The following is a 52,365-nucleotide window of genomic DNA, read 5'->3' as shown; positions in this document are numbered from 1 at the left end:
GAGAAGTAAATATCTATTGGTGGCAATATGGCTACTACAAATTCATGATCTTCTTGTGGGTGGCTCTCGCCCACCGCAGACAATGCCTGGTGGTGGGAGTAGAGAAAGGGGACATGGTGCACGTGGCAATCCTTCCCACTTGTGGCCCCTACGTACGGTAGAACATCATAAACTAGTTTGTCAAGTTTGCTTTTTAAGACAGGTAGGTGATCTTAATGATATCCGTTTCGATCAAGATATTGAAATAAAATATTAATATTGATATCGTTTTATGTATTATTTTAAAACAGTCTATATATATATATACATATACAAACTATATTTCAAAATAATAATGAAATAAATAATAAACTCAATAATACTTCTCAAATTTTATATAATTTTTTTTGTAAAAATCTGAACTATAAAAAAAGTGAGTTTTTATATTTTTAAAATGAGTTTTTATATTTTTACTAAATAAAATTTACTTGTATATTTCTCATGTCTCGTAGTTTGAGGGAGAGTACTGGTCATGTTGGGTGTGGGCATCGTCACACGAGAAGCATAAGCACGTGCCTCACGGGTATGGCATATATGGGACCCATGCACTGCGTATCTCAGATCTAGATTTTATCAGACAAACCACAGCCTGGTTAGAAGGATAAGTTGTGTTTAGATATTAAATTGAGATGAGTTGAGATAAAAGTTGAAAGTTGAATAAAATATTATTAGAATATTAGTTTTTAATATTATTATTATTTTAAAATTTAAAAAAATTAAATTGTTTATTATATTTTGTGTTAAAACTTGAAAAAATTGTAATGATTAGATAAAATGAGCTGAGATGGGTTTGGAATCCAAACTGGTTAGAAGGATAACTCTAACTATACTTTTATGAAAATGTCCTGCAGTTTTACTTCAATTATAAAAATGCCATAAGTTATTCAGCTCCTATAAACATACCAGCAAAATGTATATTTCGGCCGAAATTTGGAATTCCGGCGGCCGAAACAATCTAGTATGGCTGGTATTTGATCTGAAACGAAACGCAACCCTTTTTTGTACTAGCTATTGTTCTGGTATGATATATTTCTATCGTACCGGCCGGTACGGTATGAAATTCAAAACTTTGGATCTAACTACCTGTCTCTTGTTACCATTGTTGAGACCATGCCTACGGACCACCGATTCAATAGAACAAAACAATCCTATGTTTAGAGAATTGAAGAAGAGAATAAAAGCTTGTCGTGTCTTCCATTGCGTTGTAATTGAAGAAGAGAATAAAAGCTTTTCGTGTCTTCCATTGCGTTGTAATTGGCTAGATTGTTAGCAAGCATATTACTTTTTCTGTAGACATGATTGCTTTGGAAAGGAACATGGATCTTGAAATGTACAATATCATCACAAATATATTTAGAGTAATTTCAATGAGAGAACAATATTTATTAATCCATTAATTAACATAATAAGAGAATCGATCTCAACAATTAAATCAGAAATAATCAATTTATAGCATAAAGTTAAATCAATTTTTGGAGCAAACAATTCAACAAAAGTGTTAGTACTATCGGTACCCAAATGAAAAAAAAAAAAAAAAAAGCCTATAATAATATAACAATTATGAGAACGTAAAATATCATCACAATCAACATTTTTAAAGTTACACATTTGGAAGCATTGTCAATGTCCAACTTGGTGTTTCGTAGAAGTATGAAAAACCGTTCTTTTTCTTTTTTATTGCATAAAAAATAGAGGTAGAAAATGGATTAGTAGCTAAAGAGAAGGCCGAAACGACACTAAAAATTTGAATAATAAGAAAAATAGAGGCCCCAAATCTAAAATATTGAACACGATTTTTTATACAGGGTTAAGGTTCAAAGCTGATTCTTTCGTTTGGAGACTCGGCTTTATGCCATCTAGTCCAAAGGACCTTGGCGAACAATCAATAAATTGAGACTTATAATGAATTTTGGAGATAATTAGTTATGATGTAGCACATTTTAAGTAATTTTATATATCTTAAATGTATTATATAACAAGCATGACTGAGTTAACAAAATCGAAAATAAATAAAAGAATACATTTTTCAAATTAAAAGTATGTCAAAAAATTTTTTGGAAGAACAAAGGAGTGGTAACTAATAAACCACAAAACAATCTTAGGAAAAAAACTTCATCTCTTTACATTTCTCTTTTCATATATTTACATTAAAAGTAAAAAAATAATATTTATTTTTAAGAAAAAATCTTCTTACAGAAGATTTCGCATATTAAATCGTATTAATATTAAATGTAAAATAATTTTTTTATTTATTTTTATAATAAAAAAAATTATGCGAGTATTAATATGTAATTTGGTGCACAAAACAAGTGTACCTGACAAATCAGAAAATGCTTGACGTAGTCAACTTCGCGCACGCCCTTGCGCACGAAGCGTACCTGTAGGGATGATGTGGAAATTGGAACGGTGCGTTTCAAGTGGGTCCTCGTCCATTCTCCTCCCTCGTCTGTTCTCACTCGCCCCCATCTCCCTTCCCCCATCTCCCTCCTCCATCTACTCTCCCCCATCTCCCTTGTCAATCTCGTCCTCCCTCATCCATCTAAGATGGGTTTCTGAACCCTAACCTAGCATTTCTGAGATGGGTTTCTAAGATGAGTTCTGAGATGGGTTTCGACAGTCCCTCCCGCGACCTGCGAAGGCCCCCAAGATTTTTGATATAGTTATCTACACTTCTATCCTCTTTTTGGTGCATATATATTCTCGGTGCTCCTAAGAATCTGGTAGTTTCACCTATTTATTTTATTTTATATTTCAAATTATCAAGCAATATTTTTCATGTTGTAGAATACGATATTATAGGATCTCGTTTTGCTTTTCCATTCATTCATTCATGTAATATGAAGCCATAGTTGGGCTTTGCCAAGATTGCTGTCAATAAAGCTTTTATTTATATAAAAAAAAAAATGTAATATGAAGCCGTAGCTTTATCAAACCTCATAGCCCATCGAGAATCTTTTCTCTTCTGGCTTCAGTCTTTGTGATAGTTCTACTTCCGTTGTGATTCTTCATTTAAATTCATCAACAGAAATTCACATGGACTCTTTCAAGAGTTTAAAAGATATTAGTCCTTGTTCCCCTGTATTTTGTGGCGTCCTTATCAACATGAATTCTAGAACTTTTTGTTGTCAAATGGATTTTGAATTCATTGATTAGTGGCTCTATTAAGTTCATACAGGAACATGATACAAAAGTTATGAAACCCTTGCTGAATACGATAGTGATTAAGATTGGCTTGTGTCAGTTGGATCCCCTGGAATGCATTGGTGAAACATAGATAATTCTTGCTGTGATTTGTTGTGAGCTTTGTGGACCTGTATCATGCCGTGATTGGCTTGTGTCAGTTGGATCCTCTGTGATTTGTTGCATTCTTGCTGTGATAGTGATTAATGTCTGTGGCATTACAAATTTTCAGAGAACTTAAGGCACCCTCTGGAATGCATTGGCGAAACATTCTTTTTTGAAAGTTGTCCTTTTTTATACACGTTAGAGCTTTTGGATGTACTTCAACTCCTATTACTCTTTGTTTTCTGTTATCGAGCATCTGCACAAACACACACTTTCCCTTTCTTATAATACCTTGGTAGAACATATTCTCATTACTCTGATGTGATGTTTCATGGGTTTGCGCAATATCTTAACAAACTCTTTCGTGCATAATCAGGATTACCATACTGCAACTATTTCAAATGGGCATATAGTTGTGAAGACAAAGAAAAAGAACTGGTAAAGATAGAAGCTAACTTGTATTGGAAGGAGGAAGGGCTTCTAAAAAGAGAGGAAGAAGTTGTGAAGAGGGAGTCGTAGTCCACAACAAAGAAGTTGAAACTGGAAGGCAACAAGCAAACATCTGGCGTAAATGCATTGTGCTTCATGTCTATTGGGTTATTTCCATATTAATAACCATGTACTTGATACAATCAAAATGAAGACCCGCTTAATGGGAATTTTGTACATTGTATGTTAGGGACTATTTGGAATGTTGTTGTGTATTATGGAACTAATTGAAATGTTATTGAGTACTATGAGAATGTGCCACTGGACACATGTTGATTTAAATGCAACATTTTTATTGTTTGCTGTAACGCCCCAAACCCAGCTGGCCTGGAGAATTACTACCTGTCACTTAAGAACATGTTTTCCAACACAACTAAAATAAAACTCCAAAACTTTATTAGCAAAACTCAATCTCAAGTACTCTAAATAACCACATTGAAACTCTACAAAGTTATTACTGCAGCAAAATAAGCTAAGGAGTCCAAAATCTCTCGGTAGCCATAACAAACCAAACTAATAACTTCAAAAGTCTTACTAATCCCAAGCCCAAGATATAATTAAATCTAAAAGACATAAGACATCAGAATTCCTTCTTCTAACATCCTCTCTCAGCTTAATCATGCTCACCAATCTAATCCAGGTCCTCAGTTGGACTCTCCACATCATCTGAAAATATTATGAAGATAGGGGGTGAGTTATCAACAACTCAGTAAGCAGAAATCATATGCTAGCGTGTAAACATGAGCATTTACAAAATAGAGCATGCAGAACAAAATATTTTCCAGAGTTATCATGCAGAACAGAACATATTTTCAAAAGTAACAGAGCGATGGTTTTAAGACAAGTAAAACTCATAGTGCTTTGGCATAACATAAACTGAATATCATCATCAGATCAAAACAGAGCATCAAACAGAGCAGAGACCATGTTTCACCCCCTTGGTAGGGTTGTGCTAACCCCGGTGGCCAAACCAGGCAGAGACAGAGGTGAAATCTTTCCTTTATTCTTCTCGGAGCCCCGAGTGTGCACACAGGAAAGACCACAATAAAACCACTTTGTTTCCAAAGTGGGTGCACTCAGAGACAGAGAAGTTGGTACCAACCCAAACAGAGCAGAGCATAACAGAGCAGAGCATAACAGAGCAGAGCAGAGACAGAGTCAAATACGAAAACCAGTACACCATGCCAAAGGTTTTCAGATGTTATATCAAAATAATACAGAGTATCAAAACAGAATCAGACAGTTTACACACACTGAACACAAAAGCCAGAATATCTTTTCAAATAAATGCACAACTTTTCATATTCTCAATATCGCTCATTTTTTTAGATTTCAAAAATCACATGACAGAATTTAGCTCATGTCTACACAATGCATGTCAGAACATATTTTTCTCTTTTTCGTACATATTTCATGAGTATGCAAATAAACGACCGAGGTTGGTTTTGTTTTTCCCAAGTTCTCATTCACCACAAAAATATGTAAAGTTTTCATAAAATCAACCTCAGTCTCAAATAATTCGTGTAAGGTCTAGCATAGGAACCCCGCTTACCTGACTCCTGCAGCGCATTATCTATGACTTGAATACGGTCTCTATCCGTCTCGTCACCTATTCATAAAAATAATATAAACTAAAAATTAAAGTCCAACAACACAAAATTGGTCTTAGACAACTTAATACCCAATTTCTAGACCATAATTCAGTAAGTTTAATTAAACTCAATCAGCCCAATAATAATCTGGGCAGCCCACACTTCGACCCAAAATATTCTATACCAATCTCAATATTGTCCAATACAAGCATCAAAACCAATGCCAACTCAAATTCCAGTAACTCACACTTATTCCTACAGTTCGCAGTCCCAAACAATTACTAACAATTTAATCAGGAAGACACTACACACTACTCTTTCTCCGTTCACACTCCACAACAGGAAAAAATATCTCAACACTTCTAGATGTTAAAAGGCCCCAACAAACCCTTCTAAACATTTCCAATACATCAAACCAATAATCCAAAAATATATCATCACTTCCTAAAAATCATCAATATTCACCATGACCAACGTCAAACTCAAAACACCAATATTTAAACCCGAAACAGCTAACAAATTTCATAGCATAAACCAATCTCACACAAACAACTCCTTCATCCAATCTAACCGATCCCCTTACTCCTCGGACTCAGTCCGGCACCACCAATAAATTAACAGTAAATATGAATTAGAGCATAAATACATTTAAATCTCAAATGTTCTTTGGGATAAATACTTACAATGCTATAATATAATTTTTGAGAGATCACAGAGGTGCTAGAAGCGGCAACGCAGCAACAAAACAGTGTCAAAAGCACTGTGGCCATGGGTCTCAAAAACTCACTTTTGAACGGGTGTAAACGAAGACCCGAGATTGATAGAGTAGGGCTTAGGGATGTCGGTGAAGCTAGTGGTGGTGGTGGTTGGCCATGGGTGACGGCGCAATAGGCGGTTGAAGTGCAAAAATACCCAAAACGGAAATGTTGATGGTGGGGCTTCACCGGTGACAGATCGGAGGTGGGGTTGGGTCCATTGGGTTGCTAGAAGGTCGAGGATGATGTGGTGAGAAGATGGTGGCTAGGGGTGGTGCGACGGCGGCGCAAGGAGTGCCGCGGCTTGGTGATGCGCGTGGGAGCTAACGGCGGCGCGGTTGGGGCTGAGATTACAGGGGGCAGGTCGCTGGTGGCTGGGAAGGACAGTGGGCCGGGCGGTGTCGCGCACGGCAGCGCGAGGTGGCGGGGCTGGGTGGAAGAAGAAACGGACGGAGAGAGAAAGGGGGAGAGTCGTGCGGCGCGCGGGAGAGGAGAGGAGAAAAAGAAAAGAAAAAGAAGGAGAAGAAAAAAAAAGAAGAAAAAAAGAAGAGGAAAGAGAAAATGTAGGGAAAGAAATGAGGTCCAATCCTCATATTTTGGGTCACAAAAACGATCCAACAGAAACGATTTTAACACAGCGAGTAAAATAAAATAATTCAAACGCAGTGATTAAAATGAAAATAAATAATTAAACCCCACAACAAGTTAATTTAATTTGAGAAGAAATTTAAACGCATAAAAATAATTAATTTAGAGAAAGCACTTCAAAAATAATTTTCGTAAACTAAAAATCATAAAAATAACACAACTAAAAATCCAACAATTTTAAAACAAGAGAATAAATTTTAAATTAATAACAAATAATCTTTCAATTAAAAAATACACTATAATACAGGGTGTTACATCTGTCCTCCATTCTCAAACACTTTAGAGAGTCTGTTTTAATGTAAAGCTACACACAAAATAAATAATGATTGGAAGACACATAAAGAAACTGAAAAAGTTCCCATTTGTAGAATCACAAAAAAGAAACTGAAAAATCTTATATAACAAAATATTTATCATCTTGTTTACAATCACTTACTCACAAATGGCAATCACTTACTCATATATTGTTTACAATCACAATTCATAGAAACTTGTTATTTGAACAAATGTGAAAAATCCAAAATACACTTGATACATCTCAAAATCATAAACCAAAATCTTCAAGATCCGGCTGTGTTCCATCCTCATTATCCGGTTGCATTCCATCCACCCCAAGATGCATCTGTGAAGATAATATAACATAATTTAACAGTTATCCACTAGATTTAAGTTCATGCCAATACCAAAATATCAAATAGAGTTGAAACAAAAAGGAATCATTAAGTACACGTTCTTGAGTCGCAATCACTGGTTCACCAAACTGGGTTCCACTAGACTCAAAAACCTCGGAGATGTTTCCAAGCTGCTAATACCAAAAAAATAGATGATAGTAACCCGAATACACAGAATATTTATATCAACTCCAAATAATAATGAATATTTTTAGCCATCCCACGAAGCCCGTATTTTTTCACTGCTCAAGCTTGAGCTTCACAACCCTTCCATCTGCCTCCAAAATCTTTAGCACTCAATACAAAATCAATTAAACAAGGATCATGCATCAAATCAATTAAATATTAAGAGCTCATTTATACATTGCAGTAATTAGAATAAGGAACTCAAAACTCTTATTCTGCATCCACACAACACTCCGTTATTCTTATGAGTTACTTCATTTTATTTTTTGTTTTTTTCCAATAGTTTCTTGTTTTCTTGTTTCTCCACAATATGATTGTGTCTCAAAGATCATTTTCATTGAAGAAGCTGCAGGAGGGTACGATATTATAGAAGCTGCAGAGTGAGAGGCATACATAAAGGGATTTCATCATCATTGCCCTGCTTTCCGGAACTGTAATTGGTAATGAGTATATGTTTTGAGTGTCTTCCTAAGGACAAGCAAATCAGCTAATACTTGGGTTCTAACAAGTAACAAAAATCTATAGATCCAGAAGAATTTTAGAAAGCAAGTCAACAAGAGTCTGGAAGGGAAAAAAATCTAAAGAATTGTTGTGCGAATATGTAATTTTTGGAACTGATTACACTCTCCCTATGACTGATGGCGTATCTATTTTCACAATTTCACAATCTTATCAATTTTACGACATAAATGCCTGGAATCACTATTTGTCTGCAACTATCATTGTGGAGACTGAGTCAAACACAGAAAAAATGATCAAAACATAACAATAAGGAATTGTAAAATAATAGCCAGTGTGGAACTATATGCAGTTTTGAACTCACTACCACCTTGGTTTTTTGGGGGCAGATGGAAGAGTTGTGAAGCTCAAGCTTCAGCCGTGAAAAAATACAGATGAAAGGGGCAAATTTTGTAATCTAATAATTTGAAGTGAATGTTTCTTCTAACACATGGGCTTTCATGAAAATGGAGGAAATGTAACCACTTACCACAGAGGACGCCGACGATTGGGTGGAACACAGCCGGATGGAACACAGGGCGGAGGAGTGCAGCGCAGCCGAGGAAAAATGGCTGAGAGAGAGACGTCGGTCGCGGAGGAAAAATGGCCTGCAAAATGAGGTACGAAAATGGCGGAGACGACGTTCAAGTTGGAGACCCAAATCTGGGAATGGGAATGGAGACAACGTGCTTGGGGGGAGATGATGGTCAAGGCTCTATTCAAGCAAAATGGTGAAAGAAATGGCTCTTCCTCGCTTTTTTTTTTTTTTTTTTTCATAATAATATAAAAATTCATGTCAGCAGGCATGCACAAAGGAGTGCATGAAATTGTCTGTACGTAGAAGAACTGGACTTTTAATTTGGTACGCCCTCATGCAAAGATGTAATATCACTACGCCGAGAAGGAAAACTCGTAGAAGGAGGACTTTCATCCCTGTCGCTTTCAACGTCGAAATTCCTGGAGTGGTTCTCCATATCATGACGAAATTCTGTTACGTCAGGACTTGATACAGCATGTATCCTAGATGTATGTCTTTCAATATTGGGATGTGAAGAGGGATCTTCTTTCCGGTCAAAATACTTGGCCATTTCAATCAACTTGGACGAAAAGGAGCTTTCAGGATGTGTGGTACTTAAAGCAGGCCAATGCGTGCGAAGGAACTTCAACACATAAACCGATAGTGAGAACAAGGACACAACTCCGGTGATGATGAAGAGGCCTCCGAAGCTGTACAGACCGAGACTAGGGCTATTTGAAGAGATTGAGGCACTTGAATCTTCACAAGAACTAGTACTTCCACTACCTAAAAAGTACTTCTGCTCAAGTGCTCCGAATTTGTCTCTGTCTTGAGTCACATTAAGGATTGCCCTTGAAATGTGTGGGACTAAAGAAGATCCTTGTGGGAAGGCCTGAAGAAACACATGAGCAATCCTACAGCATTTTAGAATGAGAAAAAAATAAAACAAGCGAAGATAAATTGAAGAAAATCCGTAATTTGAGATACCAAATTGTTGGTTTTTGTAGTTTGAGGTTGAATTTATACAAAATAAGTTATAGTTTTGAAATCTATGCTGTAAGTAAAAATATAAATAAAAGGGGAAGAGGCAGAGAGAGAGAGAGACTCACAAAGCCAAATCCATCGGTTTTGTAGGTCGGTCCAACCGTAGTGTACTTGGAGCAGTAGTTTGCAAGGAAGAGCTTGATGTAGGGAATTTCATCAAAAATAGCTGCAACCCCACCATTGTTGATTCCTTTAAACAGTGCTTCGTGATACTCCTCAGGGGTGCTGTAAGGCTTCAACTGGGACTCATTGAAATTCAACTGTTTTATCAGAAGTCCTTTCACAAAGGAATTATTTTGATATCCAACAAAATAACCGTTCCTTTTTATCTCTTTTACGTCAACAAACGTAGGCTGCAATCTCTGTACTGTCAACATCGAGGCCAAACTTGCAGTATAACTTTGTGTGAGGATGAGCACCACGAAAAACCAAATGATCATCACGAATCTTGACCAGTTGTTTACCATTCTCTCCCCTGGATCCATTATAATGATGTCAATAAACACAATCAAATATGTTAATTTTTTTTTTTTTTTTTTGGGGCAGGGAGGGGGGGAGGAGGAAAGGAAATCTTTTTATAGGGTTGAAGGATATTTACTGTGAGCAAAGACCAGTGTTGAGAAGGAGAACCAGAAAATTATGCCAAGTTGTTGATCTGGCGGGCCTCTGAACTCACTGTTTATTCGGTGTTCAAGAACCCAAATCACCAAACCTGTAAAGACAAATGCTGCACCTGTTGTTAACCACAGATCCAAGCTTAGTGGCTTTAAGAAAATCCAAAAGTTGTTCTTCTCTTCATCTTTCACCAGAACCACCATTGACACGCCTGATTCTGAGTAAGGCAAAGTGAAATCAACATATAAGGAGCGATCGGCAACAATTGTTGTATCTCCCACCACAGCATCATACTTCTGCATTTAGAGAAAAATATGCATGGTTGTTAATCCATGAGATTGAAAAGAAAAACAACAAAAACTTTCTTCAAGTGCTTTACCAAGTTCTTAATCATAACCTTGGGAGAAATATTCTCCCTCTCACATGACGATGATATCCCCACCATTCATGCGGGGAAAGGGAGTATATTGCTTTCAATGTGCTGAAAAAATTAAGTTTTTATAAGTCAACAAAAATACTTAGGCCCAAAAATCACCTGAAGTTTGATTTGGTAAGTAAGTTCATCGTATGTTCCAGCACTCTGCCTATCTTTATTCATGAAGGGAATAAACTCATAAGGAAGGGGGAATGGTAATGCCTTGAGAACAGCAAGAAACACATCATGGGAGAACCCTGATATGATAGGCTTATCAATACGAGGATCCCATTCCACTTTCAGAAATTCATCAAAACCTTTTCTCACTGGAACCCCAATCCTCAACTTTGCCGGCTCGTTTGTTGTGTCTCCTGGCCAGATTGGTTGCTTGAGTCCGACCTTTGAAATTGAGTATGCTACTTCACCAGTGTCATCCAATTCTTGCGAAAGTCCTGTCTTTTCTGTCCAGTATCCAATAATTCTCTCTGTTTTTCCAATCACATTGAGTATTTCAAAGGCTGAAGGTTCCAACTGTCCTTTAATCAAATGAAATTTCCCGCTCAGGCCTTGAAACTCAGTGGTTAGAAGTGTATGAAGTAGTGTTTGACCCGTTTCAGAAATGCCTAGAGCTGCAAGATCCACGTTACTTTTGCTAGCACTTTTCTTTAAGAATCCAGAATGCATTATGCCAGCCTTCTCTACTGCCATAGCCAAAGCCCAAGCTGTATCATATGCCCATAATCCAAAGAGGTTTAATCCAGTAATCTTAACGTTTGGTTTGCTTGAGGTTAAATTTCTTTTCCATCTTCTTTTGAAGTCTTCCAACTGTTTTGATCTGGGTATGTATGGTCGCAATCCCAGCACACCTTGCATCGACTCCTTCACCTTTGGGCCCAAAGGATCAACCAAAGCTGATAGCCCTGCTGTGATAATCCATGCATACCCTTCCCTCATCATTCCTGCATTATTTGCAAGTACAAAGAGCTTCGAGCCAAGTGAAGCAGTCATGTGCACAATGAATATCCTAGCATTAGTTTCCTTCAACTTTTTAATCTCCTTAGCGATTTCGTTGTTATTGGAAGATGGAGGAATTGCACTTTTGTAAGGCACTCGAGTTCCAATCCCTTCAAAAGCACCCATCAAGTATGGAAGTAAACCATTTCCATAATCTGTGTCTTCATAAATAAGGACAATTTCCCGCCAACCGTAGGCCTTAACAATGGCTGCTATGGCTTTCACCTCAGCGGAATCATTTAGCGCCATGCGTATGAAAAAGGGGTTTTGAGCAGGGGAAAGAGAGGGGCTTGTGACTGAGAAGGAAATGATGGGAACCTGTGCTTTTCGTCCAAGTTCAACAACGAACTTAGCTTGTGCTGACGTTTGAGGTCCTACGATGGCGTGCACTTCTTCATTCTTCATTAAATCCAGTGCTGGATTTCAGTAAATAGTGAATGATTAATTAGAAGATGGCACAAATATAAGACCAGTTCTGAAATTGAACTAAACCAGATGGTATTCTGAAAGTTTGTGTGTTAGTTCGATAAGGAGTAAATTCTAATGGCGGCGTCCATGAAGTTTGGTGGAATAAAGAAATCAAAGAGACAAAGGAGGTGTAGAATGATGCAAGCCGTGAATGTCATGGAAAAAGAGCATGCCTCCCTAGATAATATCCTGTTTTAGAGAGCTTTTTATTGATTGAAGTTGAACGCTTTAGGCGTAACTACATAAGATTTCATTTTCCTTGCTTTTGGGAAAAGTTCTTTTCGTCATCTAGAAAGAGACATTCACAACTTTATCATGATTTTTTCCACGATGTTAATTGCGGAACTTTAATTTAACATACCTGCAGATGCTGCGGCAATGACATCATTCCCAGAATCCATAGTCCAAAGAGCGAGCCTGGTGTTATAATCATCATTGACAGCGTAAAAATCGGAGAGTGCCATGGACATGCAACGCTCTGCAACTCCTCCCACCGGGGAGTTCAAATCAAGAACCACACCCACTGGTACGACCTCCTTTGCCATCGAATGCTCGCCATGGAGGTTCACGAGCAAGAGAAAGGCGACGGTAGAGAGGGGGAGTTTCTGGTACGCCATTGTCGACCGAGCTAAAGGCTTGCTACTGATTGCATAAATAAATGGTTTGATGCGCGCCGTAGTTATGGACAGATGACAATGCTGTGGCTAGAAGTCCTCTTTTGCAAGCAATCATGCCAGCCACAGCCCAGCTGAGCGTTGACTGGCAAAACGACTTCCCCCGCTAGAATGCAAACTGAACGTCGGTTGGATTCGCTGCACGTGTTTTTGTATCTTATATAAGATTGTTTTTGTTTTTGTTTTTGTTTTTTTTTTATTATTATTGAAGGAATTGAATTTCCACCAGAACTAGACCAAACCTCTGCCGTATAATATCGATATTGATTTTGATGGCACTAGATCCTTGGGATCAGACCCACGTGGGACCAATTAATATCCTTTGCGATGTTATTATTTGTAATGTTTAAAAGTGGTCCAAAATATATTGGGGTCCTACTTTAAAAATATTACTAAGAGTCCAAACTATTATTAAGAATAATAATTTTATTTCAAATAATATAATACGTTACACTTATTATCGATACAAAGTCTCTAATTTAGTCCTAGACATGAAGTTGTATAAAAGTTTAAAGGGTGTATCATAAAACAGAGGTAAAACCAACCCGCATCCACACTCCATCCTCCAATGAAGGAGAAGTAAACACCACACCCATCTTCCAAATCGGGGGAGGGAGGAACCAACATTGTTATAGACATAAGTCCAATAGCTTATTTCACTTTATTTTTCTTACAAACAAAAAACCTAACAAACAAACACCAACAAAATATATCGACATAAAATTAGACATACAGAAAACAAAAAATAATAGAATCGGGAAAAAGCATTAAAGGGAAACACTGGTGGCGCGTGTCATCCACGCACCACTCTGGGAAGAAGTCAATCGGTCGGTCAAAACGGTGCCGGAGTCACTGAGACCTGAGCTGTTGCGCATGGCATCAATGGAAGGTGATTCGCAGTGGCTCGAGTGCGCCACGCATTCGCTTTAAACTGCGCGTCGCTACAACGTGCCGCTCCAAATGATGCCCAATCCGGTCGACTGCAAGATCGACGAGTGAGAATTCTCCCGGTGGTGCGCGTGTAGGAAGATGGTCACCGGATAAGCTTGAATTGACTACCCTCCCTTATTCAGCAAAACTTAAAAAAAAAACGGTTGCCATAAAGGATCCCTTGGTTTGTAACGATCGTATATTTTAATTAGGATTCTGCTTTTTGAGCGTAAAAGACTCTTATGTATGTATGTGTATTCTATTAACTGAACATTAATTAGATCATGTTCTTGTTATGTTTTCTGGTACAAAGTATGAAATAAAAAGGAAAAGTCACATTTATGAGGCTGTGTTTGGTTTCAACAAGTATGTGGCCCTTACCACTTTCTTCGTCAACAAGTATGTGAATTGGACTGAGTCGCGTCAGCCAAAAAAAAAGAAAAAAGAAAAAATGAATTGGATAAGTTGTGTTAAAATCGAAGTCCACTCTAAATTTCAAACAACGGCACGGTCAAGTTCATTTTACCTCCTTTAATCACGGACATGTGTACAACAAAATGTTGTTCAAACTTAACAGATTCACCCTATATAATTATGGGTCAGAGAGCGAAACTAATTCAATAAATTTTAGAAAAGCTAATTTATTTTTTTACTTCAAGTAATCCTGTCTATTTAATTTTTAAATAGTATATGTTCAATAAAATTTTAAACAGAAAATAATATGTTAATTATTTAAGGGTAGTAACCCTATCACTACCTATTTACTACTTACATGTATTTTTTATTTTTTAATCATTTTATTTTAAATATTTTTTTAACATCCTTAATCATTAAGAAAAAATTAAAAAAATATATAATTTACTACTAGTCACTTTCTTAACCATTAAGTAAAATTAAAAAAATTAAAAAAAATTAAATATAAAAAGAATAATAAATAGATAGTATAATGGTAGTAACCCTATCATTTTCCATTACTTAATTCATATGTTATATTACAGATGATATATCAACATAGTTTATTAATTGACGAAACACAAATGTTAATCAAATTTAAGGTGAATTGAATATAAAGAAATATGCTTAGAAATTACATAATTTTGGATTAGAAGGCCAAAGAAAATGGATTAGAAGCTAAAGAGAAGGCAGAAGCGAACACATGAAATCTGAAAAATAAGGAAAACATTTCCTTTTAGAAAGCTGTCAAAGACCTCCTCTGTTCACGGCTACATTTCCTGGTTCATTTTTGGTAAGTCGCATGCTACCCCAATCTCGTCTGCTGCATCAGATTCTTCCCTACTCGAAAGGAAGCTCGACCTCTTACTATGGTTAGGATAGAGAGCGTCATCTAGTGGATGGTACTCGAAAATGTCTGCTACGTTGAAAGTAGAGGAGATTGGCATGTTATTGGGGAGGTCAATGACATAATATCATTTATTCTCTTCATAATCCAGCATGGTCCGAACTTCTTATTCTGCAGCTTGTTGTAAGTTCCAGTTGAGAAATGCTGCTTTTGTAAATGCACCATTACCAAATCCCCTTCTTGAAAAATTTTCACTCGCCTATGCTTGTCCACCGCTTGCTTGTAACGTGAGTTGGCCTTTTCCAAATTGACGCGAACATCCGAGTGGACTTGCTGGATTCTTTCCGCCAAATTTTCTGTTGCAATACTGACTCTAGGAAGTTTGGGAAGTGGAATTAAGTCTAGAGTATGCTTTGGTGGCCGAGTGTAGACAACTTCAAATGGTGTTTTTCCAATTGATCGGTCGATCATATTGTTGAAAGCAAACTCCACTTGTAGAAGGCATATATCCCACTACTTTGGTTTGTCCCCGGAAATGCACCGGACCATGTTGACCAACGTGCGGTTTGTTACCTCCGTTTGCCCATTTGTTTGTGGATGGCAAGTGCTACTATATTTCAGGTTGGTTTCAAACTTCTTCTAGAGGGTAATCCAAAAATGGTTGAGAAACTTAACATCCCTTCTGATATAATTGACTTTGGAATTCCATGAAGTTGCACAACTTCCTTAAAGAAGAGGTGGGTGACGTTAGAAGCATCAACTGTTTTTCAACATGGTATAAAATGAGTCATCTACAAAAATCGATCGACCATGACAAAGACGGAGTCCACCCCGCGTTGGGTTCGCGGAAGGCCAAGTACAAAGTCCATACTCACATCTTCCCATATGTTTTCCGGCACTGGTAAGGGGGTGTAAAGTCCGGTGTTTTGAGCATGCCCCTTTCCCACTTGACAAATGAGATATTTTTTAACAAACCGACCAACGTCCCTCTATAAATATTGTGGCCAATAATATCGCTCGGCAACCAAAGCAATAGCCTTGTCTCGCCCCACATGACCTCCCAGACCTCCACCATGTAACTCACATATCAGATGTTCACGTAGAGAAATCTGTGGGATACACAGTTGGTTGCCATGAAATAGATAGTCATCTTGAATATGGAAATCTGTCGTAGGTAGCTTGAGTTTGCACTTCTTCCAAGTCTCGGCAAAGTCATCATCTTCAACATAGAGATATTTGAGTTGTTCAAAGCCAGTAATTTCAGTCCGTAGGGTGGCCAAAAGTTCCCCTCGTCGACTGAGGGCGTCTGCAACCTTGTTGTGCTGACCTGACTTATACTTAAAGACCATGGTGAATTTTTGTATGAAGGTAATCCACTTGGCATGCATTCGGTTCATGTGGGTTTGAGTATTAATGAACTTCAACGCTTGGTGGTCACTATACAGCACGAACTCGCGTTGGACCAAATAGTGCTCCCAATGCTTTAAGGCCCTGATTATCGCGTAGAATTCCAACTCGTAGACAGTCCACTTTCGCCTTGCTCCATTTAATTTTTCACTGAAAAATTTGACAGGTCGGCCTTCTTGTGAGAGAACGGCCCCAATGCCAATAATGGAAGCATCGCACTCTACTTCAAATAATTTTTTAAAGCTGGGCAGCACAAGAACCAGGGTTGTAGATAGCTTCTCTTTAATGATAGCAAAGCTCAGGTCTTGTTCATCAACCCCACTGAAATCTACCCTTCTTCATGCATTCAGTAATTGGTGCCGCTAGAGTGCTAAAATTCTGAATAAACTGCCGGTAGAAAGTGGCTAGTCCATGGAAGCTTCGAACTTGCATGAGGGATGATGGGCGTGGCCACTCTCGGATAGTCTGAACCTTTGCTTCATCCACATGAATTTCATCTGCACCAACAACGAAACCCAGAAATAGTAATCTACTAGTGATGAAATTGCACTTCTTTAAAGTAACGTACAACTTGCTCTCCCTTAGAACTGAGAGCGCTTCGCGCAAATGCACCATGTGTTGTTGTTCATCTTGGTTGTACAAGAGAATATCATCTAAAGATACAACAACAAGCTTGCCAATGAAAGACTTGAAAGTTTGGTGCATGACCCTCATGAAGGTGCTGGGTGTGTTGGACAAGCCGAATGGCATGACCAACCACTCGTAAAGACCTTCCTTTGTCTTGAAAGATGTTTTCCACTCGTCGCCGGGTCGAATTCGTATTTGATGATAGCCACTCATCAAATCAAGTTTCGAAAAAAATTCTTGAGCCTGCAAGCATGTCTAGCATGCCATTTGATCACGGTATAGGAAATATATATTTTACTGTGATTTTTTTGATGGTGCGACTGTCCACGCACATCCTCCAACTACCATCTTTCTTTGGAGTGAGCAAGGCTAGAATGACATAGGGACTCATGCTCTCACAGATAAGCCCCTTGCAAATGAGGTCCTCGACCTGATCTTGAAGAATTTTGTATTCATTAGGACTCATTCGGTAATGTGGTAAGTTGGGGAGAATGGCGCCTAGTACCAAGTCAATGCAGTGTTGTATGTCTCGCATGGGGGGTAGACCAGCCTTCAATTCATGAGGAGCAATGTCTGAAAATTCTTCAAGTAGTTGTTGAACATGGGGACGAAATTCGGGAACGGCCTCTTCAATCCTCCCTTTCACCACAAATGTTAAAAAAATTCCACTCTCTTTTGCATCCATCAGGAATTGATCTTCGATTACCAAAAGAAAACTATTTTTCTTCTCAAGCACTGCTACTTCGTTGGACTTTCCTCTCTTGGGCAATAACACCACCTTCTTTTCATGCCACCAAAACGAATAAGTGTTATCGTGCTCCTTATTTGTGGCGTCCACATCAAATTGCCACGGCCTTCCGAGCAACATGTGACACGTGTCCATCTCCACCACGTCACAGTCTACTACATCGTTATAAGATTTGCCAATTGAAAATGGAACTCGGCAAGTAGTGGTTACCTTAGTGTTGGCGCCCTTCTTTATCCAACTAATCTTGTATGGCCTGGGATGCTTCTTTGTGCTCAGTTTTAACATAGAAACCAGCACCTTTGACACAATATTTTCACAACTCCCACTGTCGATAATCAGATTGCAAACCTTTCGATTAATGGTGCAGTGGATTTTGAAAATAACGTGCCTCTGGGTATAATCCTCAAGCTTCGGCGTCAGGAGGAGCCTTTGAATAATGCAATTCACTAGGTCACCCTCGTCACCTTCAACGAGTTCGTCTTCTTTGCTTGACTCCTCTTCATCCTCCTTGGTCGAATCCTCACCATCCACCATGTTAACGACTCTTCAAGTAGGACATTCGTTGGAGCAATGTCCTGGTTGATTGCAGCGAAAACACTTGTTGTTGATAGGCTTGCTATAAGGATTTTGGTTTATGCTTCCCCAGCTCCTAGTTGGAGTGGCGCTGGATTTGGGAATCTGATGAATGCTTTGCATCCTTTGGTCACGATTGGAGGAAGGGATGTGTGGTGGATTCAATTGAGTTGGTGGTTCACTTCCTCTGTTTGTTGTTGCATAGCTTGGTGACCTGGTAGGGGGGCGAGCAAGTTGTAACTCAATTTTCATAACCAAGTTAACTGCTTCCGATAGAGTCCATACAGTGTGCAAGGTAACCTTGTCTTGGATGGCAACGCGTAGTCTCCCAATGTACCTCGCCACTTGCTGCCCCTCAGTCTCTGAGAGATTGTGATGAGTTTTCAATCGATAAAATTCTTCGGTATATTCCTTGATAGTCCTGGCACCCTACTTGCAATTCTGGTATTGTTGGTACAAGAGTTGTTCATAGTCTGGTGGAAGGAATCGTTCCCTCATCAACCTCTTCATTTTGGACCATACACGGACAGGTTGCTTGCCTTGGCGTCTTCGGTTGTTTTGCGTTTGAAACCACCAAGCCTATGCTCCACCCTGTAGCTTGTAGGCTACTAACTTCACTTGTTGATTTTCTCGTATTTGCATGTAATCGAAGAAGTTTTCCACTTCCGATAGCCAATCAAGAAAACTCTCAACATGAAGATGACCGTTGAAACATGGCAAATCAATTTTTATTTTGAAGTCGGTATTGCCATCACAACCCCTTTGATTTCCTCCTCCCACCAAGTCTTCGAATTCTTCATCACTGGAGGAGTTGTCTCCACCACAGTTTAGTGGTGGTCGCCTGGGTTCCCTTCCTCCACCTGGATGAGCCCTATCTCCTTGCCTTCTGTTTTGGTCCCCATTGCCCTCCACATGGATATTGGTGATGGACCTTTGAATTTATTGTAACATGCGTTCAATCCCCTCAAATCACTGCTGGTTTTGTTGGTTCTGGGTTTGGATAGAGTTCCAAAGGGCTTGCGCACTAAGGTCCTCAATCCTGTGTTGGTTGCCTTCGTTTCTTGCCATTGAGCTAGGCGAAACCTTGCTCCGATGCCAATTGACATGGCAGAAACTTACAAAGAATAAGAAAATTCAAGAAGACTTGTGTCTTCCCAAACAACGAGTCACAAGTTTTATTAATAAAACTCTACAATGCTTACAATATTAAAAAAATTATAATTGACTATTCATCCCATATTCAGCCCCTTATACAGAAGAAACAAACTTATTTGGAAAGGAAAGATACTACTAGCACAATAACAATTAAGGAAACTTTATTAAAAGGAAATAAAATCTGCAATGATCCTTTTATAAAGCTGTCAAAGACCTCCTCTATTCACGGCTACATTTCCTGGTTCATTTTTGGTAAGTCGCTTGCTGCCCCAATCTCGCTTGCTGCATTAGATTCTTCATATTATGAGGAAATTCTATTATCTCAGGACTTGATATAGCATGTACCCTATATCAAGGCAGATCACTCAAAAGATAATCACCCAGATACCTAGCCTAAAATCATGCGGATATTCTCACCAAGAATAGTGCTACTGATTTCTATAATAATGTAAATAGATAGTGCAACAAGATTCTAGCAAAACAGTTGTAAATCCGTCTATATTTAGATTGCTGTAATTCCTTAATTTGAGCATGTACTCTGTACAAATTAGATTGTCAACACATAAATAGAATTGAGGAAAATTTCCATTGAAACATCTTTCTACATTTCTCTACATGGTATTAGGAGACCACCACTCAAACGAGACTACGATCCCTTCTTCCGACATGTCTTCTTCCCAAAATCCAAAAAATCAACCTCTCTCCCCCACCGAAACACCACTGGTTGCTTTCCACAATGGCGCGCCCAATTTAAAGCTCTTCTCATTGGGTACGACCTACTGGACTATGTCACTGGTCTTTCGGTGTGTCCATCATCTGATGGCACTCCCCCATCTGCCCTAAAAATAACCCACTGGGTTCGGCAGGACAAGTTAATTCTCAATGCCATGCTTGCCTCAACCTCAACCTCCACCACCATCACTCCTCTCATAGCTACCGCTAAAACATCCCACGAGGCCTGGAAAAAATTGAATCATATGTATGCTAGCAGATCTCTAATGAGGGCTATGCAACTCAAGGAAGAAATTACCTTGATTCAAAAGGGAAATCGCTCGATTCCGGAGTATCTCCATGCCGTAAAGGCCTTGGCTGATGAGATAGCTCTAATCGACCATCCCATATCTGACGATGATCTAACCCTTTACATTCTTAATGGTTTGGGTTCTGATTTCAGGGAAATATCTACTCCAATCCGTGCGAGGGAGAGATCCTTGACCTTCGAAGAGTTTCATGATCTTTTAGTTGGCCATGACAGCTGTCTCCGGTGGCTAGTCTGCCACTTAACAACTTGTGGTGTCGGCGAACTACACGAACCACAAGAACACTTTTGGAAATTCTTCCCAGAAGAATCAAGGCAAGCCCTCTGGTTTCTCACGCAACCAGGGCCAAAATAAAGACCCACGGTCTCACAACAAATCATCGGGCCGGCCCAATAACACTCAGAGAAGATATCATCCCAAATGCCAATTTTGTGACCAGGTTGGTCACACTGCCAAGTCATGTCCCCAACTGAATTCTCATGTCGTCACTGCCAATTGCATCTCTACTTCTAATGTCACGGACAATAAATGGCTCATAGACTCCGTTGCGTCCCATAATATCACTGGAGATCTCAACAATTTATCAATTTACTCGGAATATGATGGCACCGATGAAGTTGTGCTTGGTGATAGTTTAGGTTTGGTTGTCTCACATATAGGATCCCTAACTCTAAAATACCAAAAAAGACTTTCATTCTCAAAGATACACTGTGTCCCAAGCCTTTCAAAAAATCTTATATCTGTGCATCATTTTACATCTCAAAATAATGTGATTATTGAATTTCACCCTTCTTATTTTCTTGTGAAGGACAAGATCTCGGGGATAACCCTGGTAAGAGGTGTATGTGAAAATGGTGTCTATATCTTCCCGAAAAAAATGATGGCATCTTCTTTCCCAATGATTTCTAATGTGCATGAAAGAAACTCTCTTGACGGATGGTACAAACGTCTTGGTCATCCATCCTCCAAAATTGTTCACAATGTTGTTCATAATTTTTCACTTTCAGTCACAACAAATAAAGAGTCCTTTTTATGTCCCTCATGTTCTATCAATAAAGCTCATCAACAACCATTTGGTTCTAATAGTCTCTCGAGCAATGCCCCCTTGAACTCATTTATACTGATGTTTGGGGTCCTGCTCATTGTGTTGGTTTAGATGGCTCTTGATTGTTGAAAACTGGTTCCAATGCAAAAGTAAAACCATATACTCGGACAATGGGGATGAATATGTGAGTTTAAAATCTTTTTTCTCTTCATGGCATAAGTCATTTAACTACCGCTCCACATACACTACAACAAAATGGTGGCTCGGAACGACGTCACCGTCATCTAGTGGAAACCGGTCTCACATTGCTTCATGATGCCAAATTACCTCTCACCTATTGGCCACATGCTTTTCAAACGGCCACTTACCTTGTAAACCGTCAACCCACACTATTGCTCCAAAATATATCCCCGTACCAGGCTATCTTTGGCTAACAACCAAATTATCTCAAATTGAGAAAATTTGGCTGTTTGTGTTACCCTCTCACCAAACTATACAACAAACACAAAATGGAGCTCAAATCCACATCCTGCATTTTTTTGGGCTATTCCCTTGCTCAAAATGCTTACCGGTGTCTTGATCCAAACACACGGCGTGTTTATATCTCATGACATGTTTTATTTGACGAGGCCCAAAGCCCATTGACTGAAACTCATTCCTCTTCAAGCTCTCACCCTCACTTGAGTATCTCGCAGTTTCCACATTCAGTCCTAGTTGTTGTGCTGCCCGTGATGCTCTCTTCGCCACCAGTGCCTTCGGCTGATGCTCCCACCATGGTCACTGCAACTCTAGGTACTCCTCGTGTCTCTACTTCCTTTGATTTACCAGCTCAATTGAATTTGGATTCTCATTCTGAAAACTCAGCACCTACAAACCCTAATTCCCCCAATATGTTGTCGAACCTGAATCAAACCTCCACTCCCTCCGTCCATCCTGACTTAGGCAATAGCTCTACCCACCCTTCTGAACCTAAACCACAAAATCCTTTATGGACTCCACACCCATCCACCTCTCGAATCCATAATATGACCACTCGGTCTATGAACCAAATCTTCAAACGGAAACAATTGCACATTGTCACCAAACATCCCCTACCTGAAACCATTGACCTTTACTTTGTTAGAGATTTGGCTCAACAACGCGCACTTCAAGTCAACCATGTCTACACACAAGACCAACTTGCCGATTTATTGACAAAACCTCTCTCAAGGCAGTGGACAGAAGTACTCAAAAACAAAATTGCCCTTGCTGATGGCAGCTCAATTTTGAGGGTGTGTATCAAGGCAGATCACTCAAAAGATAATCACCCAGATGCCTAGCCTAAAATCATGCAGATATTCTCACCAAGAATAGTGCTGCTGATTTCTATAATAATGTAAATAGATAGTGCAGCAGGATTCTAGCAAAACAATTGTAAATCCTTCTATATTTAGATTGTTGTAATTCCTTAATTTGAGCATGTACTCTGTATAAATTAGATTCTCAACACATCAATAGAATAGAGGAAAATTTCCATTGAAACATCTTTCTACATTTCTCTACACCCTAGATGTATGTCTTTCAATATTGGGATGTGAAGAGGGATCTTCTTTCTGGTCAAAATACTTGGCCATTTCAATCAATTTGAACGAAAATGAGCTTTCAGGATGTGTGGTACTCAAAGCAGGCCAATGCGTGCAAAGGAACTTCAACACATAAACCGATAGTGAGAACAAGGACACAACTCCGGTGATGATGAAGAGGCCTACAAAGCTGTACAGAACGAGACTAGGGCTATTTGAAGAGATTGAGGCACTTGAATCTTCACAAGAACTAGTACTTCCACTACTTAAAAAGTACTTCTGCTCAAGTGCTCCGAATTTGTCTCTGTCTTGAGTCACATTAAGGATTGCCCTCGAAATGTGTGGGACTAAAGAAGATCCTTGTGGGAAGGCCTGAAGAAACACATGAGCAATCCTACAGCATTTTAGAATGAGAAAAAAAGACAAGCAAAGATAAATTGAACAAAATCAATAATTTGAGATACCAAATTGTTGGTTTTTGTAGTTTGAGGTTGAATTTATACAAAATAAGTTATAGTTTTGAAATCTATGTTGTAAGTTAAAATAGAAATAAAAGGGGGAGAGGCAGAGAGAGAGAGAGAAAGAGACTCACAAAGCCAAATCCATCGGTTTTGTAGGTCGGTCCAACATAGTGTACTTGGAGTAGTACTTTGCAAGGAAGAGCTTGATGTAGGGAATTTCATAAAAAATAGCTGCAACCCACCATTGTTGATTCCTTTAAACAGTGCTTCGTGATACTCCTCAGGGGTGCTGTAAGGCTTCAACTGTGACTCATTGAAATTCAACTGTTTTATTAGAAGTCCTTTCACAAAGGAATGATTTTGATATCCAACAAAATAACCGTTCCTTCCTATCTCTTTTACATCAACAAACATAGGCTGCAATCTCTGTACTGTCAACATCAAGGCCAAACTTGCAGTATAACTTTGTGTGAGGATGAGCACCACGAAAAACCAAATGATCATCACGAATCTTGACCAGTTGTTTACCATTCTCTCCCCTGGATCCATTATAATGATGTCAATATACACAATCAAATATGCTAAACTTTTTTTTTTAGGGGGGGTGGGGGGGAGGAGGAAAGGAAATCTTTCTATGGGGTTGAAGGATATTTACTGTGAGCAAAGACCAGTGTTGAGAAGGAGAACCAGAAAATTATGCCAAGTTGTTGATCTGGCGAGCCTCTGAAGTCACTGTTTATTCGGTGTTCAAGAACCCAAATCACCAAACCTGTAAAGACAAATGCTGCACCTGTTGTTAACCACAGATCCAAGCTTAGTGGCTTTAAGAAAATCCAAAAGTTGTTCTTCTCTTCATCTTTCACCAGAACCACCATTGACACGCCCGATTCTGATTAAGGCAAAGTGAAATCAACATATAAGGAGCGATCCGCAACAATTGTTGTATCTCCCACCACAGCATCATACTTCTGCATTTAGAGAAAAATATGCATAGTTGTTAATCCATGAGATTGAAAAGAAAAACAACAAAAACTTTGTTGAAGTGCTTTACCGAGTTCTTAATCATAACCTTGGGAGAAATATTCTCCCTCTCACATGATGATGATATCCCCACCATTCATGCGGGGAAAGGGAGTATATTGCTTTCAATGTATTGAAAAAAATAAATTTTTATAAGTTAACACAAATACGTAGGCCCAAAAATCACCTGCAGTTTGATTTGGTAAGTAAGTTCATCGTATGTTCCAGCAGTCTGCCTATCTTTATTCATGAAGGGAATAAACTCATAAGGAAGGGGGAATGGTAATGCCTTGAGTACAGCAAGAAACACATCATGGGAGAACCCTGATATGATAGGCTTATCAGTACGAGGATCCCATTCCACTTTCAGAAATTCATCAAAACCTTTTGTCACCGGAACCCCAATCCTCAACTTTGCTGGCTCGTTTGTTGCGTCTCCTGGCCAGATTGGTTGCTTGAGTCCGACCTTTGAAATTGAGTATGCTACTTCACCAGTGTCATCCAATTCTTGTGAAAGTCCTGTCTGTTCTGTCCAGTATCCAATAATTCTCTGTGTTTTTCCAATCACATTGAGTATTTCAAAGGCTGAAGGTTCCAACTGTCCTTTAATAAAATGAAATTTCCCGCTCAGGCCTTGAAACTCAGTAGTTAGAATCGTATGAAGTAGTGTTTGACCCGTTTCAGAAATGCCTAAAGCTGCAAGATCCACGTTACTTGTGCTAGCATTTTTCTTTAAGAATCCAGAATGCATTATGCCAGCCTTCTCTACTGCCATAGCCAAAGCCCAAGCTGTATCGTATGCCCTTAATCCTAAGAGGTTTAATCCAGTAATCTTAACGTTTGGTTTGCTTGAGGTTAAATTTCTTTTCCATCTTCTTTTGAAGTCTTCCAACTGTTTTGATCTGGGTATGTATGGTCGCAATCCCAGACACCTTGCATCGACTCCTTCACCTTTGGGCCCAAAGGATCAACCAAAGCTGATAGCCCTGCTGTGATAATCCATGCATACCCTTCCCTCATCATTCCTGCATTATTTGCAAGTACAGAGAGCTTCGAGCCAAGTGAAGCAGTCATGTGCACAAGGAATATCCTAGCATTAGTTTCATTCAACTTTTTAATCTCCTTAGCGATTTCATTGTTATTGGAAGATGGAGGAATTGCACTTTTGTAAGGCACTCGAGTTCCAATCCCTTCAAAAGCACCCATCAAGTATGGAAGTAAACCATTTCCATAATCTGTGTCTTCATAAATAAGGACAATTTCCCGCCAACCGTAGGCCTTAACAATGGTTGCTATGGCTTTCACCTCAGCGGAATCATCTAGTGCCGTGCGTATGAAAAAGGGGTTTTGAGCAGGCGAAAGAGAGGGGCTTGTGGCTGAGAAGGAAATGATGGGAACCTGAGCTTTTCGTCCAAGTTCAATAACGAACTTAGCTTGTGCTGACGTTTGAGGTCCTATGATGGTGTGCACTTCTTCATTCTTCATTAAATCCAGTGCTGGATTTCAGTAAATAGTGAATGATTAATTAGAAGATAGAAAATTTCACTGAAGATGTTCAATAAGTACAACAACAACGAGGATATATATTAATCTTTATCATGTTGACCATTAAGAATTGGTGGCACAAATATAAGACCAGTTCTGAAATTGATCTAAACCAGATGGTATTCTGAAAGTTTGTTAGTTAGTTCGATGAGGAGTAAATTCTAATGGGGGCGTCCATGAAGTTTGGTGGAATAAAGAAATCAAAGAGACAAAGGAGGTGTAGAATGATGCAAGCCGTGAATGTCATGGAAAAAGAGCATGCCTCCCTAGATAATATCCTGTTTTAGAGAGCTTTTTATTGATTGAAGTTGAACGCTTTAGGCGTAACTACATAAGATTTCATTTTCCTTGCTTTTGGGAAAAGTTCTTTTCATCATCTAGAAAGAGACATTCACAACTTTATCATGATTTTTTCCACGATATTGGTTGTGGAACTTTAATTTAACGTACCTGCAGATGCTGCGGCAATGACATCATTCCCAGAATCCATAGTCAAAAGAGCGAGCCTGGTGTTATAATCATCATTGACAGCGTAAAAATGGGAGAGTGCCATGGACATGCAACGCTTTGCAACTCCTCCCACCGTGGAGTTCAAATCAAGAACCACGCCCACTGGTACGACCTCCTTTGCCATCGAGTGCTCGCCATGGAGGTTCACGAGCAAGAGAAAGGCAACGAAAGAGAGGAAGTGCTTCTGGTAGTACACCATGCCTAGCTGAGCGAAAACGACTTCCCCCGCTAGAATGCAAAATGAACGTCGGTTGGATTCGCTGCACGTATTTTTGTATCCTATATAAGATTTTTTTTTTTTTTTTTTTTTTTTTTTTTTTTTTTTTTTTTTTATTGAAGGAATTGAATTTTAACCAGAACTAGTATCCTATATACGTTTTAACCATCACAAGTCGTCTCTGCACCACCCTCGGAGTAGATCAACCGTGAGCCAAACTCCCTCCACCGTAAACCACCAACACCGAAAGATAGCCCATTGCAAAACTCCTCCACTCCTTGGTCACGTAAACACACCCCAAGCCGGCAGAACATGTACCCGTCACCAACGCCGATTCTGCATTAGAGTGCTAGAGCCACCCCGTTGCTGTTGTCTATTTTCTCTACCACTGCACCACCACCAAAGTGTCGAGAACAACCACCTGCTTAGTGAACCGAAACTCCTCTGTTTTGGGTTCAAAAAACAGAGCAATTAGTTGCTCCTCTAAGCACGACAATTTTGCACTACCAACCCTTTCGAACGTCTCCTTCGCGAAGTAAAGAGAACCCACTATCCAGCATCTCAGCCACCCTAGCCACCGCTCACTCCTGGTATGTTCACGTCGCACCCCACGGCTTTCATTTCTGCATATTCTAGTTTTCTCCGTGCACTCTCTCTCTCTCTCTGCGTCCGCTCTCTCTCTCTCTCTCCCCGTGCTCTGCCACCACGCCTAGTCGTGCCGCCGTCGATAGTCACCCAGGTCGTTGCCACACGTAACTCTCTCGGTAAGGAGCTCTTCATCTCCCTCACGTTTTGCTCTCTCACATCGTGTATCTCTCTCTCATCATTTTCTCTCTCACCCAGTGCCCTACCGCCGCATGCGCAATTGCCGACCTCAACCAGCTCCCTGCACCATCGCACATTCCCTTCCCTCACGGTGAGCCTCTGCCGCGTAAACCTTACTTCGCGTATTATTAACATGTTTTCAAATATTAAATATTCCACTGAAGGTCAAGCATATATTAATTGAGATGAAGTTACATTATTACCCTTTGAGTTACAAGTTGTGTTAGTGTGTTTTAAACTTTTAATATGTATTAGTGGGCTCTATTTTATTTATGTTTATAGAAATCATTTAAGTAATTTAAATTGTTCTTAAATAAAGATTTCTTTCAAAAGTAAACGATAATGATGTAATTTTATTTTTTTAAACACTTTAGATATGATCTAATTTATTAAATAAAAGTTGTTTTTAATTTAAAATATTTTAGTATAATTATATTTTCTAGTATTAAATTTTCTAGTTCAATTACACCATTAAATAAGTTAGGATCTAATGTTTTAGTCGGAGTTATTAAATGGACATTGATGAATTTAGAGAGTGATGGTATTTTAGAATTAAGAGAAATCTTAGGTTTTTGAGTTATTAAAATAGGTATTTCAGGTGTAATTACGTAGTAACTGTTCAATTGGAGATTTCTTCAAGTTGCATGAATTTTCCTATAGGTGACGATTGATTTTTGTTCAGTACTGCTTTGGAGAAATGCTGATAGGCTAAGAAATTCAGGTAAGCGGGGTTCCTATGCTAGACTTTGCATAAAAATAAAATAAAATTAACTGGGTCCCTCTTGGAAAAATATGCATGTTTTGTTATGAAAAGAAATTTGAAACGACTTCAGTTATTTGTTCTGCATTACTTATGAAATTCTATATAAGAATAAGGTATTTTTCTGGCATGATTGGTGTAAACATGAGTTTATATTTGGCATTATGTTATCTTTGGTGAAAATTTAATAAATTTTGCATGTGACGTGAAGGTGTTCTGAATCCATTTTGGAAAATGTGAAATGATCTTAACTTCAGTACTTTGTTTTGATATGATGTGGCATCTGAAAAACCTTTGGCATGACTTTCTGATTCTGTTCTGACTCTGATTCTGATATGGTGATTTTGATTCTGTTTTACTCTGATATGTGGCCCTGTCATAGGATATAATAGTGACCTCTGACCCTATCACATGATACAATAGTGACCTCTGGCCCTGTCACGAGATATAATAGCGACATCTGGCCCTACCACGGGATATAATAGTGGTCTCTACTCTGAGTGCAATCACTTTGATAACATGGTGATTTATGTTTTGTTTGGCTTTCTGCAAAATGCACAATCCTACCACGGGGGTTAAACATGGCCTCTGCTCTGATATGATAAGATGAAGATGTTCAGTCATGTTGTGCCAAATGAGTCTTTAAATATGAAATGTTTGAAATATCACTCTGATTTTCTAATAATATGTATTTTTGAGATTTGCATATTAAAACTGAAATGTTTTGTTTCTGCATTCTGAACTCTGTGAAAATGCTCATGTTTACATACTAGCATATGTTATCTGCTTACTGAGTTGTTGATAACTCACCCCTTATCTCCATAACATTTTTTAGATATTTTTATGGTTCAGTTAGAGAACAAGAGTAGGAAGTATTGAAAAAGTCTAATGATCATAGATGAATGAGTGTTAAGGGTCCAAGTATTTTGGAGGATCATATTTAATAGTTTTATCTCTAGCGGTTATTTTGGTACGTCAAGAAATTTGAGTTTTTGTGGAGATGTTATTTATTTTATTGAAGTTTTTGTTTAATATTTCTGTGGAGGGACACAGATTTATTTTTGGATTGAACAAATAAGTTAAGTATTTTGTAGAGTTCTTGTTTATTTATTATTGATTATTGGAGATGTTCTTGAGTAATAGAAGCTAACTCTTCAGACTTTCAGAAACAAAGCGTTACAACATGGATACGAGAAAATGTTCTTCAAACTTAACAGCTTGCTGATTCACCCTATATAATTATGGGTCAGAGATAAAAAGAAAAACGAAACTAATTCAGTAAATTTTAGAAAAGTTAATTTATTTTTTTACTTTTAAACAGAAAATATATGTTAATTACTTAATTCATATGTTATATTACAGATGATATATCAACATAGTTTATTAATTGACGAAACGCAAATGTAAATCAAATTTAAGGTGAATTGAATACAAAGAAATATGCTTAGAAATTACATAATTTAAAACTTTTGGCTTAGTTTGTTTTGACAACTCCTATCATCATTATAATTTTTTTAAATTTTTATATAAAATAAAATAAACAATTCAATTTTTTTAAATTTTAAAATAAAAATAATATTAAAAAAATATATTTTAATAATATTTTATTTAATTTTTAATTTTAATATTAATTCATATTATCTTATATCTTCTCATTCGTGAAAAGAAACGAAATCTTAAGAAATAAAAACAAACGAACGAACGAACAAACAAATTTACAAAGTATTTGATCGGTCGGGTTCTATAATCTATACACTTATCGAGTAAGGGTGCACTTTGAAAACGACCTTAACCGGAGTGCTAAATTTGAATTAGAGAGACTCTCAGCTGTCGGGGTAGAGGGGAGGGGAAAGAAAAGCTCTCTGCTTTAGGGTTTTGCACGTCTTCGACTCCATTTCTCTGTGACCCGAGCAACCATCGAATTCAACAGTCATGGCAAGCACCAAAGTTCAGAGGATCATGACCCAACCCATTGTACATTCTTTCGCTCATGTTCCCTTCTTAACATGCTTCTAGGGTTTGCTTACGCTTTATATGTTCTCAGACTTTTCTTCTTCTTCTTTTTAACTAATTTTTGGCTGGTTTCCGGCGACTCGTGCTGCTTCAGAACCTGATTTTCAGGTTTCTTCAGAGTGTAAGCCCTAATTTGTGTTCATTTCTCGAACGATTTTGTCTTCTGCGTTTTCTTTGATTTGGTTTTATTTTTTTTCTTGATGGCATTTCGAATTTTGGCTGATTTTGGTTTTTTTCCCCCTATCTGGGTTGGCATCTGTACAGAAAGCTCGTATTCAAATATGGCTTTTTGAGCAGCGGGACCTGAGGATTGAGGGCAGAATTATTGTAAGTGTTTTATATAAGCTCATATGTTTGTCTTGAAAGCTTAGTGCTCGATATTACGTTGGTTTTGGATTTTTCTTAGATTAGATTTTGTACCCATTTTTTTTGGTGGAAAGAACTGTGAGTGTAGATTAGCAGAAGTTTAATTTTTACCTTAAGTTTTAACGATAGGAAAAAAAAGATTAACGGAAATTTAATTGATTGTTTATTTGTCATCAATGCCCACTTAAGTTATAATTACTATAATATGTGTGTGTGTGTGTGTGTGTGTGTAGACAATCTCCTTTTTATGCATGTGCGAGTTTTTCCAAAATTTTCAAGCATCACTCGTTCAAGATTGCATTTCTTAGAAGCCCCTAGGGGTTGGCTCAAGTGGTAAAGGCTTTAGTCTCGGTGGTATGCACCTAAAGTTCGAGTCCTCTTGGGTGAAAACAATTTCTATGGGCCATCGGATTGAAAGAACTTCCCATTGAATTACTTGAAGTGCACTTGCGGGAAACTCATTGCCGATGGCCTGTGCACCCCCAGGATTAGTTGAGATTTTTTTCTCATACATCCGGTGCCAATAAAAAAAAAACATAATCTCATTTCTTAGAAAATTATCTATTATATATTGTTTATCTATGCAACCTTTTTACTTTGAATTGAATTAACTTGGTAATCTCATGTCTTCAATAAGTATCAACTAGATTCAATTATTTTCAATGATGTGCTCAAAGAAAATTATTGGTATGTTGAGAGTCGTTATATAGAGTTTGACTACCTTTAGTAACATTATTTTTCTTAATAAGTAAAAGTTCCTTTAGTAACATTAATAACAATCTCTTTCTCTCATTCTTTAGAATCTTCTAACATATGTACTTTTCAGTTTGCACTCTTGTCAGTGACTAGCTTATTCTTGCTTTATTTAGTAGGATCGGGATTCTTTTCAACTACTTTGATTGAGTCCACATCTGAGTTGACCAATCTTGGCAGTTGAACCAAGTTTATGGTTGGGATCGTGCAATATTGGCCATCTGGCCATGCTTTAAGAGTTGTGCATAGCAAGTTTGAAAGAATGGAGAAATATCTGACTGATGTGGTGCAACAAAGGGCCATGGAAAAGTATGAAACTCTTGAATGGAAATGGAAAGGGACGTCTTGACTTTTGAAATTTGGTTCAAAGGCTGAGATCAACCTAAGTTGTTGGGGGTTCGACTAGGAACATCATTGTGTGGTGACCATCTACGTAACGCCCCAATGGAAGACTCAAACCACATGACCTATATTCTAAAAGGACTAGTCAATGATACAATTGGAGTTCTATTGGAACCTTATAAAGAGCAAGAACTTCTCATTCCCAAGCAATGTGGGATCTCATACACCACATACCCTTATCTTCTTATCATATAGGGTATCACAATCTCCCTCTCTTAAATTATCGACGTCCTCGTTGGACCCATCCGTCATAGCTGGCACAACTCAAGTCCCACATTTCTGGTTGAGATAGGCTCTGATACCATTTGTAACGCCCTAATGGAAGACTCAAACCATATGACCTATACTTCAAAAAGACTAGTCAATGATACAATTGAAACTTCATTGGAACTTTATAAAGAGTGAGAATTTCTCCTTCCCAAACAATGTGGGATCTCATATACCACCTACTCTTATCCTTATCACATCGGGTATCACAATCTCCCACCTTAAATTCTCGACGTTCTCGTCGGGCCAGTCCATTGTAGGTGGCACGGCTCAAGTCTTACATTTCTAGTTGAGATATACTCTAATATCATTTGTAACGCCCCAATAGAAGGCCCAAACCATATAGTCTATATTCCAAAAGAACAAAACAATGATACAATTGGTACCCTATTGAAACCTTATAAAGAGCAAGAACTTCTCATTTTCAAGCAATATGGGATCACATACACCACATACCCGTATGCTTATCATATGAGGTATTACAATCTACCCCCTTAAATTGCCAATCCATCGTAGGTGACACGGCTCAAGTCTCACATTTCTGGTTGAGATAGGCTCTGATGCCATTTGTAACGCTCTAATAGAAGGCTCAAACCACATGGTTTATATTCCGAAATGACTAGTCAATGATACAATTGGAGTCCCATTGAAATCTTATAAAGAGCAAGAACTTCTCATTCCCAAGTAATGTGGGATCTCATACACCGCCTATCCTTATTCTTATCATATGGGATATCACAATCTACCTCTCTTCAATTTTTGACTTCCTCATCGGACCCATCCGTCGTAGGTGGCACGGCACGGCTCAAGTCCAAACTAACTATAGATTAAATAACATGTGCACGAGCAGAGAGAGTACCTCACTAAGCTTGAAGCTATGTTCGATTGGACTCGGTGAGGGAACTGCACGGGATGACCACAATAGGGCAGAACAATGATTGAGGCTCCATTAAATACGGCGTAGCACTGTTACTATACAAAGATTTTACTCCCTTGGAAAATAGAGAAATCAAGAGGGAGGGAGGGAGACAGACTTACTATGTGGAGGCAATGTCGTAAGAGGCAAAAGGATTGGGCGGCGTGGAGGGGGTGACTGCTGCCACGCGGTGGCACGTTAAGAACGGATGGCGGCTAGAGATTGGAATCTCTGTTCTAGGACGCATGGGATGGCTCTCGATGCAGCTAGAGACTAGAATCTCTGTTCTAGGACGCAGGGGATGGCTCTCGATGCAGGGGCTCAGTACGACGACCAGGGCGGCGTGAAGGCCTAGTGGGGGTAGCCACTACCAAGTGGCAGTGAGAGAGAGAGAGAGAGAGATGGCCAAGCTGAGAGAAGACCGATAGATGGAAACAGAGAGGGAGAGAGACTTGGGGAAACTCATCTGCGTCGTGGTGGAGGGCTTGGGCGATGATGGTGGCATCATTGTGGAGGCTTGGCAAACGGTGGTGGTTGGCGGTTACAAGAAGAGGGAAACTTAGAGGGAGTGGGCGGATTGAAGGGAGAAGCGGAAATAAAATGGAAAGAGAGCTCAAGGGGAAGAAACAGAGGAGAGAGAGAGAGAGAGAGAGAGGGAGGAAGAGAGAGTTGTGTCGTGGGTAGGGGAGGTTACTCGGTGTTGTGGCTGCGTGAAAACAGGGGGAAAATTTGAGGGAGTTATCGGGGGCTGGGGGAAAATCAGGAGGGAAAAGGAAGAAAGAAAAAAAGAAAAAACTCCAATGGGCCTGGGCCTTGGGCTAGGGTTTGGGTTTGATGGGCCTGGGTGTTACACTAACAATCACTTTTGGTCTTTGATTAATTGAACCTAGGCTTTCTAAACGTCATTTTAAGGATTTAATCTAAAATTATGTGCTCCTTGGTCTATCAAGTTCCATTAGTTTGATATTTTTGTATGAAACTCCTCTCAACTGTGTATCAGGGATCTTGCTTCCTTAATCACTCGTCTGTCAATTTTTCCCTATCAAAGGACCCTTCGTGTACCAGATGTTCTAAGCCCTTCCATTGAAGAGATTGTGAGAGATTTTTTTTTATCCTCGCAAACTGCCCCTCAAGTTACATGCTTGATTGATGCTGCTAGTGTAAATGTCACCTTGGCACATAGAAGAATGCAATAGCATCCTATGAATAATATCATCTTTTTTGTGTTTGATAAATCCCATTCTGTTAATATGCTATTCATGTAAGGTGATGCTTGCACTTTCCTTGCCATCTAGGGATGATACATGTCATATGTAACATAGCAAGCGTTTCTATCACCTTGTTCGGGTGTTAACTGCTGTTTTTCACAGGGTTTTGATGAGTACATGAATTTGGTTCTGGATGATGCTGAAGAAGTCAATGTCAAGAAGAAGAGTAGAAAATCTCTAGGCCAGTTCTCTTTCTCACGTTTTTTTTTTAATTTATATTTCATCACCTAAATGTGCATTTTCTAAAGCAGTTCATATCTTTTGTTCAGGGCGGATTCTTCTTAAGGGAGACAACATAACTCTGATGATGAACACGTAAGTTAGGCCGAAACTGACTGTGCCTCTCTCTCTCTCTCTCTGCTTTATTAATCTTGCGCCTTTTCTTTTTCAAAATACAGGGGAAAATGATGATTCCAGCATCCTTTTCAATTACATGGAGGTTAGCTGCTTTCAGTTTACTGCTATTTTAGATCCCTGTTGGAGATCATGTATGATTATGATTAATCAGCTTACTAATGAACTTTCCTGTCGGAGATCATGTATGATCAATCCACTTATTAATGATTCTAGATCCTTAGGCTAGACTCATGACACTATTTTTTTTTTTTAAGTAAAGACTCATGACACTATTTGTTGCTCTCTTACATGGTTTATCCTGCTTTCTGCACAATTGGCTATGCTTCTATTCGCATTTTGATAGACTGGTCCGTGGAATGCCCAAGCATGAAAGTTTAGAAGCCTTTTTTTTTTATTTGTCTACGAATCCTATTTAAATGTGTCTCATGGGAACCAAAACAGCGGATAAATGGGTTTCAATTTCTCGTGCGCATTTATTTTGAAGAACCTCGAGTGAATGATTAAGGTTAGGTTTGGATTCAAAAGCATTCTCAATTCATTTCGCCATTATAATTTTTATAAATTTTCATATAAAATATAATAAATAATTCAACATTTTCAAATTTCAAAACAAAAATAATATTAAAAAATAATATTTTAATAATATTTTATTTAACTTTTAACTTTTATCTCATTTTAACTCATTATCTAAACCTAAAAGAAGGGAAAAAAAAAAAGCCATATACGTAGGCAGGAATGGATGGTTGGATAGCATTTTATGGTGATTGAAACTAGTCTGATGGCCAGGGTACGGAAGAGACTGGTGGGAGAAATGTAAGAGCACTTGAAGCTAATGCATCTTCAAAATTTAAAGAAATGTAGATAAAATAATTTATATTGGCTTCTTTAAAAGGTAAAAGCTTGAACTATGAGTTACAATAATTTTAAGGTCCGGTTTGTATTCATAACTTAACTCAAATCATCTCACTACTATTGACTACTATTCAGTAACTTTAATTTACAAATTTCATTACTATTCACAATCCATCTCGCTACTATTTACAATCCATCTCAACTCATTTCAACTCATTTTCAAATCCAAACGATACCTAAGTATATCTTCAAATTTAAAGATGTATTATTCATCTTCAAAAGTAATATTTTATTGTAAAAATTATTTCATTTATTTTGCTTTTCATTTTCATTTTTCACGATTTTTACTTTCCTCGAATGCCCTTTCACTTTTATTTTTGTGTTCAGTTTTGAAATTTGTGAAAGAATAAATATTATTATTAATTAAAATATAGTTAGTGTAATTGCAAAATATGAAACAAAAATAAAAATAATATTATATTATTATTTTGACTAATCAAAATTCAAATGTGGAGTTATGGTTAAAGAGGTTTTGGATTTATGGAAAACATGTATTTTTTATCAAATTTTGAATATTGTTTTGATGAAGCCAATGTTAATACTCTAAGAGCACTCTCAATGGATTAGCTAAAGCTAAAGTACATTTTTATGAATGTAAGATGAATTTAGTTTTTAGCTATTCTATTTACATAAATCTCCATATTGGAATAACTATTTTTTCATTATATAATAATAAAATAATATAAAATGAATTTGGCTTTGGATATTTACATCAAATTTTCACATTAGATTATCCATTTATTTATTATATAACAATGAGAAATTAATAACTAAAAAAACATATAAATTTTTTAATTATTAATTTATTTTATTTTATCTTATTTTACTAATTTCTATTGTTCCTATTCAACTATATTTTTTTTTATCAATTTTGGACAGAGTATCCATAAACCCGTGCACTTGAAGAGAGCATTCATTCAACAAATATTTCTAAAAGCTAGACATGTTGGTTTGCTAGAGAGAGAAATAATTCATAAAATAAGAATTTGGCATCTGAACAGGAACATTCAAATTTGGAAATTATTTTGAATGTAACTGTAGTTAAATTTCAATTATTTAAAATTTGGCTAATTCATTGTGATCTTTTTTATTCTTTAATAACTAAATACACAATAGATTTAACTAAATCATTGAGGATGTTCTAAGATCCAGTTCGGATGAGTATTGGAGTGGTGGCGGGGCCGAGAATCTCGGCGCGGCGCACCCTTGGTCCAATGCTAAGATTTTTGTATACCATCTGTCCGCTCATGTGGAAGCAAGTGCTCTGACCCCTTTTTGTTCTCTTTTTCAGTCACTACCCCCCTACACTTCTGATTACTGACTCATCCTCCACACATATCATGTCTGCGTTCCATCGCCCAGACTTAATACGACATAGCAAGCCTTGTATTTTTTGTCCATCTTTTTTGGTGCTTTTTGCTTTATTTCATAGCTTTTGACCGCTTTTTATTTTCCCCTTTTGTTGGGTTGGAGAGGAATGAACCATCTTGTCTATTGTCATGTGTGTGTGTTTGTGTGTGTGTGTGTGTGTGTGTGTGAGAGAGAGAGAGAGAGAGAGAGAGAGGTAAACTTGGTTGGTGGAAGCGTTGGATGAGTAATTGGGTGCACCGATATTCACAAGTCGCAGCATTTTAATGTAGTGAGATTTACACACTAAAAGGACATAGATCCGGTAATCAAAGACATAATCGGTGGAATCCTTGCATGAGTCGTTCGAGATTCTGTGTTCCAAGAAACTGATGAACTCGCAATTGGAGAATCCGAAATTTCCTTGTAGGCCGTTGCCTCCACAGACAAGCAATTTTAAGCTTTATGTTTTTATTTTTGTTTTTTTAAAGAACGTAGTGTCTTGTCTTGGTGCCTTTTCCGCTCCATTCGATCTACTTGGTCACGCTCACCGATCGAAGTTTACTACCGAATTCCTGTATAGAATTCAGCTTTGAGCCACTATTTCATGTTTGAACACACAGACAACTTGCAACTTGCAATTATTTGTACTCAAAAGCTTTATATTTCGATAATGTGCCATTGATCATGACGTCTAAACATGGAATCGTGACAAATACCAACTAGCTCGCCGCCTAGCTGCTAATTACTGTCGACGAGCTGTTATAAGTACTCACAACCTCGATATTCTTGGAAGATCAGGGCTTACGTGCATACAAAAACTGGTTTGGCAACCTTATCGTATACATGCTGGACCCTTCCTATTTATTATTGGTGCAGTCAGTTTTGTTTGTGTGCGCATTTTAAGCCCAAATGCCTTTTAGGTTGTTGCCTTTTTTCAGGGCAAAGCACATGGAAATTTGTGATCATTAATTTGGACCACATCACAATTTCACCTAGTTACCAATTTGGGGATCAGATGATAATTGAGAGGTGAAACCATATATATAACTCCTCGATCTCTTTCATAATTACTTGGTCTTATTAATTTTTTCAACTTTGGTTCGACCTTGAGATCAAGTGCTCATCAAGCTCATGATTAATTTATATATGCTTGTAAAACCAAAAATAGAAAAAAAAAATCTAATTGTAAGCGATTATGTGTACTAATACGCACACTCATTCAATATGATTGGTCAAAAAATAGATTTTATTGAAAATAGTATTAATTTAAATTTAGAATATAAAAGCAATAATATTAGTACGCAGATTGGTACGCAAACTTGTTTGTATATAACAAAACTCAAAAAAAAAATATAATACTTCTCGTACAAAAATCTCCTATCTTTTACGATATGTCAAACTTTAACTCTTGTCATGAATTCAATGAATTCATTATGAATTTAAAGATTAGAACAAGATATAATGTTTTCATGCTAATTCCCATTCAGTATCAGCATACGTCAATCTCACTTTCTTCACCTGATCTTAAGCAGTTCCAACAATTAATATTGACTTTTTGGTTGGTTTGTCTACTATATATAGCCTTTGAGTAATTAATTAAAGCGAAAAAATGGGTTAAATTCGTAAACATCACTCAAGTACGTACCTTATTTACTTATCTTCTAGCTAGTATGTGTCCGTGTGTGTCTATATATATATATATATATATATATCAAACTTTCTCGATTGAGATGAGTACTACTGTTCTATTTACACTATGATCATCAGATTAATTAATTCATTAATCAAACAAAAAACAAAGCCTGAGAAGAAAAAGGGAAGTGGCAATCCCACTTCAATAAAGTAATAAATCTATTCATTATCATCATGCTGCAAGATCTAGCTAATTCCATCCATCTATCGATACATAGTTTGAATTTTTCTGCATACTTTCTTAGATAATTATATATTCTTCTGGCAATATTTTTTAACATGTTTGGATAACATCCAAATGATTCTAATAAGTTGTTTCAGAACAAATGGGATTCCCGGTACTGCATGCATTAATTATCTTATCAATACCAGCTAGCTAGGCAAATAAGGAGTACTAGCTGCTTATCTTTATGCTAACATAAGCAAACTAAGAGAAACCTCAGTACTAAAGCAGATGGGATGGGAAAAAGTTGTTAATATATATATATATATATATATATATATATATACACACACGCATATGCTTGCCTAGTCATTTCGCTTGCAAATTGCACATTCTTTCAACTTTTGATGCTCAAGTTGCAAGCATATATGGCCACCGTGATCATGTTAGGGTTGCCGTTATAAACTAAATGGATATAGTACCCTTTAAACCCATACATGTTGGGTTTAGCCTCTCGTACGTGTTGCATCTTCGCAACTGATCTATGATCAAGGCCTAATTTTCTATATATACTTAATTAATTAGCATCATGCATCATGTTCTAGATTATCTATGCATGAAATGAACTAAATTGTATAATATATATATTGTATATAGTATATACAGACCCAAAGATTGATGGGTTCGTTGGATCCATATATGATTACCTTTTCACCAAAAGCCTACAGAAAGAGAAGATGAGAGGAAATTAGAAGGGTAGTTTTGGTTTCTATAGGCCACTCATGAAGACAAGTACTTCACATTACTTATTATGAGTACTTACAGAGACCTTATAACTTCAACAATAATGTCAAATGTGCCATAAATTACCATAGAATTACAATAATTGAGCAAAGTAAAAGAAGTTGTAACCTATGAAGAGGAAGGGAGATACGTTTAACTAACTAATTAATCAAGAGAGTGGAATTTGGTTTTCAATAATTAACTTTTTGATCACGATTATTATCTTTGTTCATTTTTTTTACTCCACCTAATTAATTGGATAAAATTAAGCAAAAGGATTTACACAATATTTTTTACAACTATGTTTTAAATTAGGAGAATTTTTATAAAATACTTTATAAAAATAATATTATTTTATAAAAATATCTTCATTTTATAATATCATTATGTAATATATTATATTGTATATATACCATTATTCTAAAATTAAACACACTGCATCTTCCTCCTCTTCTACTATTACTGTTAGTTCAGTACTTGAGGTGGATGGAGTGGGTGGAGGTTTGGAAGTGTCGTATGGGAAGGGATCTCCAAAATGTACGTCTGGCCAGTTTGACGTGTACGTGGGGCCAGGGCCGTACTGGTGGAAGCTGACGAGGAATGCGCCTTCCTAGCTGAATGGGACCCCTCCGGCACTACTAATCAATCAATTTGGGAAGAAGCAGAGAGAGAGAGAGAGAGAGAGAGGGGGGTTGAGAATGATGCAGCTTGCAGCTTGCATGGGACCCTCTCCCCACCTCCATTACCTGTACTGGTTAATACTAATTCACAAGGATGAATTTGCAGTAAGGGATACATACGGCTATTGTTGCTGTACTCATGTGTTTGTCGATTGGCCGGCTTCCATGCTCATGATTTCCTCGTCACCTTTGCAACATTATTAATATTGCGGGGAGCAATTTGCATGCCCCAGTTGCCAATGCACAGATCAAGTAGTACTAGTCTACTTGGATGCACGTAAAGGCCGGTGGCAGGCAAATTAAAGCATATTATACAAGTGATGGGTCCATTTTTTTAATATGTCCTGCTAATACACTACTGGGTCCCACAGTCCACCATTTTTTGTTAATTTACAATTGTGAAGTACACTACCACTTTTAATTCCAATTAATCTTACTCTTTCATGTTTGAACACCCATCAATATCTAATTCCTAGCTAGCTAGCTAGGTAATAATTTATAATAGAAATTAGTCTCCATGATCGGTTTAGTGCATGGTTTATGTTTTTTCTATTGGTCTCTGAATATTGTAATATGGATTAGTTATAAATGAAGACATGATCCCCATGAGTAACCAGTGCATGCATGTTGTGAGTTGTGTGCGCTCGCCATCTTGCCCAAGAAAAAAGAGCAGACTATCGGTATATATAAGTTGTTATATATCTAAAATTAATATTTTTTATCCACTTAATTTACATGTCTCTTGTTCTAAATATTAAAATTTAAACAAAAATTATAAATGGTAATTGAGGTCCTTATAAGATGTGCAAACTCTGTACGCTTTTTTTAAAAAAATAAATAAATTTAGAACATGCATAAAAAATTATTTTTTTTAATGATAAATCCACATTTTAAAAAAAATGTAAAGATTATACATTCTAAAATTATATCTAACGTTACCATACTAGAAATTCTAAACACACAATCTATAAGATTGCTGGCGTTTGAATGCAATATTGAATCTGGTTTATCCAAACACAAAAATTTATAGGGAACTACCTGCCTTGTCATTATTATTGATGAAATCATGTTGATGGAACATTCGTAATTACACATATAGTCGTCATATAGCATATCCCAATTAATTTAGATCATTTCACAAAGTAATGATGGAATGAGAGAAAGCATGCATTATATTAACCCTGTGGCTGAGACGACCTTTATTCTACTAATCTCAATAACTCTATTATGAATAGTAATTAGTTGAGATGGTAGAGTGAGTTTTATAGAGTTAATATAAAATGAGTGTTTAGATGTTAAAATGAATTTAAATGTACTTATGGGAAGTTAAAAAAGATTATAAATCTCACGTATAAAAAGATATTAAGTTAAAAAAAAAAATTGTGAATTTTATATATAAAAAAATTTTAAATTGAGATGAATTTAATAATTTAAAAATTAAATATTTAGATATTAATCTTGACTTAAAATTAGATTGAGATGAGATCATCTCAATTGAATCCAAATTCTAAGCTAGACCTAAAATGACTTCATGTAGGAGTGGGCCGCAGGTTTGAAGCAGTGATGATTCCCCAGATGGCTATCACATTTCTATTTGTATGGTAGGAAAATGTCAGATGTACGTCCTAGCACTCGGAATCAGATGTTCCTAAAACATAGTTCTTTTTCTTCTTTAATTTTAATCTTTTTTCTCCTATTCTTTTTCTATATGCCATTACCAACCTGCTCCTGAGTGCCTTTTGCTGTTCATTTAGATGTCCCATTTAGCTAGCGGGTCCCCCGCGGCCCACACCGGCCCCACTTCATGCAAAATGACGACATTAATCACCAAAAACAAATCCACCCCTCAAACCAAACAAAAACCATTCTGTTTCATCTCTTTCCCTTCCCTTCTTCATCTCTATAAATACCTTTCCCCCAATCTCCCAGTTCTTACCCCATCACCGTCTCCTCCTCCTCCCCTCCACCGCGTACGTATTTGCCAACCACTCACCCGTCAATCTTCAATGGCATCCAACCAGATTTTTAACGTAACCGCCAAGTCTCCCTCGGCTGCGCAGCCGCACTCGCCGTGGCATTCCCCGGTTCCCTACCTGTTTGGTGGGTTGGCAGCCATGTTGGGTCTCATTGCTTTTGCTCTGCTAATCCTTGCATGCTCCTATTGGAGACTTTCCGGGTACCTCGAGGGAGACGGCGCCGCAGAGAGAGACCTCGAGGCGGGCGAGGGGAAGAGTGATGATGATACCCAGAAAACCCCACCTGTGTTTGAAGAGAAAATATTGGTGATTATGGCTGGTGAAGTGAAGCCAACGTTCTTGGCTACGCCCATGTCCAGTCGGTCGTCTTCTTTCGGGGATAGTAGTTGTAGCAGTTGTGGTAGCGAAAAGAGCGAGAAGGCGGTGGAAATGTCCGAGAAGGCGAAACAGCAAGATGGTGGCGGTCATGATGTTCAAGAACCACAGAGTGAGAACAGCGAGGTCCATCACGAGACTTCAGCTGTCCAGACCCATTGATTTCTTTCTTTTTGCATCCTGTATTGGGTTTGGAAAATAGATGTGTTTAGTACTTGTGGGAGCTCATGAGGTTGCAAGTTTTTGTTCGGGGTCATTGTCGGAGTACTACTGTCTGTGTAAGAGCTTGCATGTTAGATCGGTGTGGGTTATTCTTGGACATGTACTTCCTTTTTCTACCCCTTCTTTTCTCTTCGGGAAATGTAAATTTATTTGAGATTAGAATGGAAGCAGCACCTCTTCTTCACAAATTTAATATCTCTGAATTTTGTAGTCTCGAGGGTTTTATTCTTGATCTGAAGTCTGGTTTTGAGAAAAATTCAGAAACCAGGCCATAAAGAAATCATTAAGGTGCCTGAAATTTGACCCTAACCAGAGTCTGGCAGCCGGAAAAGCTCAGAAGGAACAGCTAAGGCACGTGGGGGGCTGGGATTATGTATCGAAAAAGGAAGAATCACGTGTAACGGTGCAGCAAAGGCAGCACTGTAGCTGAGCCTGATGCGGCGAGGCGAAGCTGCACAGGATGATCACAGCTGTTGACAAGCCTTTAATAATTTGCTGATCAAATTTTCATGTTATCGGTGGCTATATATTCATTTAATTTTAATGTTTCGGATTGCTCTGTCGTGAGACTCTTGTGAGTTAATGCCATTCTCTGTTTGTACAGTAGCATTTTTGGGTTGGGACTCAGCTTTGTGTAGTACACAGAATAATCAAATTACAACGTCGTCACTCTTTTGCTTTGTTTCTCCTAGTTTGTTGCCATGTCAAAGGAATCATTTCCTTCGGTTTTTGCCTTCTTGGCCTCTTTTTGTTGTCATATCTTTCTCTCTCTTTGTTTTTTTTTTTTTTTTAATAGAAAGTAAATGCTGCTTCTATCTGTTTTGGGAGTGGTACACCGCAATGCGCATTTCTATATACTTTCAGTTGCATATATAGATGATAGCACACACATCGTGATGATACATACAGCCACCACAAAATGTCTGATCTGCATGATCGGATAGGAAATATTATATATATATATATATATATATATATAGTTGGACCTCAAATATGTTCATTCATTTATTTTGAAAACGATGTTATACATTAACAATGATTGGAAACAGCGTCGACTCGTTATGCTTCAAATAGTAAGCCGCCACCCAAGAAGTACTTAGTTATTTGATGAATTAGTCCTTATTTATGGCTCTATATATACATATACCGATCTTCAACAGTTAATGCTAGCTTAAGGAGATATCATGGCAGAAATTATTGTGATAGATAGAGCACGATTACCAATAGTATATAATTTACACGTAGGATTATTTGTAGTAGTACTTCAAGTTGACTTGTTTTTGCATGACTAGTCAACATAATTATATGGTGATTGAGTAATATTTATGCTCAGCCTTACAAAATCAAAAAGAACAAATCAGAACGGAGGCCGAAGAACTTACTGCACTAATACTTGGGCAATATGAACGATCAGCTACTGCATACATGATATATATTCATGATGTCCCAACAAAAGGGGAAAAAATGAGAAAGAAAAAATACGGATTAAAATAAAATAAAAACCAGAATGCAATCATGAGATCATGTATGCTCTAAAAGTCATTCAAGCGTTTAGGAGCAGTAGAGAATCTCTTGAAAGTAAGAATCAATCCCTTCAAAGAATAACAAAAAATAGCCGAGAGAGAGAGAGAGAGACGCGGCAGGCAGAGATTGCTATTTGCTTTTCTTTATATTATCTCCAGAGAAATTATTTAAAATTTGTATATATATATTTTATAGCAATGCTAGGTACACTCCCATTTGGAGACTGCAATACAAGCTTAGGTTATTTTAGCTTTAAAATTTTTTAAAATTATAAAATTTTCACTCCTAAAATGATATTTTCTCTCATTTAATAATGTGCCTGTACATGCAGTCCCCACTTGGAGATTGCAAATAGAATTTCTCTATATATTATATGAGAAATATATCTACACAATATATTTTACGATATATATTATAAAATATCAATATTTTTGTAAAATAATGTTACTTTTATAAGATAAATTATAAAATATTCTTTTTAAGATATTGTTGTGTAAAGTAGTGTGAAAAGTGAAGTATTTATCATTTATATATATATATATAGAAAATGATAAACATACATCATTTTTCACAACACATTACACAATCATGTTTTAAAATAAATGATAGTTTAGTAAAATACTTTATAAAATAACACTACTTTACAAAAATACCCTCACTTTAAAATATGTGTTGTGAAATATATTGTAAAATATATTGTGTGAGTATTGTTGTTTATATATATACACTAGGGAACGGCTTAGGTGCGTTAGTCCCACCTGACATAATGATTTAAATATAAAAAAAATGAAAAAGTTAGTAACTTATTTGTATAGGAAAAGAAAATACAAGGTTAAATAAAGATAAAAAAAACTAAACTTCAGCAAAGTATAAGCATTGGTCTGCATCATTATCTATTTACTCTTTATATAATAATAAAATATTATTAATTTAATAAATTTTTTAATTTTTAATTTTATTAAATTTTATAGTTCTACTAATTTATTAATAATAATTATATTCTAATTAAATTAATAATTAATATTATATATTGAGTGTTTTAAGTATTTTATTAGTTAAATTTACTTAAAGTTAAATTTTACAATGAGAATGTTCTAAAACATTTCTGTTTTAAAGAGTAAAGTCATTTTAATTTTTTTATTTAAAAAATTTGAAATAAAAAGAAAGTAAAATGAGTACACTGTCAAAATAAAAAGAACATAAAAAAGAGACAGTCAATTCATGTGTATCGCAGGGTTATTAAGGGTCTTTTGATAAGACATGATACTTCATTAAATTCTATAATGAAGTTACACGTCAAATAGTTAAGCGTGTTAAGGATCTTTTAATAAAATAAGAAATTTTATTAAATTCGTTATATATCAAATAGTTAAGAATTTTAAAGATTTTATTTTATAAAACATGATTTAAAGGATTTAACAGAAAAATAATAAAAAATAAATAAAAATTAATACTGACAGTTAGATATCCAGTGATATATTATATTATATATATATATATATGCGAAGACATGAAGAACCAATTTTGTACTTTCTCTGGAACTACGAGCCCATGCATTAGTTTCTTCACCTTTTTATGACCAATTATGGAATGGCAAGTGTACTGATCTGTGATTTCCTTCCTTGCATATGCGGCCCCAAATCCATCCGCTTCTCGACATTCGAGGTTTTCGTACCAAAGGATGAAGATAAAGAGATGCTCTTTCTTTCTTTTGCTCTTTCTTTATTATGATTTTTTTTTAAATGACTCTTTCTTTAATTGCTTTAGGTTTTTTTTTTTCTTTTTTGGTAACTTTAATTGGTTTAGGTTTATGTCTACTTTTTTCGTCGATTCGTCCCTCCAAGTTCTTTTGTTTTAGTGAGGACTCATAAGCTATAGTATGAGTAAAATTTTTCTTACAAAGTGCTAGTTGAGCTGAGACAGATTAAAGTCCAATATTTCAAGATGCATGGTCAAAAATTTACCAACTTTTGTCAGCTTCCATATAATAAACTGTAGCCGATTGAATCGCATTCTGCCATTCTCTTTATTCGATAGAAAGTTTTGAAGGCTACAACGTGTACAATATTTCAATAAATAAGTCTTGTGCATATTTTCCTTTTAAATGTGGGTCCCATTCAAGAGGAAGAAGTTTTTTTTTGCACTTTTTCATGTTGGGATCCATATCTTTATAAAAGGCCTATGAGTTTCCTCATCTCATTTCCTATATTACTGTTATCTCTAAATTATAGGAAAAAATTTAGGAAAAAGCTCAAAAATCCCCTCTCATTCCATTCTCTATTTTAGGATTTTAGTTTAGAGGATGAACAGTGGTTCCCTGAATATAGAGAACTACTATTCATCCCCTAAATTATCTTTTATTAATATTTTATTCTAATAAATAAAATACATTCTTCTTCTAATCAATTACATTTTCTCTTATACTCATATTTATTATAGTTTTAAATAATAATTTTAAAAATAATTTAAATAATTACGAAAATATAAAAATAATAATTTTAAAAATATTATCAAACCCGTAAAAAAATAATTTAAATTTTTGTTTAAAATATTCACTATAGTAATAGTTCAAAACATAAGAAAAAATATTAAATAGTTAAGTTTGTAAATGGAAGTGAGAGAAAATAATAATAAAAAAAGAATAGAAGAATATTATTTTAATAGAATAGAGAAATGATATGAAATGGGATGTAGAAGGTTTTTTAAAAATGAGTAAAATTTAGGATAAAATTATAGGAAGTGTCCTTTTTAACTAAAATTTAGGAAAAAATTTAGGGAATCGGATGTGAATGCTCTAAGCTAGATTTTTTTTTTTTTTTAGAAATGATATTATCTCAATTTTATTAATAGCCCTCACTTGTGACGGAGGAAAATAATGGTTACAAAATTTAGATGCATGGGATGTACAAATAAAAATAAAAAACCAAATCTCAGAAACCAAAAACACCAAATAACAATACTACAAACCTAAACATTCAGAGAGAGAATAAGATCAATACAAAACCAAAACAAAACCAAACCTTAACCAAAACCTGCAAGGAGAAAAAACCACACATGCAAATAATGTTAGAAAAAATCAAATGGACTAAAACCAAAAACCGTACTTGGAGAAGAATCTATGAAATGCGCAGATAAGGAAGACCAATTCTATCTATTTTGAGAAGACTCTTTAACTGACTAGGCAGATGATCACTATCATTATACCAATCTATATCAGAAACTCCTGCAACTAGACTTGTCTATTAGGACTTGAATAAATCATTTAATGGCTAATCCAATAGACTTGTCTATTGGGATTCATTGATAGGATTACTACTCTCTTATAACTCATTTTCTACTTATAGTGTATTTGAAGTTTTTTATTTTTTTATCATTTTCTTTTAAGTATTTTTTTAACATCCTTAATCATTAAGAAAAAATTAAAAATATATATATAATTTTACTAATAGTCACTTTCTGAACCATTAAGTAAAATAAAAAATTAAAAAAATTAAATATAAAAAGAGTAGTAAATGAATAGTAACCATATCATTATCCATTCATACATACATACATACATACATACATATATATATATATGTATGTATGTATGTATGGTTTTTTATTTTTTGATTCCTGAAATGGACCTCGTGTATCACTAAGATCAATTAGTTTGGGTTGCCAACAGAAAGTTGTACTTCATCCACTGAGCTCAGCACCAACGTTATATACTCTCAACACCGATGCATGCTTGGTTTCGAGATCATCCGCGCCAAAGATTGGGCTCTGTGGAGAAAGCACTAAGTGGGCCGATAACCTCACATCTTGGACCTTGGTCTGTCAGAAAGATTGGGCTGTAGACTTTTTGTTGATTGGTTCATTGGATCCGTGGCTTTCTCGGCGTCTAACATATATTTTCCTTGTGGGCTACGAGCCCGCATCCATTACGCTGTTAGTGTTTCACAATTTCCTGGCTAGGAACACCAGACGGTTGAATCTGGTGGCGTTCTTATTTTTTTGGGGACAAAATCCTTCACAAGTTGTACGTTATTCTAATTTGAAGATTTCAAGTGCGAGAGATAGATAAATTAAATGAATCCTAAACTATTTAATACTTATTTAATGCTACTTGAAATATTTAAATTGGCAGAAATAAATATTGTAGAACTCACTTGATATATATTCTTTTAGAAATTCTACTATGTTGTTTGAGTTATACAGCTCACTTTGCCTCATTGGCTAAAAGAATAGAGGGAACTAACATCATTTTTTAAAATATTTTTTTTAATAAACCACGCCGCGTATCACATGGTGATGCCATATTAATAGAACAAATTGAACGACATACTAGGGTTACAATCAATGTTTTGAATACCGTATCGGACACCGTACCGGTCAAGGTATTGGAACGAAATATTTCGATACCGGTACTGTTTCGAGATAGCGTTTCGGAATAACGTTTCGGGATAGTCGATCTATAAATAAATTATATATATAAATATATATATAAATTATATTCTAAAATAATAGTCTATATATAAATAAATTATATACAAATACATATATATATATATAAATTATAAATAGTCTAGTTTAAATTGAAGGTTAAAAAATAAGCTTGTAGTTTGAAAAAACGAAGAAAAAAAAAAAAAACATAGGCCGAAATATAGGCCGGTACAGGCCGAAATTGAGGCCGGTACGACCGGTACCGGCCGATATTTTGGCCGATACGGAACAGGTATAGTACCTGTACCGGCCGAACGGCCGAAACGAAAAATTTCGACCGTACCGACCTGTACGGTACGAAATTTAAAACTTTGGTTACAATAGTAATAGTCTTTTTTTTTTCTCACTTACAACCTTCTTGGAGGTCACAATGGTAATACTCTTTTTTTTTTCTCACTTACAACCTTCTTTTTCTCCAAGAGTACTGGTATTGAACTAGCCAAATGTCAATCAAATCTAAGTTTTGACTATTTTTTCAAAATCAATTGCATTAGACTAACCAAATCACTTCAAGTCAAGTATATTTGATGAGTTACTACTATTCACCAACCAAAAGAATATTTTATTAAAAAGTATTCATTTTCTCTTCTTTTCTTTTTCATGTTAAATAATTTGTTTGGACAGTAAAAATTAAATTATTAATTAATATATAGAATGTATTTGTAAAATATAAAAAAATAAAAATAAAAATAAAAATATATTATTATTTTGACTTTAGAATGACTAATCAAATGTAGATTAACTTCTTCAGAGCATTCTCATTGACTTGACCGAATGAGAAGGTTGGCTAAAATTTACATAATTGATATAAAAAACATCGCATATTGAATTAGGCAAATCTAAAATAATTTAAATTCTTACTACAATGGTTTATCAAAGATGAAAAACTACAATTGATTCACTAAACATTAAAATACTAATTTCTCACTCAAAGTAAACATTAAAATATTCGTTTCTCACTCCAAGCAAAAATACTATTTGGTTTGTAATTAAGAAATTTAGATGAGTTTAATCAAATATTTTTTGTTATTAGCATTAAATGACTTTTGAAAATATGATTTTTTAATATTAATTTAATTAGAATATAATTATCATTATCATTTAATTGGTAGAGCTACAAAATGTGATAAAAATAAATTAAATAAAAAATTATTAAATTAATAATATTTTATTATTATATAGAGAGTGAATTAATAATTCAATATGAGGATTAAATTTAAATAGATTAGGTAAATATAAAAAAGTGTGATATTGACTAAATTTAAAAAAATGAATTTGACCAAACTATTGAGAATGCTCTCATTAGCCAAAACCATAAATTTTAGTCAAAATTTAGACTTTACAATAGCTAAGTCATTGTCAATGCTCAACCTTCAAATTCAGACAACTCGAGGGATGTTTCTGTACAGTTTCCACCCTCGACAGAAGCTTTGTCATCCATATATATATATATTGAACCATTCTATACATCAGCCTACAGCCGCAGCACACCCACGTGATTTTTTTTTTTTTTTATAGTGTGCTGCGGCTATAGGCTAATGTTTATATTTTTACATATATATTATACTAGCAGTGGTAAACATGCAAAGCACGTCCGCCACATCTGCCAAATTGAAAAAAAAAATAAAGTATGATTTCAAGTATTAAAATAATCTAATGCATAAGAGTGAAATTACTATTTATTCATGTTCATTATTTATTATAAAATTTAAATTATATTAAAAATTCAAATTAATTAGATAATTTTTTATCTCTTAAAAATGTTCAGTAAAACTTCATTATTTATTTAATTATGAAAAATTAGTATTTTATAAATTAAAGTTGATTTTAAGTGTATGATATAATATTATTCTATTAAAATGTTCAGTAAAACTTTATCTTTTATTTAATGATGAAAAATTAGTATTTTATAAATTAAAGTTAATTTTAAGTATATGATATAATATTTATATTTTAATTATCTATTTTATGTTAGTTTAAATCAATATTTAAACTTCTATCGTTAGATTAAATCTAAAGATTTAAGATGAAGGGTTGAGATTTAAAACCCAAAGTTTATGTATGATATGTAATTTATATTTTAATTATTTAAATTTTAAATTAGTTTAAATCAGTGTTTTAATAAGAGAAATTATTTATATATAAATTTTAACAAGAGAAATTATTTATTATAGTGATAAATATTACAGTCTTATAATTATATCTCTAAATTTTAACAAGAGAAATTATTTATATAATTCTAAAGTGTGTAAAATATGCACAATATCTTTAAAAAAATTTGGTATATTTGAGATCCACTTTAAAGAATTTGCTTTTTACATAATAGTGATAAATATTTTAATGATTTTATTTTATTTTTATATATAATAGTAATAAATATTATAGTGATTTTATTTTTTATTTATATATAATTGTGATAAATATTATATTGCTTTTTTTCCTCACTTTCTTTCTCTCTCCTCTGCCCGATTCTATTCATCATTCTATACCATACATCACACTTGATAATTTTTTTTATATACTAAATAAATTATTCTATTCATTATCTATACATCATATATTTAGCAAGAAAAAAAGATAAAGAAAAAGTAAAATAAAAAAATCATGTATGGTGTGTGGTATAAGGAATAAAAAATATGAGTAAAATGAAAAGATAAAAAGTTGTTTTTACATTGATCCATTACATTTAACGATATATGATTTTAACAACTCAAGTCAAACCACCTTTAAAATTATATTCTAAAATAACTAATCAATATTACAATTAAAATATCTTAGAAAAAACCTAAAGAGTTATTATCTTACAGTCTACTTGGAACCAAAATATGTTATAGTTTATGTTATACAAACAAGTTTAAGCTTTGTTCATAAGTTAATTTTAAAAAAATATATTTTTACAGTCTTATAATTGCATCTCTAAATTTTAACAAAAAAAATTATTTTTATAATTTTAAAGTGTGTGACTTCCGCACAATATCCTTAAACAAATTTGGTATATTTGAGATCCATCTTAAAGAATATATTTTTTACATAATAGTGATAAATATTTTAGTGATTTTATTCAATTTTATATATAATAGTGATAAATATTATAGTGATTTTATTTTTTATTTATATATAATAATGATAAATATTATAGTGATTTTATTAATTTTTTTTCTTTCCTCACTTTCTCACTTTCTCCTCTGGCCTGATTATTGCCCACGGCTCATTCTCCTTCAGCCCA

General features: G+C 35.9%; 3 protein-coding genes, 1 long non-coding RNA gene and 1 pseudogene across 4 annotated transcripts; 2 read left to right on the top strand and 3 right to left on the bottom strand.

The window, feature by feature from the left end:
* Positions 1 to 8,895: 8,895 nt before the first annotated feature.
* LOC121262822 (glutamate receptor 2.8-like) lies at positions 8,896 to 12,990 on the bottom strand. Its single transcript, XM_041165445.1, has 5 exons — positions 12,598 to 12,990; positions 10,875 to 12,184; positions 10,323 to 10,635; positions 9,790 to 10,199; positions 8,896 to 9,572 (listed from the first exon to the last, which is right to left on the bottom strand). Exons 1-5 carry the CDS (start codon positions 12,851 to 12,853, stop codon positions 9,018 to 9,020), a joined length of 2,844 nt encoding a protein of 947 aa, XP_041021379.1. The 5' UTR covers positions 12,854 to 12,990; the 3' UTR covers positions 8,896 to 9,017.
* Positions 12,991 to 23,273: 10,283 nt separating this feature from the next.
* Positions 23,274 to 27,014, bottom strand: LOC121262723 (annotated as a pseudogene).
* A 3,439-nt stretch (positions 27,015 to 30,453) lies between these two features.
* LOC121263204 (small nuclear ribonucleoprotein E-like) lies at positions 30,454 to 35,319 on the top strand. The gene is made up of 6 exons (XM_041166038.1): positions 30,454 to 30,609; positions 30,743 to 30,769; positions 30,913 to 30,975; positions 34,723 to 34,801; positions 34,890 to 34,935; positions 35,019 to 35,319. The coding sequence occupies exons 1-6, from the start codon at positions 30,568 to 30,570 to the stop codon at positions 35,026 to 35,028; spliced, it is 267 nt and encodes an 88-aa protein (XP_041021972.1). The 5' UTR covers positions 30,454 to 30,567; the 3' UTR covers positions 35,029 to 35,319.
* On the bottom strand, positions 35,112 to 35,498 carry LOC121263228. The gene is made up of 2 exons (XR_005940196.1): positions 35,246 to 35,498; positions 35,112 to 35,213 (listed from the first exon to the last, which is right to left on the bottom strand). It is a non-coding gene; the product is annotated as an uncharacterized LOC121263228 (long non-coding RNA).
* A 6,958-nt stretch (positions 35,499 to 42,456) lies between these two features.
* LOC121263155 (protein GLUTAMINE DUMPER 2-like) lies at positions 42,457 to 43,318 on the top strand. Its single transcript, XM_041165973.1, has one exon. It carries the CDS (start codon positions 42,564 to 42,566, stop codon positions 43,068 to 43,070), a length of 507 nt encoding a protein of 168 aa, XP_041021907.1. The 5' UTR covers positions 42,457 to 42,563; the 3' UTR covers positions 43,071 to 43,318.
* Positions 43,319 to 52,365: the final 9,047 nt, after the last annotated feature.

This window comes from Juglans microcarpa x Juglans regia, chromosome 4S (genome assembly GCF_004785595.1).
Source record: "Juglans microcarpa x Juglans regia isolate MS1-56 chromosome 4S, Jm3101_v1.0, whole genome shotgun sequence".
Lineage (NCBI taxonomy): Eukaryota > Viridiplantae > Streptophyta > Magnoliopsida > Fagales > Juglandaceae > Juglans > Juglans microcarpa x Juglans regia.
Note: the sequence above shows the minus strand (reverse complement) of the source record. Positions and strands in the feature narration are given on the sequence as shown.

Coding starts and splice junctions, on each gene's coding strand:
- LOC121262822 (XM_041165445.1), bottom strand. CDS start 12,853: ATGGCGTACCAGAAACTCCCCCTCTCTACCGTCGCCTTTCTCTTGCTC. Junction 12,185..12,597: donor CATTGCCGCAGCATCTGCAG/GTATGTTAAATT, acceptor ACTGAAATCCAG/CACTGGATTTAATGAAGAAT. Junction 10,636..10,874: donor CTTACCAAATCAAACTTCAG/GTGATTTTTGGG, acceptor CTCTAAATGCAG/AAGTATGATGCTGTGGTGGG.
- LOC121263204 (XM_041166038.1), top strand. CDS start 30,568: ATGGCAAGCACCAAAGTTCAGAGGATCATGACCCAACCCATT. Junction 30,770..30,912: donor TTTTCAGGTTTCTTCAGAGT/GTAAGCCCTAAT, acceptor GCATCTGTACAG/AAAGCTCGTATTCAAATATG. Junction 34,802..34,889: donor GAAGAGTAGAAAATCTCTAG/GCCAGTTCTCTT, acceptor TCTTTTGTTCAG/GGCGGATTCTTCTTAAGGGA.
- LOC121263155 (XM_041165973.1), top strand. CDS start 42,564: ATGGCATCCAACCAGATTTTTAACGTAACCGCCAAGTCTCCCTCGGCT.